The following is a 71,431-nucleotide window of genomic DNA, read 5'->3' as shown; positions in this document are numbered from 1 at the left end:
ACTGTGGGGGGCCTGGACTCTATCCCTGGTCAAGGAATACGATCCAACAAGCCACACAGCACAGCCAAAGCCAAAAAAAAAAAAAAAACAGGCCAAAATGGAGGACCATGGTAGCAAATGCGCCAACGATGAGACATTGATGTTAGAAAAATCTAGTTGACTCACATGAAATGCGTCAATGCATTTGCATCTGTAATATATTGGGCACACTTTACTAACACCATTGTAGCTCTCAGGATATAATAACCTTGGCAATATCAGTCACCAGTGGAAAACATAGTTTCTCACAATTAAAATTAGTAGAAAACTACTTAGCATCTTTCACTACTTTTTCAGTTAACACCCACAGTGTCACAAGGAACACTGTCAAATCTAGTGACCAAGACACTGGAACGAGGAGGGCTGACATTATCACAGAAAGTGTTATTATTATTATCAGGCATAAATCTGCTTGCTAACGGTCGGTGCCTCCCAGCGACTGCCGGCATGTCGTCCAAAGGCCTTACACAGGCTGTGACGCCTGTCACCACCTGGCTGCCCGCATTTCCAGCCTTGTCGCTTAGCAGTTTCTTTTACACTCAATACCACCACCAAACTGATCTTCGTTTCCCAGACCCTGGGCCATCCTTCCCTGTATGTAGGCACCCGGATATCTTCTTTGTCTCCTATTTTTCCACCAGGACTAAAGTGAGCTGTCCCTTCCTCCAGGAAGCCTTCTTTCTCACCAGTCTCTACCCCTCAAGGTCACTAGGCCAAGAGACTCTCCTACACTTCATCTCAGACCACAGCACTCGTCACACACAGCTGAAGTCTTCTGTAACCTTGTCTGGCCTCCCCACTAGACTGAGACCCCTCCCCAAAGGAGCCAGGACTCACCAATCATTGCATGCTGCTGGAAACCCAGACTCGGGCACCTGCCTGATGCTCAAGAAATGTTTAGACAAACATGCATGCAAATGGCCAGTTACATAAATAAGTACAGTTAAATAAGTACTATCTCACTAACAAATAAAGTAAGTTAAAACCATATTTTTTAAAAATGAAAATTCTCAGTCTTGGCTAGTGTTCTGGACACTCTCTGACAGATGGGCAAATTGTTACAATCTTTGTGAAGAACAATTTGGTGATATGTATCAAAAAGTCCTGGACATGACCATACTTCTTTGACCCAGCAACTCCACTTAGAGGAATTTATCCTGAGGAACTTGCCAAGGATGTGTGCAGAGATTCAGCCCTTAAGACAGGTGACTGCCAAACCATTTTTAAGGGCAGCAGTGAAGACACATCCTTGATACTCAGAGATGATGGACTTTTGTGTCAACTGTGGGACATCCATAAAGTGGAATAAGATTTAACCATTGAAGTGTTCTGTGAAAAGATGCTCACGTCATATTGCTTAGTCGACCAAAGGCAGATAAACACAACAGAATATCAAACACTCTCCATCAAAATGAACACATCGTATGTGTGTGGGTCTGTGTGTGTGCACTGCGTGTTCTTCATTTCCCCACCTAGCAGTATATTACGGCCATCTATGGGTCCACATCTTGGAAAGACAAACACCCAAAGGCTAGTGATGATTTTCTCTGGGTGATGAGCTTCCTCGTGACTTCATAGGCTCCTTTCTTACTCTTCTGTGCTCTCTAATTTTTCTGCAGTAAATGTCATTGTGTTGAGAGAGAAGAGGAGAGAGCTTCCCCCACTCCCCAGGGCATCAGGCCCTCACAGGAGTGATGATAAAAGGGAATAGAGTTAGAATTAGGAGAGTAGGGTTGGGGGGGCAGATGAGCGGAAAACTCTAAGGCCTCCAGTACCATGATAACGGAAACCTTGGGAAGTGAAGGTAGTTCTTTAAAAGAAGTGTTCAGAAGTGAATGGAATGGCCAAAGGCAGCCCAGGCATAATTGAAGTTGCCCATGAACCCAGCAGCTGGAGGAAAAAAAAAAATATTCTCCTGACAGTAGAACTTCTTCTCACAACCCCTAGCTTTCCCTTTCTATTTATGGAGCATCTCTCCTTGCATCTAACAAAGCTCTAATTTATCTTGCAGTTCTGACCTCTTTGTAGTAACGTCTGCTACTTCTAATGTAGGTCAGTGAAGCAGTTTGCAATGAACCTGTTTTCCTGCCCGGAATATATTTTGATATGTGATGAGCAAGGGTTAGACCATCTTCATTTTCCTGGGATCTATTTTAAAACACATTTCAGTAAATGTCACATTAATCTAGTGCACCCAGAGCCTGATCCTCACTGCAGTCACTTTATTTATCTCATTTTGAAATCCAAAAGCCATATGCAGAGGAGATGTTAAGTAAATACCTGTTGTGAAGCAGGAGGGACCGCTGTGAAACAGGGAGCCAGGGAGGGAGCTAGGCAGAGCTCCATCAGTGGCTTGGGAAGACTCTGCTGCTGGAGCAAGGACTCAGGTTCTAGCCCCCTATCCTCCAGGCCTCCTCCTCCATCGTCCACCAGACACCCTGCCAGCTTTCCTGGCTTTTTCATTTATGTGTGCATCCCAGAGGAAGGACTTGCCACATCACTGGTGCATTGTTGGGGACGGGGCGTGAGGATCCTACCAGGACCCCATGAAGGCCTCACGGCACCTCCAGCATCACCCTCCTGGGTGCTGTCTCTCCATCACCCTTCTCACCACCTCCCTCATCTTTATCCCCACCCGGCACACCCAAGGGCACACTGCCAGGATTTCAAGGTGCGTTCAACTAGAGACGCGGCTGAGTCCTTAGAAAGGTGTGTTGACTTTCTCCCCATCGCTCTGTGGACCCCTGAATGGGCACGTGTGGGCCTCACTCCTTTCTTCCCTGTCTTTGAGGACGGAGAGCTCTTCCGTCAGCTTTAGGAGCAGGTGAGAGGGCTGAAAATGGCAAGTCAGCAAAGAGGTGCCACCCTGCCACGCCTTGTTCATTCAGCACGAAATGAGCACCTACTATGTGCTCCCTGCCTTGAAAGACTCTCAACCCCGTTAAAAGCACACAGAATTTCCCTCCACATTTTCTCAAACTGCCAAACTGCTCCCTGGGGGTGGTGACGTGCCCGTGTAGCCTTGCTAAGATTAAGCCTTGTCACTTTTGTCTTTGTTTTTTCAGCCATTTTTCCCGTTTCTGAAGGTCGTAGTCTTTTAAGGGTGCCCTGGTGGCTCAGACGGTAAAGCGTCTGCCTACAGTGCGGGAGACCAGGGTTCAATCCCTGGGTTGGGAAGATCTCCTGGAGAAGAAAATGTCACCCCACTCCAGTACTCTTGCCTGGAAAATCCCATGGACAGAGGAGCCTGGTGGGCTACAATCCATGGGATCACAAAGAGTCAGACACAACTGAGCGACTTCAAAAATATAATAATAATAATTAGCTTCAGCAAAAGTGAAAAACATCTTTATCTTGTTCTTCCCATTGAAGCTGCTGCCTCACAAGTTTAGGTTACCCACCCATGGTCTTTTCTTATGGATTCTCACAGAAAAACTTAACTTGAAGGTAACTTTGACCAAGTCTGTTGTCAACATGCTGAAAGATGTTTTTAAAAGCTAGTTTGTGGTTTGTTTTTCCAGAAGTAACTTACTAAACTTTTGCTCAAATAAAATGTTTCCCTCCTTTTATTTACAGCCACACAATATTAGTAAAGGGTCCCGAACTATGGGTCCCTAAAATATGTTGCGGAGAAGGCAGTGGCACCCCACTCCAGTACTCTTGCCTGGAAAATCCCATGGAGGAGCCTGGAAGGCTGCAGTCCATGGGGTCGCTGAGGGTCAGACACGACTGAGCGACTTCACTTTCACTTTTCACTTTCATGCATTGGAGAAAGAAATGGCAACCCACTCCAGTGTTCTTGCCTGGAGAATCCCAGGGACGGGGGAGCCTGGTGGGCTGCCGTCTATGGGGTGGCACAGAGTCGGACACGACTGAAGTGACTTAGCAGCAGCAGAATATGTTGAGCAATAGACAAATCACTTGCTGCTAATAATTGCACTTAAGAAAGAAATGGGTTTTATTATTTCAAAAAGACACACAGCACCCCAGTGTTCATAGTGACATAGTGACATTATTTACAATCGCCAAGATAGGGAAGCAACCGAAGTGTCCATCAACAGATGAATGAGTAAAGAAGATATATATAATATATAATAAATACATATAATGGAGCACGACTCAGTCATACAAAAGAACAAAATTTTGCAAGTTGCAGCAGCATGGACGGATTTGAAGGCATTATGCTAAGTGAAATAAGTCAGAGAAAGACCAGTACTGTGCAGTATCACTCATACGTGGAATCAAAAAATACAACAAATGAGAGACTATAACAAAAAAGAAGCACTCGCAGATACAGAGAACAAACTAGAGGTTACCAGTCGGGAGAGGAGGCGGGTAACATGAAGGTAGGAGAGTGGGAGGTACAAATTGTTGAGTATAAGATACTCAACAAAGGCTCCTGGTGCAACGTGTTGTACAATGCGGGGAATATAGCCAATATTTTGTAATAGCTGTAAATGAAAAGTAACCCTTAAAAATCAAATAAGAATTTTTAAATTTAATTTAAAAAAAAAAGAAAGAAGTAGGTTTTGAAATCCTTCCTAACAGTTCTTTCTGTCACTTTTTCCCACCCCACCTTGGAACTCCAGAGCCAAGTTTCAAAGGGGTTTAAATAAAGGGTTTATTCCCTGGCTCATTTTTTTCAAATGTCAAGGCCTCAAAGACTGTCAATGAATTAATTTAAGACTCTGCCAAGTTGGAAAGATATTCACCCTGAAATCCATTTAGAGGAACTACCTACTGCAGGATAATTCAATTCACCCTTCAGAGACTGGGAACAAGAAACGGCAACTCATTTGGAAAATTAGCCTTCCTAGGTCTTCTTAGGAGAAGGCAATGGCACCCCACTCCAGTACTCTTGCCTGGAAAATCCCATGGACGGAGGAGCCTGGTGGGCTACAGTCCATGGGGTCGCTAAGAGTCGGACACGACTGAGCGACTTCACTTTCACTTTTCACTTTCGTGCATTGGCGAAGGAAATGGCAACCCACTCCAGTATTCTTGCCTGGAGAATCCCAGGGACGGGGGAGCCTGGTGGGCTGCCATCTATGGGGTCGCACAGAGTCGTACACGACTGAAGCGACTTAGCAGCAGCAGCAGCAGCAGCAGCAGCAGGTCTTCTTAGCAGCAATCAGAGGGCATTGAATAAAGAGGTTTGAGTAAGTCCTGAGTTGGGGGTTGGGGGCTTAGGAAGCTTAGCTGCCTAAGCTAAGCTTAGGGGAGCATGGGAGCTGCAGCTGGCCGAGCCCCGGGCTGGACCTGACTCACTCCTTAAGATCAGCTCTGACATGAGAGACGCTGTTGTCAAGAGGCCTAAAGGGAGCCCTCCTCGGGGTGCCTGGCTTTGATGCCGCTCTCGTAAAACGGCTTTTCAGGGAGAATTAATAAGCATGTTTTGGAGAGACTGGCATTCCTCTCTGATCTGCTAAACAGATAATGAGAATTTCTAGTCATTAGAGCAATGATACCAGATCAAAATTCCCCCATGACACGCACCAGCATGAAACCACTAGGAAAATGCCGGCCCTGTGGGAGGGCATCAAAAGCCCCCTGATCCTTGAAAATAATTTGAGGTTTCCTGCCCACCCACACAATGTGGATTCCCCTTCCAGGTTTTAATTTTCAGCATATTCAACAGAAATTTGCACATGCGGAATTAAGAGTTTCTCAGACTGTTGGAAAAAAAATTTTATTTAGGAAAAAAGTCCTCTAATTTCAGGTGTAAACCATCAGTGATTAAGTGACAAAGGCAGCCTAATTCTATTTCCCTAGCGAGCAGACCTAGGATCACAGGTGTAAAGATCCTCTCATTTTACAGAGGCAAAAGCTACCTGTCCTAAGCCACTTAGGACATGAGGAGCCGATGAACCCAGGTGTTCAGAGGCCCAGTCCTAGGCTTGTTCCTCGCACCACCTAGAAATCTATGATAATGCATCATCCAGGGTCTTGTTAGTGAGTCCCTTTCAAATTCAGGCAGGACCCACAGGTAGTGGGGAAACCCCTGTAGTTTCATTTCAAGTGAGGCCAAAAATGAAGCTTGTGCTGCTGGTCAGGGTAGAGGGGAATCTTGCACTTGAGCCAGACATACCAGCTTTCAACTTCTGACTCTTCGCCTCCTTCTAGGTGGCTAATCTCGGGCAATTTACCAGAGCTCTCTAAACCCCAGTTGCTTTATCTGAAAAAGTAAATATCCCCACCCCACAGAGCTGGCTGGACAAAAAGTTTAAAGACGATAACATTAATGAAGCTGGTAGCCCTGATGCTTAATAAAAGTTCATCCCCCTGCTACTTGCTGCCACCTGAATCCCTTTATCCTAGAACCAAGGGTCTGTTACAGAGCAAAGCATTGCTAAGTGTAATCAGTGACTTAACAACTGAAAATAGAAGATCCAAAAGCTGATTCTGAAGACTTTAGATTCCCAGGACAAAAGGCATCTCTAGTCTGATCAGAGAGTTGAGGGGAAAAGGGAAAGGTGGGAGAAGGGAGACCAGAGCAGTACAGACCAGAGATGTCCAATAGAAATACAATGGCAGCCACATGTGTAATTCCAAATGTTCTCGTAGCCACATTAAAGAGAGTAAAATGAAACAGACGGCATTCATCTTAATAATACATTTACCTGCAGTTCAACCCTTGTCCTAAGAGACTTAGACATGCTCTAACCCCATGGATGGTGTTCCTTCCCGTTGGTCTCGTAAACAGCTATCAGATTACGCATCTGATTTGGAAGTTTGGGAATCTAAACAGCTGTCAGATTACGCACAGTGCTCTAGGGAGCAGCGTAAGGGAAGCAGGAGGTGCCTTGCTCTCTAATCCCTTAAGGCCCATTTTATTCTTGTGGAGCCCAGATGCCAGACCAGCAGGAAACAGAAAGCAGTCCCGGCCCTCCGAGAGCGGGTTACCTGTGTCCTGGGCCAGCAGCAGCAGCGCGAGGGGCCGTCCATGTCGCAGGGCAGCTGCGCTCACCACCGGCTCTCCCCGCTCCGCCCTGGCCTCTTGGCCGTGCCCCTCCCTGGAGCGCCTCTTCATTTCCTCCACCGCCTGGCTGGGCTCAGAGGGAGATACGCCAACGGCTGCTTGCAGAGCTATCTTCATGCTGTGCCGGGGTGGGCCTCAGCAAAACCACAAAGAGATTTGCTTTAGATTCCCTAGCATTCTTTTTTTTTTAAGCTCTCCCTCTCTGTAACTCCATCCTTGCTCCCATCCTGAGGTCCTTTCTCAACTATTCCTGCTGAGAAACTAATTCATACCAAGGAGTTAATGGCTCAGTGAGCCATCTTTCCCAGCTATATTTGCTGAAGGACCACATATTAATAAAAAGAATAGCTGAAATTGATCGAGTGCTTGCTAGCACCAGAGTGCTTAAAAGGATCTCTGGCTGGCTCAGCATCACTAATCATCACGAAAATGCAAATCAAAACCAAGGCCCCACACCTGTCGGAATACTGCATAAATATGAAATCTAGGAAAATGGTACCGTTGAATCTATCTGCGGGGCGGAACAGAGACACAGATGTAGAGAATGGATTTGTGGACACAGCAGGGAAGGAGAGGGTGGAACGGATGGAGAGTGTAGCACTGAAATGCACATACCACCATGTGTAAAACAGGTAGCTGGTGGGAAGCTAGTGTATAACACAAGGAGCTCAGCCTGGTGCTCTGTGAACTCAGAGGGGTGAGATGGTGGCAGGGGTGAGGGGGGCTCCAGAAGGAGGGAATATGTGTTTACTTATGGCTGATCCATGTTGTTGTACAGCAGAAACCAGTACAACATTGTAAAGCAATTATCCTCCAATTAGATAATTTTTTTTAAGTCAACAAATAAAAAGTATTGATGAGGATGTGGAGAAAAAGGAACTCTTGTGCACTGTTGGTGGGAATGTAAGCTGGGGGAGCCACCGTGGGAAACAGATTGGAGCTTCCTCAACAAATAGAACAACCACACAGTGCAGCAATGCCCGTCCTGGACATGTGTCCAGAGAAAGTGAGAACACCGATCAGGAAAGGGATCGGTGCAAAGTGTTCATTGCAGCACTACTGACAATCGGCAAGATACGGAAGCAACCTAAGTGTCCATCATTAGATGAATGGATAAAATAGATGTGGTATATGTACCTACAATGGAACACGTGTGCCTGCGTGCTAAGTCACTTTAGTCGTGTCCGACTCTTTGTGACCCTACAGACAGTAGCCTGCCCAGCTGTTCTGTCCATGGGATTCTCCAGAAAAGAATACTGAAGTGGGTTGCCATGCCCTCCTCCAGGGAATCTTCCTGACCCAGGAATCGAACCCTCATCTCTTATGTCTCCTGCATTGACAGGCGGGTTCTTTACCACTGCCACCGCCTGGGAAGCCCACAGCGGAATATACTCAGCCATAAAAAACAATGAACTCTTGCCACATGCAACAACAGGAGTAGACTTAGTGAAATAAGAAGTCAGACAGAGAAGACAAATACTAACTATATGATTTTACTTATATGTGGAATGTAAAAAACAAATGAACAAACATGAAATAGAAGCAGAGTCATGGATACAGAGGACAAACAGGTGGTTGCTGGAGGAGAACAGACAAACGAGGGACATTGAGGTACAAATTTCCAGTTAAAAGTAAATGAATCCCAGGTATGGAATGCAGTGTGGAGAATACGATTGTATATAGAATCTTCGTATGGTAACAGAGGGTAATTGTATTTATTATGGTGATCATTTTGAAATGTATAGAAATATCAAATCACTATGCTATGTAATGGGCTTCCCTGGAAGCTCAGCTGTAAAAAAATCCGCCTGCAATGCAGGAGACCCCGGTTCTATTCTTGGGCTGAAACGATCCCCAGGAGAAGGGATAGGCTACCCACTCCAGTATTCTTGGGCTTCCCTGGTGGCTCAGCTAGTAAAGAATCTGCCTGCAATGCAGGAGACCTGGGTTTGATCCCTGGGTTGGGATATCCTCCAGAGGAGGGTGGCAACCCCCTCCAGCATTCTTGCCTGGAGGAGCCTGGTGGGCTACAATCCATGGAGTTGCCAAGAGTTGGACAGGACTGAGCCACTAAGTACACAGCATGTGCTATGTGACAGGAACTAACATAGTGCTGTGCGTCAGTTACATTTCAAAAACAAACTCAGAAAGACATCAGATTTGTAATTACAAGAGGCAGTGGGGAGTGGGGTGCGGATTGGATGAGGGCAATCAAAAAATGCAAACTTTCAGTTATAAGAGACATAAATGCTAGGAAAGTAATGTACAAAATGATAAATATAATTAACACTGCTGTATGTTATAACTGGAGAAGGAAATGGCAACCTGCTGCAGGATTCTTGTCTGGAAAATTTCATGGACAGAGGAGCCTGGTGGGCTAAGTCCGTGGGATTGCAAAGAGTTGGGCATGGCTGAACTCATACACACACACATATATGTTATAATACATACGAGGGTTGTTACAAGAGTAAGTAATTCTAAGTTTTCATCACAAGTTTGTTTCTATTTCTTTCATTTTGTATCTATATGAGATGATGGCTATTCACTACACTTACTATTGTAATAATTTCATGGTGTACATGGCAGATCATTATGCTGTACACCTGAAAATTATACAGTGATGCGTGTCACCTCTGTCTTGATAGAACTGGAAGGAGTAAAAAGGATCTCTGGCTGTGGTCAGAGGGAGGCATGACCATAGAAGGATGTCAGAGACACGCACCTTTGCTGGCTTTGAAGAGGACGGAAGGGGCCCTGAGCCCAAGAATGTGGGCAGCCTCTGGAAGCTGGAAAAGCAGGCTAACAGATTCTCCTCTAGAGCCTCTAGAAAGGAACACAGCCCTTCTGACACCTGGCTTTTAACCCAGAGAAACCCAGATCAAACCTCAGGTATACAGAACTATAACAAATTTGGCTTGTTTTAAGCCATTGCATCTGTGGTCATTTGTTACAGCAGCAGTTGAAAACTAATAAAGTAACATAGTCACATGATTCAAAATTCAAAAAATACCAGAAGATGTACAACGACAGGCCTTCTTCTCACCCTGCCCCTACTCATCCAGTTCCCCTTCCCAAAAGCGCCCAGTGCTGCCGGTCTCAGGTGACACTGGCCTGCAGGGCGTGAAGCAGGATTTCCATTTTCCTCCCAGAAGTTGAAGTCGTGATACGGCTCTGAGAGCGCTGGATCCTAACCACTAGAGCACCAGGGACCAGTGGCTATTGACAAGAAATAAGTTTCCACAAAGAGAAGGAAAGTAGTGAAGCGTTTATCAGGAGGAAAAGGGGTGTGTGTGGCTAGAAACACGGGTAGGCGCAGAGAGAGAGTCGCGCCCTTGTGGTAGTTAGAGTCACTCATGCGGAGCATTTCTTCCAGGTTTCCTTTGGCCAATCATCTTGCTTTGCCTGGTTCTGAGTCCATATTTGGTTTATCTCAGGATTCTCTCATGTGTGTGCATGAATCTCTTAGCCAAGATGAATTCTAGCAAAGAGACCTACAGGTAGTTGACATCACTCCCTTTTTGACCTCCAAGGAGCCTTTCTGTGCATGCTAGTCAGGAAGGTCTCCTTGACCTCGAGAATGAGAAATACACGGCCTCTGTCTTTTATCTGTGCAGGGCTCAGCTCCTCTCTCACTCCTGCTGTTTGGGTGGATCCACAGGGGACAAACTCTGGCAGCTCAGCCTGGGGCCCATCCATCTCCTGCGTCACCACCAACTTTCTGGTGTATCCTTCCAGAGGTATTTTATGCGTATATAAACAAATGGGACTATATGTACCTTCCCCCTTTTATTATATACCAATGGTAGTATACTGTCGGAGAAGGCAATGGCACCCCACTCCAGTACTCTTGCCTGGAAAATCCCATGGACGGAGGAGCCTGGTAGGCTGCAGTCCATGGGGTCGCTAAGAGTCGGACATGACTGAGCGACTTCAATTTCACTTTTCACTTTCATGCATTGGAGGAGGAAATGGCAACCCACTCCAGTGTTCTTGCCTGGAGAATCCCAGGGACGGAGGAGCCTGATGGGCTGCCGTCTATGGGGTCGCACAGAGTTGGACACGACTGAAGTGACTTAGCAGCAGTATACTGTGAGTACTGCTAAGGCATTTTTTTTAACCCAAAAATATATACTAGAGATTTTCCTTTGGCGCTTTTTCATTGTTATTCTGGTTCCACAGCATTCCATTGCATAGAAATACCATAATTATTCAGACACTCTCTTTTTGATGCCTGCTCCCAAGCTTTCCGATCACAAACAATGCTCAATGGAAAAAAAACAAACAAAAACCTTGAGCTAGCAGCACTGTGCCCAGAACTAAGTACATCTATGCTACACATTCCAGGTGCCCTCCTAGACGCTCCCTTTCCTCTGTCCCGGTCGAGCTCAGTGTCGCAGCCTACGAGCGCTGTCTCCACTCCTTTCCTAGCGCTCCAGCTCCCTCTGCCCCACGCCACTGTCATCTGGGCCAGCACAGTGGGAGTTAGGCACGCAAGACCCTCCACTCCTCGGCTTGCACCTTGCCCTCTAGGGGAAGAGCTCTCTGAGGGCCCTGATTTCTTGTCTCTGAAAGCAGGTCAGTAGGACTGGGTGTCCTGATTTTTGTGTGGATAAATGAACAGTGTTTGCCAAGACTTTCGTGATGGGGCTCCACTTGGAGGCTCTCAGATAAAAGAAGCTTGTTACACCTGAAAGGAAGATTAGACAAGCATCTTTCTTTATATATAAATTTATTTATTTTGGCTGCATTGGATCTTCGTTGCTGGGTGCAGGCTTTTCTCTAGTGGCAGTGAATGGGGGCTACCCTCTAGTTGCAATGCTTGGGCTTCTCATTGAAGTGGCTTCTGTTTATTTTTATTTTTTCTTAATATATGTATTTTATTGAAGTACAGTTGACTTACAGTGTTTCAGGTGCACAGCAAGGAGATTCAGTTATACGTATAGACATATATTATTTTTGAAATTATTTTCCATTATGGGTTATTACGGGACTTCCCTATAGCTCAGACAGTAAAGAATCTGCCTGCAGTACAGGAGACCCAGGTTCGATCCCTGGGCTGGGAAGATCCCCTGGAGAAGGAAATGGCAATCCGCTTCAGTATTATTGCCTGGAGAATCCCACGGACAGAAGAACCTGGCAGGCTACAGTCTATGGGGTCACAAAGAGTCGGACACAACTAAGTGACTAACACACATAAGTTATTACAAGATATTGACTGTACTTCCCTGTGCTATATGGTAAACCTTGGTTTCTTGTTGCATATCTAGTTTTTTAACTAGATATCTAGAATTCTATTTAAACTAAGTAAAAAAAGTGGAATCAAAATGTCATAAATATTTTAGCTGGCCAAAAACTCTTAAGTTTTCTAAAATATATACATTAAACACACTATTATACAAAAGCTTTTCTGCTGTGCTTGATAAAGACTTGAGAAAGGACATTTTAAAAAGGAAAAGAAATTGGAAAACAAACTACATGAAATGGGGATACTAAATGTGAAATAAAATAAGTGAACCAAACTATATAAAAGTAAAAGATCACCATATAATCCAGTTGTTTTTAGACATGGCTCCTCGTTAGAAACACATTTGGAGATGTGGAGAAAAAAAGCAATACCTGGGTATTTGTATTTTTCAAAAAAGTCCAAGATAATTTTGATATGCATCTGAGTTTTGAAAAGTGATTACAGGTTTTTCTATTAAATGTTAGCTTTAGTGATATAGAATTCTATCATTTTCTGTTGACCAATCACGATACAATAGTATTAACTGAATAAAAGTTACATAATCACAATAGTAAAAGATGTTTATCAGTTGATGGGGGACACGTGTACACCCATGGCTGATTCATGTCAATGTATGGCATAAACCACTACAATATTGTAAAGTAATTAGCCTCCAATTAAAATAAATTAATTTTTAAAAAAGAAAGAAAGATAATTATAATTGTAGGCCATTATGGAAACATGATTAACCTAACAATATACAATAATTACATACAACTTGGGGGGTTAAGTATAGTGGTGTGGTAAGTGGCGGTGCATACACGCACATGTTTTCATCTACCCAGCCACGCTGTGTCTTTTGGTTGGTGCATTTAATCCACTTGCTGCTGCTGTTGCTGCTAAGTCGCTTCAGTCGTGTCCGACTCTGTGCGACCCCATAGACGGCAGCCCATCAGGCTCCCCTGTCCCTGGGATTCTCCAGGTAAGAACACTGGAGTGGGTTGCCATTTCCTTCTCCAATGCATGCAAGTGAAAAGTGAAAGTGAAGTCGCTCAGTCATGTCCGACTCTTAGCGACCCCATGGACTGCAGCCCACCAGGCCTTCTCCGCTAATCCACTTACATTTAGGTAATTATTGATATGTATGGAGAAGGCAATGGCACCCCACTCCAGTACTCTTGCCTGGAAAATCCCATGGACGGAGGAGCCTGGTGGGCTGCAGTCCATGGGGTCACTGGGAGTCGGATACGACTGAGCGACTTCACTTTCAGTTTCACTTTCCACTTTCATGCATTGGAGAAGGAAATGGCAACCCACTCCAGTGTTCTTGCCTGGAGAATCCCAGGGACGGGGGAGCCTGGTGGGCTGCCGTCTGTGGGGTCGCACAGAGTCGGACACAACTGAAGCGACTTAGCAGCATGATCCTATTACCATTTTCTTAATTGTTCTGAGTTTATTTTGTGTAGGTCTTTTCCTTCCCTTGTATTTCCTGTCTAGAGAAGTTCCTTTAGCATTTGTAAAGTTGGCCTGGTGGTGCTGAATCCTCTCAACTTTTGCTTGTCTGGAAAGCTTTTGATTTCTCCATCAAATCTGAAATAGAGTCTTTCTGGGTAGAATATTCTTGGTTGTAGGTTCTTCCCTTTCATCACTTTAAATGTATGATGCCTTTCCTTTCTGGCTTGAAGAGTCTCTGTTGAAAAATCAGCTGATAGCCTGATGGGAGTTCCCTTGTATGTTATTGGTCATTTTACCCTTGTTGCTTTTAATATTTTATCTTCGCCTTTCATTTTCGTCAGTTTGATTACTATATGGCTCAGTGTGCTCCTCCTTGGGTTTATCCTGCCTGGGACTCTCTGGTTCCCAGACTTAGTTGACCATTTCCTTTCCCATGTTTGGGAAGTTTTCAGCTATTATCCCTTCAAATATTTTCTCAGGTCCTTTCTCTCTCTGTCTTCTCCTTCTGAGACCCCTATAATGCAAATGTTGCTGCATTTGATGTTGTCCCAGAGGTCTCTTAGGCTGTCTTCATTTCTTTTCATTCTTTTTTCTATATTCTGTGCTATGGCAGTGATTTCCACCATTCCATCCTTCAGGTCACTTATCCTTTCTTCTACTTCAGTTATTCTGTTATTGATTCCTTCTAGTGTATTATTCATCTCTGGCTGTTGGTCCTTTAGTTCTTGCAATTCTAATTGTAATTCTTTAGTTCTTGTAATTCTTGTAAAATGTTCTTGGCAAGCATTTCTTGCATCTTCTCCATTGTTTTCCCAAGATCCTGGATCATTTTACTATAAATACTCTGAATTCTTTTTCTAGAAGATTGCCTGTTTCCACTTCATTTAGTTTTTTCTGGGGGTTCATCTTGTCCCTGCATCTGGGACATGACTCTCTGCTTTTTCATCCTCATTGAATTTCTGTAACGTGGTTTCTGGCCTAGCCACTGTGGGATTGTGGTTCGTCTTGCTTCTTCTGTCTGTCCTCTGCTGGATGAAGCTAAGAGGCTTGTGTAAGCTTCCTAATGAGAGGGACTGGTTGGGGAAAACTGCGTCTTGCTCCAGTGGGCAGGACCTTGCTCAGTAGAGCTTTAATCTAACCATCTGCTGATGGGTGGGGTTGGGCTCCCTCCCTGTTAGTTGTTTGGCCTGAGGTGACCCAGCCCTGGGGTCTTTAGGGCACTATAGTAGGGTTAATGGAAACGTCTGAAAGGACTTAGGCCAAGAGGCGCCTTCCGGACTGGTGTTGCCAGTGCCTCTGTCGCTGTGGTGAGCCCCTGCCAACCCTCACCTCCACAGGAAACCCTCTAACACTAGCAGGTAGGTCTGACTCAGTGTCCTGCGGGGTCACTGTTTCTTTTCCCTGCATCTTGGTATGTGCAAGGTTTTACTTGTGCCCTCCAAGACTGGAGTCTCTGTTTCCCCCAGCCCTGTGGAAGTCCTGAAATCAAATCCCACTGGCCTTCAAGGTCAGATCCCCAGGCTTGGAGGCATGTTGTGAAGCTCAGAACCTTCACAACAATGGGAGAACTTCTTCAGTAATTTGTTCTCCAGCTTCTGGATTGCCCACCCAGAGGGTATGGGATTTGATTTTATTATGATTGCAACCCTTCTACCATCTCATTGTAACTTCTACTCTGTCTTTGGACAAGAAACTGAAAGTAAAAATTGCTCAGTTGTGTCCAACTCTTTGTGACCCCAGGGACTATACAGTCTGTGGAATTCTCCAGGCCAGAATACTGGAGTGGGAAGCCTTTCCCTTCTCCAGGGGATCTTTCCAACCCAGGGATTGAACCCAGGTCTCCTTCAGTGAAGGTGGACTTTTTACCAGCTGAGCCACAAGGGAAGTTTAACAGTACTGGAGTGGGTAGCCTATCCCTTCTCCAGCAAATCTTCCTGATCCAGGAATAAAACAGGGGTCTCCTGCATTGCAGGTGGATTCTTTACCAACTAAACTATCAGGGAACCCCATAAAGTGAAAGTGAAAGTCAGTCGTGTTCAACTCTTTGTGATCCCATGGACTGTAGTCCATGGAATTCTCTAGGCCAGAATACTAGAGTGGGAAGCCCTTCTCTTCTCCAGGGGATCTTCCCAACCCAGGGATTGAACCCAGGCCTCCTGCACTGAAGGTGGACTCTTTACCAGCTGAGCCGCGATCATGTATGTCTTTGGACATGGGATATCCCTTTTTGGTGGACTCCAGTGTCCTCCTGTCAATGGTTGTTCAATAGCTAGTTTAGATTTTGGTGCTCTTGCAGGAGGAGAACATGCATGTTCTTCTACTCCGTCTTCTTGAACCAGAAGCCAAATTTTGCCTTTATTCTATTTAGCTACAGCCTAAGCCCTAGGCGGTTGAGAAAGGATAGTTGAGAAAATTCCAGGATGGGAACTGGTTCACAGGCTCTAGCAGTCCTGATAGAAAAAATGAAAGCATTCAAGTAAGGAGTAGTAGAGGTGAGGCCCCTGTCACTAGGAAGATGAACATGAAGACCCAGGAAGATAACAAAGGAGGGCACAGATTGTTTACTGTGTGTTTTCACATTTTCACAAATGCTTTCATTTAATCTTCCTAACAACCCCATTTTCCCATTTTACAGATAAGGAAACTAAGGATCAGGGAGCATTTTCATTTTCTAAACTTTAAATGGGCTTCCCAGTTGGCATTAGAGGTAAAGACCTACCTGCCAGCGCAGGAGACATGAGAGACACATTTTCGATCCTTGCATCAGGAAGATGCCTTGGAGGAGGAAACGGCAAGCCACTCCAGTACTCTTGCTTGGAGAATCCCATGAACAGAGGAGCCTGGAGGTCTACAGTCCATCGGCTCACAAAGAGCTGGACACAACTGAAGCAACTTAGCAGAGCACAGACTGTAAATGGTTGATCCCCTGAGCACACAGTAAAAACTAAGAACACAGAAACCCTGATAACATCCTTGAACAATTAAAATTGTCTGTTATCCCCACAGTGAATTTTAGTCTATTAATATGTGTAGCATTATGGTACATATATGCTCCAGACAGCAGCCTAGTGTTGCGGAAGATCACAGGCTCTCTAGTGAGACTTCCCAGGTTCAAGCCTGGTTCCATCATTATCAGCTGTTTGGCCTTGGACAAATGCCTTTACTTCTTTGAGACTGGGGTTTCCCTGGTGGCTTAGAGGGTAAAGCATCTGCCTGCAATGCAGGAGACCCGGGTTTGATCCAAGGCCCAGGTTGGGAAGATCCCCTGGAGAAGGAAGTAGCAACCCACTCCAGTATTCTTGCCTGAAAAATCCCATGGACCGAGGAGCCTGGCAAGCTACAGTCCATGGGGTCGAAAAGAGTTGGACACAACTGAGCGACTTCACTTTTCACTTTCACTTTTTTTGAGACTATTTACCTCATGGGGCTGTTGAAGGATTACATTAGTAAAGTCATTGAGAGAATAGCATTGAAACATGTATATTACCACATGTGAAGTGGATCGCCAATCCAGGTTCAATGCATGAGACAGGGTGCTCAGGGCTGGTGCACTGGGATGACCCTGAGGGATAGGATGGGGAGGGAGGTGGGAGGAGGGATTCAGGATGGGGAACACATGTACACCCATGGCTGAGTCATGTCAATGCATGGCAAAAACCGCTGCAATATTGTACAGTAATTAGCCTCCAATTAAAACAAAAAAAATTTTTTTTCAATAAATAAAAAAATGAAGCACTTAGAGCAGTATGTGGCATTAAATGGGCACTCAGTCAGTGCTGGGTACCTGTCCTGATTCATGTGGTTTAGCCAGAGTATCAGTACTGAGTGCTTACTCAGGTCAAGCACTGGACTGAACGACACATAGACAGTCCTCATCCTGAGGATGGTCTCTTGGAATCCTCATACCATCCAAGGAATTCTTCCCTTTCTGTTTCAGAGGAATCTGAAACTCTAAAACAACTCCACTGTCGCGCAGTGTCACACAAATGGCAGGGCTGGAATCCAAACACTGTTTTATCTGCTTTAGAAATCTGGGCTCGGTGACAAGCACAGAAGCTGGTGGTGTTGACGTGTGTCCTGTTCTCTGGAAAATCTGAGACATGATCTGCTCTTCCTGCTTCAGGCACAGGGACCTGTGCACGCGCATCGGCACCCGCCTGCACACGCAGTATTCCAGGGAGAAGCTTCCCCAGCGCCTGTGCCCTTGGCTGACTCTTCACCCAACAATTTCTGGTCAGAAAGGCATTTTCCCAGAATAGAGTTGATAGTGATTTTTGAAATGACTTCAACTAATTGAATTCTTGACATGGTGAGATGTTAGTGACTTTGAATCCTTATTTCCAGTTGCGCAAAAGCAGGAGGATTGCCAAATCAAAGCAGATCAAGCCATGGGGGAGAGTACCCATTCAGTGCCAGATGTTCTTCATAGCAGTAAACCAGTGGTCGGGATGCCTTAAAATTTTGGTTTTCATAATTCTGTGTCTGGATTGGGGCAGGGGGCAGGTAAAAAGCAGAGGAGTGCATGGGGGGATTTTTTGCACCTGTCAGAAATACAATAATGATTCTTCCTGAGAGGCCCCTTGAAGCAAAACAGAAAATATTTGCAAAAAGTAAACAGTGACAAGATTTCTCATCATACAGCTCCTTACCACCATACTCCACCCTGCACACACCCTTCACTCTTCTTACAATTAGAAGGACTCAAAATTTCCACCATGTAGGAAATTAGTCTCTCTCCCTCTCTCTTTATCTCTTCCTCCTTCCCATCCTCTCTCTGTTTTTCTCTTCCAGGAAGAAATTCTTGAATGCAAAACCCTAGGGATTATCTAATTCAGACTGTCAACTTTAAAATCAGGAAAATCTGGATTTGAAACCTGGGTTTAAATGGCACATTATGCAAGTGACTTAAACCCTCTCTGCCTCAGTGATCTCATCTGTAAAATGGGCTTTAAAATACTACCTGATAGGCCTGGTGTGAGTATTGAATGAGCTAATGCTTGTAAAGTCCTTAGGGCAAAGCCTGACACATAACCTAAATGTACACACCAAAATGTTCCTTGTTATTATCACCCAATCCATCAGCTTCATTTTATAAACAAGGAAACTGGATTTAGAGGAAAGTGATCTATCCAAAGTCATGTGTAGAGAGAGTGGCAGAGCCCAGTCTTGATCCAGGCACCCCATCCAGGCCCTCTTCCTGCTGTACCACAACAGTGCAGTAGGTTCACCTTCAGTCATCAACTTCAGGAGCATGAGGTAGGGATGTTTTCCAGTTGGTCATGTCCGTGCTGAGCTGATGAACTAGGGCCAAGAGCATCCTGGGTTGCTCCTCGCGTGGTGGTCAGGAGCCAACTGAGCGGGAAGAGAAGGGCAGCTTATATCTTACAATGGCACACAGTCTCTGGGGTTATCAAGCCCCGGTAAAGCCAATTTCCACAGAGCCCTGAGCAACTGTCCTCCTATTATTAATTTACCTTCTGGAAGCTGAAGCTCCAGAAAGAAGTTGATTGGATAGTGTCACCACCACTCTCAGCTTTCAAATGTTTTATTAACAGACAAAACCCCTGCCTCCAATCCCCATCCCCGAGGCCCGAGGGTTTTGCTCTCTCCCCTCTCCCAGTGCTGAGACCGCTGAGGTTGAATCACTGCCTATACTACAGCCTGGTTTTGCCCACATGGTACCACTTCACCCCAGTGCTCTGCCCTCTCCCTTTTTGTAAAGAGCACACACACACACATACATACACGCACACACGCACATCACCCACAAGCCCAAGGGCTTTTGTTCCCTAGGGAAAGTGTTCAGATCTTCCACAACAGTATTTGGTTCCAGCCTAGGAGGATCGGAAACCTGCAGCAGGGGCAGGAGTGTTTCCAGAGATAACAGAATCCCAGGTTCTGACACAGTCCCACGCTCCTACCTCTAATCTCTGCCACACCTTCCAAATCCACCAGAGCCTGGAGCTCCTCGCACACCACCCGGGATGAGTTTGATCTGGTCAGTGGCCAGATGGTCCATGGCTGCACAGACCAACAAATTTCTTCTCACATCTGAGCCTACCAAACCTGCCACTCGCAACAAACAGAGTTAAGGGGATGTGGAAACTAATTGGCCTGGAAGATGGGAGGGGAGGGAGGGATCACAGTGATCATGATGACAATTCTGCAGCAGAAAGATCAGGCTTGACTTCTAATCCTGGCCACCGAGTGAAGTGCATGCCCTTGGGTCAGTCACTTGACCTCTCTGTGCCTTGGTGTTCTCACCTAATACAGAAGTGGGCTTGCCTGGGGCGTCTGGAGGGAGTGTCTCAGGGCTAGGTTTCTATAATGACTGTCTTTAGTCCTGATGGCACGTATGGGTGATTAGGGGCAAACCACAGCAGATTCAGTGCTAAAACAAATTTTCCACATCCAGCCACTTCTAGCTCATGCTTTTCCCCTAATGTCAAAGGGAAGGACTCCTGGGAAGTTGGTAAAGGCCAAAGAGGCTTTGGTTCCTTGAGGACAGGGGTCAAGGGTCCAGGCTGGTCCCCAAATTCCTTTCGTGTCCTTTTTTAACATTTTTGGAGCCCAAGGCAGGGCCCAACTTGTCTCCAGGCTCCAAGTCCATCCACCTCTTGGGCTTCAGAGATGGAAAGCAGAGCTCATAGCAGCACTGAAGAGACTTTCTAGATTTCTGGCTGGTCAGGGCAGAGCTGACCTCGTCCCAGGCCCCCTGCTCCTACTCCAGAGCTAACATGTGAGCCAGTGGTGGCTGCTGTGACAGACGGTGTGCCTTGAGCTGCGGGCCCCCTCATTGCTGACTTAGAGGCAGTGAGAGAACCGGGTAGGTTCCTGTTCTCCTTCAACCTGGAGGGCTGAACTCTCCCTTCCTTTCCCACTTGACCTCTGTCTTCCCTTGCTGGCTGCCCAAACTGTAGACCTGAGGCTGTAGCACCAGGGCAGAAGCAACATCCCAGAGTCCTCTGTTAGTCAACACCTACAGCTGCAGAGAGTCAAAAGTCTGGAATGTAATCCTTCCTGCATACAGCTCCTAATGACTCTGTTCCCTTATAAAACCTTGACTGATACAGATAATGAAGGTATGACAAAAATATGTCAAAATTTGTGCATGCACCTAATGTAGTCCTTCAAGAAACAACTATAGCCTGAAATGTGTATATTAGAAAAGCTGAAAATCAATGATCTCAGCATCTATTTCAAGCAACAAATAGTTAAGAAAACAAGAGAACAGATAAAGAAGAGCAAATCAAACCCAAAGAAAGTAGAAGGAAGAAAATAATAATAGGAAGAGTGGAGCACTCATAAAATAGAAAAGTCACACAATAGAGAAAAATCAGCAAAGCCAAGAATGAACTCTTTACAAAGATTAATCAAACTGGTAGTCAAAGTCAAAGTATCAGTTGCTCTGTCATATCCAACTCTTTGTGACCCCATAGACTGTAGCCCACCAAGCTCTTCTGTCCATGGGATTTCCCAGGCAAGAATACTGGAGTGGGTTGCCATTTCCTTCTACAGGGGATCTTCCCAACCCAGGGGTCAGCAAAACTGTTCAAGAAAGAAAAAAGAAAAGAAAACACACTACACAATATTAGACATAAAAAGTAATACATTACTAAAGACCCTACAAACATTAAAATGATAATAAGAGGATATCAAGAATAATTTTATTTCTGCAAATTTGACAATTTTAAAAATTGGCAAATGCCTTGAAAAATAGAGCCTATCAAAATTGACACAAGAAAAAAATTAGAAAATATGAATACTGCAATAGCCATTTAAACATTGAATGAATACTGCAATATCTACCTAAATGTTGAGTCTACTATTTAAAATATTTCCACGAAGAAAACTTCAGGTCCAGGTAGCCTCACTGGTAAATTCCTTCAAACATTTAAGGAAGAAATAGCACCAGTCTTACACAGACTCTTCCAGACAATTGATAAATAAGGGACATTTCAAAGCTCATTTTATGAGGCCAGCAAAGGACATCATAAGAAATGACAATTACAGATCAGTCTCTTTCTCACAAATATAGATGAAAAGTTTTAAACAAAATATTAGCAAACAGAAACTGTATTTGTTTGTCAAAAATCGCTGAACTGTACACTTAAAAGGGTGAATTTTAATGTGTATGCATATTTCAATAAATCTGACTTCTAAGAAAGGAAAAAATGAATCAATTCACCTGTTATCAAACTTCCAATAGATTGTAGATATATATAAATGAGAAAGTAAAACAATAAAGGTTTCAGAAAAAAACAGGACAATGTTTTGATGACCCTAAAGTAGGCAAAAATTTCTGTAACAAGTTTTAAAAACTACTAATTATTAATATAAGGGTAAAAATTGATAAATTTGACTACATAGAAATTCATATATTCTGTTCATCAAAATAAAAAAAACCACCATTAAGAGAGTGAAAACACCAGCCACAGTCTGGGAGAAGATGTTTATAATCCATATATCCAACAAAGCACTTGATTCAGAATAAAGACCTCCTACTAATCAATACGATTCTTGGAGATAACCCACTTCACAAGAGAGAATATCCAAATGTCTAATTTATTAGTCATCTGGAAACACAAACTACAACCTCAGTGCCTCCCACTGCATTTCACTAAAAGACTGAAGGGGGAAAGACAGGAAATATCCAGTATTGGTGAGGCTATGGATCAACTGAACCTTTCAAAACATTGCATATTGGAAACATCAAGTGATACAATCACTATGGAAAACTCTGTCACATTCACTCAAACGAAACACTTGCAAACCCTGTCATCTAGCAGTTTTACTTCTAGCCATATATCTAACAGTAATATGTACACAGGCATGCGTGCTCAGCTGCTCAGTCATGTCCCACTCTTTGCAACTCTGTAGCCTGCCAGACTCCTCTGTCCATGGGATTTTCCCAGCAAGAATACTGGAGTGGGTTGTCATTTCCTCCTCTAGGGGAATCTTCCAGACCCAGGGATCAAACTGGCATCTTCTGCACTGGCAGGCAGATTCTTTACCACTAGGTCACCTGGGAAGCATGTTCACCAAAAGACAAGCAGCTCTGTTAGCACTAGTCAAGTACAGGAAACACCTCCAAGATCCATTGATGGTAGAATGGATAAATAATGACAATACGTTCATACCAGGGAATACTAAAGACAATGAAAATTCAACAGCATGCAATAACACCATGTTGAGTAACAAAAGCTAGATACAAAAGAATTCATACCATATGATTCCGTTCATATGAAATTCAAAAATAGGCAAAGACAAGTATAAGCTGTTAGAAGCCAGGGGGTTGATGGCTTCTAACAGCCAGTAATAACTGGTTGCTCTTAAGGAAAATCACAATTGAAGGGATGTGTGATGGGCCTTCTGGGGAGGGAGTTGTAATGTCTTATTACTCAATTTAGGAGCTTGATTATGTGTGTGTATAGTTTATGAAAGTGTATATTTGTGATTTCTGTATTATACGTCAATAAAAAATGTTTACATAGAAAAGTGAATGGAAACACGGAGAAAACATTTAATCAAGCAAAGTTGAGTAGGGGAAGAATTCGCTTTAGCCACAGAGGGAGACTGCACTATTTACAAGAGATCCCCTGTATGATTCTCCTTCAGGCTTCACCATTACATAGGACTGGCTGCGGTCGGCCAGCAGTTTGAGAGAGTGTCATAGAGTAACCATGAATGCAGAGTCTGATGGGATTCGGGGCCTGGGATACCCCTGCTTGGCCGCAGAAGGGGAGACCCTGGTGTTCAACATGACAGCTGAGGAGCTGGTGAATCTATCCGTGTTTACTGTGTGTGTGAACAGGGAAGGCCTGTGAGGCTCACCAGATTAAGGTTACAACCACAGGGAAACAGCATGTCTAGACTTCAGCAGTCACAGTCCCTGGGTTAGAGCTCTGGCTTGGGCTAGTACCAGCTGTGTGATTTGGGGTGAAACATAGTCTCTCTGAGTATTGAGAAAATGGGGTTTGCCTCATAAAGTTGTTGAGGAAAAGACTTTGTAACCAGTACCACACTAGACTAATTGAAGAAATCCCTGGGATTAGACATTTATTTATGTAGTGAATAAATATTTATCAAGCCCCAGTTGTGTGCTGACCATGTTGCTAGTCACTGGGAACACAATGAAACAAGGAAGACAGTCCCTGACCTCAAAAAGCTTAATTCCAATGGGAGAAGGTGGGGAAAAAATTCAAAAGCTAGCTGACAATAAAATAATGCACATTAATGGATGGAATAACAAGTAATATACATACAATAGAATATTGGGCTTCCCTAGTGGCTCAGTGGTAAGGAATCTTCCTGCAATGCAGGAGACAAGGGAGTCGAGGGTTTGATTCCTGGGTCAGGAAGATTCCCTGGGAAGGGAAATGGCAACCCACTCCAGTATTCTTGCCTGGAGAATCCCATGGCCAGGGGAGCCTGGTGGGCTACAGTCCATGGGGTTGCAAAGAGTCAAACGTGACTAAAGCAACTTAGCACACACAATAGAATATTATTCAACCTGAAAGAGGAAGAAAATTCTAATAGTATGAAACAAACTTGTCACCAAAAAAACAAAAAAACAAGGACTGTACCGTTTCACTTATCACACCCCAAGTAGTGAAAGTAGAAATAGAAAGTAGAATGGTGGCCCCCAGAGACCAGGGAAGGGACAAGTGGGAAGTTATTGAATGGGTGTAGAGTTTCAGTTTTACAGGATGAAAAGCTTCTGGGGATTGGTTGCACAACCATGTGGTATGCTTAACACTGTTGAACTATACTCTTAAAAATGGCTTGATTTTATATGTGCTTTGCCAATTTATACAATTTTTATTTTTTTATACAATTTTTAAATTGCATGTTGTAGCTGGAAAAGGTCATGAGACTCACCTGTCTCTGGGCACTCTTACCTGGGGTCCCAGGAAGGTCAGGGAGAGATTTCTTACCTCTGACTGCTTCCCAGGGAGACTTGTCCTGAGCTTATCCTATTTCAACTGAAACCCAGTTCCCCCCTCACCTCTCCCATTTGGAGAGCCTTAAAACTCCTTACTCATTCCAATAATCACTGGAAGGACTGATGCTGAAGCTGAAATTCCAATACTTTGGCCACCTGATGCGAAGAGATGACACACTGGAAAAGACCCTGATGCTGGGAAAGATTGAAGGCGGGAGGAGAAGGGGATGACAGAGGATGAGATGGTTGGATGGCATCACCAGCTCAATGGACATGAGTTTGAGTAAACTCTGGGAGTTGGTGATGGACAGGGAGGCCTGGCCTGCTGCAGTCCATGGGGTTGCAAAGAGTTGGACACGACTTGGTGACTGAACTGAACTGAATTGAAAACTCCTTAAAACAGCTTCCTCTCCAGCCTGGCTGCAGTAGGGACCATGCCTGAGCAGAACTGGGAGTAAGAGGGCAGGTTGTCTGGACACCTCCACTTTCTCCTTTCAGAGCTTCCTGCTCCCTTTCAGCCTGGAATGAAGTAAACTGTGATGGAAAATAGAAGACTTTGCAATGAGATTGACCTGGACTCAAAGCCCCCAGCTTACATTACTTCATCTCCCTGAGCCTCATTTTCCTCAAATGGACACTAGGTTGACATGAGAATTAATAAGATCAGGCAGGGAACATTCCTAGCATGGCGCCTTGCATAAAGGCCATTAACAAACGTCAGTTCGTCCACTCTCGCACCTCTAAAACCACTTTCCTTAGTTTTCCACAAATGCCCATTTCCCCTGCCCCTTTACTGCTCTGCATATAGGGCCCCAAGTTTCGTATTTCACTGATCCTTTTCCTCCTGAAAACAAATCAGTTTTAGGTCCTATTCCCCAGGATCCTGCTAGGTGGTGGAACACATTCTAAAAAATAAACACGATATTAATAAATATTCAAGCTCCAGTGAGTCATGTTGATTTCAAATAGCATTTTTGCCTAACACAAAGGAGTGGATAATGTGGAAATCCCAGGCACCACTACAAGAGTGGGGAAGATATTTGGAGCAAAGGGATATTGGGGGCATGCCACATGTCACATGGTGAATGTACATCCCAGGATGGTGCTGGCCTTGGTCCTATATGAGTTTGGCATGACCAGACCTGTGGTTTCCATTTCTCACCTCCCTACCCATCTATCAGAGAAGCAGGAGGATATTCACGAATCACTGAGCAGAGCTGTTTCTTTTTCTTTCTTTTTTTCCCGTCAAAGGTTCAGGCTAATCAGCTTACAGCTGTCGCTTGTAACTTGTCAACCTACAGCTGTCAGAAGCCCTCATCTCAGAGAGTAGGCTGACATTTCTGCCTGTCTCGGTACTTGCTGTGAGTGACCAAACCAAGAAGCAGAGTCCTGGCTGAGGCTCAGCTCTCAGGTTTTCCAGCGGCCCTTCCTTGACAATCTGCCCTTCTTTCCATGTGGTGACATGGAGGTGGTGCAGGGAGTGAGCTGATTTTCAGAGGCTATGACCATTCCTGTCTCCCTGGGGACCTAAGTTGGGTTCTAGTCACCAAGCAAGGGCTTCCTAGGTGGTTCAGTGGTAAAGAATCCACTTGCCAACGCAGGAGACTCGGGTTCGATCCCTGGGTCGGGAAGATACCCTGGAGAAGGAAATGGCAACCCACTCAAGTATTCTTGCCTGGGAAATCCCATGGACAGAGTTGCCTGGTGGGCTATAGCACATGGGGTTGCAAAGAGTCAGACACGACTTAGCGACTAAACGACAACACGAGCAAGCAAGGCTCCTGGCAGATTGCAGTGGACACATAAGGATCCTCCACAGAGTGGTTACCAAGAGGGGAGAACACAGAGCAGGCAGAACTCAAATCTGATGAACGGAGTTGACTTGAATGAAACTACTGGTCACTGGGGAAGATTCCAGAAGCTGGTTGTGTGAGGCTAGAGGTAAGATGTGAGCAGAGGTGCAGGGCAGGACAGCAGGCACACGGCACCAACTCTCAGCTCCTTTCCTACACGTGTGGTGCATCTTCCATTCAACAGACAGTAAATACTAACACTCAGCCAACTACTCATTCAACACAAATGAACATGTAAGACAGGGGCTAAGTGACATGGGGGTGCAGAAATAAGCTGGACTCGGATTTTGCCTTCGTAAAGCACTGCAGAAGAGGAAACATATGGACAAACTACTACTGTGTAGAGTGGGAGGTGGTCAGTGCTCCATAAGATGGGCCACCAAAGCGACCCAAAGGAAAGGGCGAGTCTACTTCTCTCCGAAGAACTCCTCAAGGGCTTCATGGAGGGGGCGGCATTGACTGAACCTTCACACACACACGCACTCAGAGGCATGGAACAATCGAGAGAAGTGGAGATAGATTCCTGCCACACACCTGGCACTGTTCCAGACAATGCAGGAATTCAAAGAAACATAATTTAAGGTTCAATTCAGCTGGGGGTAAATTCCTGCAAGAGAACAGGCATGTGCTTGGCACAGAGACACAAAAACCAAAAAGGCTCCAATGTTTACTGTCTACTGAGGGCTTTTCAAACCGAAAGGATTTATCCATCGTGGGTCATGACACCATTTTACGGGGTCATGACCACCCTTATGGCAGAAAGTGAAGAGGAACTAAAAAGCCTCTCGATGAAAGCGAAAGTGGAGAGTGAAAAAATTGGCTTAAAGCTCAATATGCAGAAAACGAAGATCATGGCATCCGGTCCCACCACTTCATGGGAAATAGATGGGGAAACAGTGGAAACAGTGTCAGACTTTATTTTTCTGGGCTCCAAAATCACTACAGATGGTGACTGCAGCCATGAAATTAAAAGCCGCTTACCCCTTGGAAGGAAAGTTATGACCAACCTAGATAGCATATTCAAAAGCAGAGACATTACTTTGCCAACAAAGGTTCGTCTAGTCAAGGCTATGGTTTTTCCTGTGGTCATGTATGGATGTGAGAGTTGGACTGTGAAGAAGGCTGAGCGCCGAAGAATTGATGCTTTTGAACTGTGGTGTTAGAGAAGACTCTTGAGAGTCCCTTGGACTGCAAGGAGATCCAACCAGTCCATTCTGAAGGAGCTCAGCCCTGGGATTTCTTTGGAAGGAATGATGCTAAAGCTGAAACTCCAGTACTTTGGCCACCTCATGTGAAGAGTTGACTCATTGGAAAAGACTCTGATGCTGGGAGGGATTGGGGGCAGGAGGAGAAGGGGACGACAGAGGATGAGATGACTGGATGGCATCGCTGACTCGACGGACGTGAGTCTCAGTGAACTCCAAGAGTTGGTGATGGACAGGGAGGCCTGGCGTGCTGCGATTCATGGGGTCGCAAAGAGTTGGACACGACTGAGCGACTGATCTCTGATCTCTCTGACCTACATTTTTTAATGAAATGGGTACCTTCATTGAAGTGAAGATATCAGAGTGAACCTCACATACTAAGCATGTTTCATGAAATTTTTGATGTGTGTGCATGTGTGTGTGTGTGTGTACTGGGTTGAGAAGTAAATGTATTTCCAGAATGCCATAGATCTTACCCCCCACAAAAAAAAGAAAAATTCAGACCCCTCATGTAGTGAGAGAGACCAAAATGGAGATTATTCCTGTGCTTCAGTGCATTAGAGAACCGGCAGCGAGTGAGAGCTGCTGGGGGCCAGGGAAGCTTAGGAGGAGACAAGAGAAGGGAGGGGAGGGAGTGGCTGATGATGCTTCCTTTACCTTCAGAATCCAGGTGGAAGGTACCAAGATGTTTGGCTCCGTGGGCCACCAGGTCACTGTGGACCCAAGGGACGTCTATCATCACAGGTCCCTTGGACAGCAGCAAGCAGCTGCACAGGCCACTGGGGCAGTGCCCAGCATGGAGAAGCGAGTGCTCGCCTGGGGCGGGGGAGGGGCTGGCAGTAGGCGAGTCAGAATGGAGACGCACCTGAGCGGGTCCTCAGTGCTGTGTTGTCGTAACACTGTAGAGTACCTCAACATCCGTGCCTTGCCAGAAGTCACCTTTACCATCCCCGGAGTCCCCTACACCCTCCAACCAACTGTCTACACCCTGCTGGTGAGAACGGCTTCCTTTTCTTCAAGTCACAGGCCGTCCTCACCCGCCTGCCACTTCCCCTTTTCAAACAGTTGCCTGCACTCAGGATGCCCCCTCCCGTCAGACCCAGTTTCAGGCATTCCCTCTGCCAGGGGCCCAGCTGCCTGGGGTGGGAAGGCCGTGGGGCTGCCTCTAATTTGCTGTTCTGCTGTGAAGTGGCAGCCAACCTTGTGCAAGACATTTAATGAGGTTTCCTGACATTGTTGGTGGTGGGGGGGGGGGGGAGGACTTTTCAACTGACAAAGTTTAATCCCTCAACCACCAAGACAGACCAGGATCCTTTCATCCCATTTTATAGATAAGGGAACAGAGATTCAGAGAGTTAAGTGATTCAAGATATGAGCTGCTGGGGTTGGGGTGGGGATACAGAATAAGGTTATATCTCTTCTAACATTCAAGCTAACATTCTCTTCAAACAAGAAAATGCTTGTTCCAGGGGACTGGTAGATTTGGAGAGTGAGGTAGAAAGGGAACTGCCAGGCGTTTTGGAAATCTGTGATCCCGAGTTTTCAACACAGCATTTCTTTGGCGACACACTCTAGTACACTGGCTTTGCCCAAGAGTTCCACGTGGCATCGGGGTCGCTGCCCCAGGTTGGAAGCAGTAAGGCATAAATGGAGGGCTTGGCCTACCCCTACGCCTTGACCTCCGTTAACCTCTTCTCAAAGCCACCAAGTAAAAATAGGCAAAGCAAATGAAAATGAACGTTTTGCTTTAAAACACAGCTCCGTGTCAAGCCCGCTAAACTCCTCCAACACAGGAATTCTGGAGCTGTCACTGTGAACACCATGCTGAGGGCAAATTAGACATTCCAACCGCGCTCAGCTCATCGGCCGACCCTTCCCCCTCCAGTGCCGCACACTCTCTCGTGGCCGCTCCGTATGAGTCCCCGCTCACCCACACACCGCCCCTGGACCCTGATGGTGCCGCTGTCCTTTTATGCCAGCAGTTTCCAATCACAGCCGCCTCAACCCATCAAGGATGCTGTCATAAATCTGCATCTTTATCTCCTTCCTCTCAGGAAGACTCTGGAAGCCCTCAGTGAATTTTCCCAAACCCTCCTTGGCAACCTCAAATTTCAAATGGTTGTTGAAACGACAACTCCTACTTGTTAGACCTCAAGTTTCCACCAAATCGAAAAAGCAGGTTCGGGGAGGTCACAGTCTTCTCATGGAAAAATGGATGCCTACTTGCCTTAAAGCCAGAAGAAGCCACTCAAATGATTCTTCTCAGAAAATCATCAAGAGAATAGCAGTGGTGAGTCACTTACAGAGCAATGTCTCTACTTTAACAAATTAAGTTGAGCTGTGCTAGAAACTAAAGAAACCAGAAATTAAGCCAAGATCTTCCAACGCAAACCTTTTGCTGTGCCAGCCATGCAACAAGGTTTGTTTTCCCAGTTGTAAAATGTGGGTGTATAACAGATGAACGATTATCAAAAATGTGGAATGTAGAACTTAGAAGCCGAGACCTACATATACGAAACTGTGCAAACACTTCATTGAGTGAACATGGATACGTATATGAAGAGGGGAGAAAAACTGATCTCGGGTTGCCCCAGCCTGCAGCAGAGGAAGCGGGGTTTCAGTTCCCAGCCGGAGACCGTAATCAGGCCAAGGCTGTGAGAGCACTGAGTCCTGGCCACTAGACCACCAGGGACCAGTCGCCAGTGGCACGGCCCTGGTCCATCAGCTGTGTAGGAGTGAATTTCCACATAGAGATGGGAAGTAGTGAAGCGAGTACAATGTTTATTAGGAGGAAAAAAAGTATGTGCAGATAGACACATGCACGGGCTCAGAGAGAGTCAAACTCTCATGGCAGTCAGAATCACTTTTATGGGACATTTCTTCTGGGTTTCCTTTGGCCAATCATCTTGCTCTGCCTGGTTCTGAGTCCGTATTCGGTGTATTTTAGGGTCCTCCCACATGTGCACACGTATCTCTTGGCCAAGATGGAGTCTAGTAAAGAGCCCCATGGGTAGCTGATATCACTTACTGTGGGGTGGCGCCTCCTCCCTTTCTGACCTCCAGAGAGCTTTTCTGCCTGTATGTAGTCTGGGAGGTCTCTTTAACTTCAAGAATCAGGAATCTGGAGTCTTTTATCTCTTGTCTGGGCAGGGCCCAGCCTGTTTCTCCCTCTAGTTTGCAGTATCTGAGCACTGGGCAGAACCTGCTCAGCTTGGGGCTTATCCATCTCCCGCCTCAGAGCCCACCAGCCACAGCTGTGAAGCAGCTTTCCAGCACCATTCAGCACAGCTGCCACCACCACACAGCAGAGCCTCTCGTCAGCCCTACTTCCTCCTTTCCCTGGATTTGCATTCTTCCTTCCAACTCCAGAAATTCACGGCTGGAATGAAGTTTTGAGCCAGTGGCTTTCGAGCTTCTGCCATCCAGCCTCCAGAGGGGTCCTTCTGGACACGAGGCAATACCTTCATTAGCTGCTTTTCCTCTGTCTTTGGCCAAGGGAACACCCGTGTGGGGCTGGCCCCAGCAGCCCCCTAAGCAGGGCCCGTGTGTCTGTGCCTATCCCCTTGGAAATTCAGTTGAGTATTCTCCACAGCTGTCAAAAAGTTGTTCTCGATAGAATGCAGTTGTTCAGAGCTGCAACCAAATTAGAGTGAAACAGCATGAGAGCGTACACACAAACACACACTCACACACACTTCGCACACACCCACATGCACACCAACTCCACCTCCATGATGGAAGAACTAACTGTATGTCCATACTTTTTATTACTTTTTGCTAATGGTGGACGTCTGGCCTGGGAAGACTTCTTACCGGAGCTGCTGGATAGTAGAATAACTTTGAGGTCCTAGGGGATGTGGGAACCACAACCACAATCCTAAGGAATATGGGAAACTTTTATTGCTTTACTGATTTCTGTCTTACAATGGAAATCTCCAAACATGTGCCCAAGCAGAGATCACAATGCAGTAAATCCCTGTGCACCCCAGCTCAATTTTTACAACACAGCCATACACGGCCAGGCCTGTTTTATCTTGCACCACCAGCCACTCCTCTCCCCAGCCCCTCATACCTGGATTATTTTGAAGCAAATTCTTAGCATTATATTATAAATCATCACATTGAAAATTTATCCATAAACCTCTCTAATACAGGTATCCCCTGCTTTTCAAAAGTTCACTTTATACCACTTAGATTTTATGAAAGACATACATTGGTATCTGGGCTACCCAGGTGGTGCTAATGGTAAAGAACCTGCCTGCCAATGCAAGAGATGTAAGAGACGAGGGTTCAGTCCTTGGGTCAGGTAGATCCCCTGGAGGAGGGCATGGCAACCCACTCCAGTACTCTTGCCTGGAGAATCCCATCAACAGAGGAGCCTGGCAGACTACACTCCATACAGTTGCAGAGTCCGACATGACCGAAGTAACTTAGCATGCAGGTACACACACACCAAAAAAGTTCATGACTATACATATATGCACACACTTTTTTTTGGTTTTGTTCTTAGTCTTTTTTGTCTTTATATATATATGTATAGTCTTTTTGCCTATATATATATTTAACGAAATTATTGCTTTCAGAGTGAATTGAGAATAATCTGATCCAAATAAACCAAGAGCAGCATAAGAAATTTCTTGCCTGGGAAATCCCATGGACGGAGGAACCTGGCGGGCTACAGTCCACAGGGTCACAAAGAGTCGGACACGACTGAGCAACTTCACTATAGGCTTCCCTGATAGCTCAGTTGGTAAAGAAACTATCTGCAATGTAAGAGACCCCAGTTCGTTTCCTGGGTCGGGAAGATCTGCTGGATAAGGGATAGGCTACCCACTCCAGTATTCTTGAACTTCCCTTGTGGCTCAGCGGGTAAAGAATCCGCCTTCAATGTGGGAGATCTGGGTTCAATCCCTGGGTTGGGAAGATCCCCTGGAGAAGTGAAAGGTTACCCACTCCAGTATTCTGGCCTAGAGAATTCCATCGACTGTACAGTCCATGCGGTCACAAAGAGTTGGACACGACTGAGCGCCTTTCACTTCACTTCACTTAGCATAATAGAGGGGTTAACAACACAAGCTCTGTGGAGGCGGGGCCGACGTTTAGAGAACACCCTCACAGTCTTTCTCCTCGAGGATGATTTCTACGTGGGCCGCTATGCTGGTGCAGCCGCCTGGTACCTGTGGTTCCAGGAGCCTGAGTGGTGCAGCTGAGTGTGAAGGTGATGCTTCAGTCACGTCTCAGGAAGTGAAAGCGCGCTCTGTCTCCAGGCTGCCCTCACCTGGTTCTGTTCTGAACACTCTGGCCCCTCAAAGCAGAAGTGACGCTTTCTGTCAGTATGGACTCGACTCCTGCTGCCTGTGTAAACCTGCTTAGCCCAAATAGCTGCTTTGGGTTTTCCACAACTGACTTTGGCTCCTTGTGACCTTCACCTCTGAAATCCAGGACCCTGTTCCATGCCTGACACTAGGTCACCACCTCTCAGGGACGGGCCGAGAGCTCTGGCCAAGCTTCACCGTGCCCTGGGAAGGATGCTGCACTCATTTCCTAGGGCTGCCACAGCCAGGCACCACAGAGTGAGTGGCCTAAGTCACAGTTATCTATTGCCTCACAGTTCTGGAGGCTAGAAACCAAGACGGATGGTGTCAGCAAGGCCACACTCCTCCTTGGAATCACGGGGAAGAATCCTTGCTCACCTGAGCCAGCCTCTGGTGGCGGCTGGAGTCCTCGCCGTCCTGGGCTTGCAGCTGTGCCGCTCTGAGCTCTGCCTCCCTCATCCCCTGATGCCGTCCCCGTGTGTGTCTGTGTCTCTTCCTTCTTATAAGGACACCGGCCATATCAGATGGAGGGCCCACTCCACTCTAGAATGACCTCATCACAATTTTAATTGCACTTTTAATGACCCTATTTCCAAATAGGGTCATTCCGAGGCATAGGGCTTCAGACTCCAACCTATCTTTCAGGAGAACAAAATTCAAGCCAAAGCAAATGCTCTGATAACTAACTGCTCTTAGAAGGACCCCTAAAGTCCTTTCAGGGGTTTTTGGTGTTTTGTTCTTCTTTTCTTTTTCTTCTTTCCCTCACAAAAAAATCTATAAATCAGGCAGAGGAGGTTTTCTTACCTTGCTTTGTTAATGGGGAAATTGGAGTATAAAACAATGACACAATTTGTCAAAAATAGAGATAAAAATAGGATGCATGTCTCGCAGCTCCTCACCCACAGCTTCTGATTCATATTCCTCCCCCGCTCGGGTAACTGGCAGTTCAGGGCATGTCAAAGGTAAAGATGAAAGGTTGATTCCAGCCAGTCTCCCTAACAATGTTTTCTTGTTAAAATAAAAATGTATAAGCTGCTGAAAGATTAGTGGTTGCTGACTCCCCCAAAGAATCCAAACACCTTCCTCCTGCCTGCTCCTACATGGAGATAAGATCCTGCCAAGAGGATTCCAGGGAACCTGCTATTGTTTGTAGGGGTACAGGAGGCATCACTTCCTTGAGGCATCGTCCTCCTGTTCTAAGTCCTATAGCCTCTCCTGGGGGGCCTGGGGTTCCCATCATCACCACCGACATGACAGGAAGAATACAGGCCTCAAGTCACCCCTGTCTGAGGCTCTCGCCTGGGAATGGGAATCTTGAGTGGACCCCACAGGGTGGAGGGGCGCCTGGCGCTGAGTCGTGCATGGCAGGCACACAGAGGCAGCTCCTGAGGCCTCAGTGATGAGGTCGTCAGGGCTTCTCTGCTTCTGTCCTTCCTGCTGTGTCTACTGTTCTCAGCTAAAGAGCTCTGGCATGTGCATATCACCATGGAAGGGACGCTGGGATAACTGCCCCATGTGGATGTCAGTGGCCTCAGGAGCACAGCTCAGTGACTTTGGCTAGGGAGCTCTTAAAAGAACTTGTGCTTGAGAGGAGGTATGCAAGAACTCACCCAACATCCACACAAACCTGGGGTGTGTGGACGACATCAGGGTTTAGAGCCACAAGGCCAGGCCTCAGGGCCATAGTGTGTTCCACTCCTCAGCTTCAGCATCTGCCCTCGTCTTTTCCACACTTGCTAGGTTATGACATAACACTAGCTTCTTTAACAGAGAACCCCACCTCCCGGCCAAATCGAGTGGCTTAACACAATCGAAGTGTATTCTTCATTCATGGAGAGGCCAGTTAAAAAGACAATGCTTCCAAACCCTGGACTCCATGTGCCTGTGGTTCCCGCACCCCCTTGGACCTCAGAGTCATTCTACTGTCCTGTGGACAGGGAGAGTGCAGCAGCTCTGCTAGGAAGTCTTCCCAGACCAGATCTAAAAGCGGCCCAGGTACCAGCGGGACACTTCTCTGGATTTCTTTGACTTGAGGTCTACAGGAGCAGGCACTCTGTCTTGTTCATCATTCTGTCCATCGGCTAAAATGTGGTCCACGGCCACACCTGTCTACAGGGGCTGGGAACGGGTGGCGAGCTGTGGCCTGGCGGTGTACGGGGGCTTGAATGAACACTGGTTGTCTCTGCTTCACCAGGCCTCTTGCAAGGGTCCCTTCTTTTCTCCTGCTTCTTAAATGTGAGTGTGTCTCGCGTCTGCCTCAGCCTCTTCTCTCTGTCCCCTTCCCACCACTCTGGGATGGGGTGTCTCTGCTGGGTATGGCCTATGGAGACAGTTCCCGAGTTGACAGACAATCTCTAAACCTGTCACTTTTTCAAATTAGCTCCTGTATCTTTGTTTCTCAATCCTGCAGTAGTCTGGTCATACAATTCTTTCATTTGCCCAGCAAATATTTATGGAGCCCTACCTTAGTCCTGTTTCCCTAAGGGGAAATTTTTTTGAAATGCCTAAGTCAGAAGCTTATATTTAACTTTTTATTGGGAAGTTCAATTCCAAGGAAACAAGAAAGCGGAAAAGGGAAGTGAGAAAGACAGAGAAGGGGAATAGATACAAGGAGGTGATCTCAGAATGGACCATTGGCAGGATGATGTGAGAGCCATGAGTGAGTTAGGACTCCTATCTGCCAGCATCTTTCTTCTCCTGGATCTGTTGCTCAGAGCCTTTCTTGGGGGATTTGGTCCCTGCACGTCCAACTTGTAATTGCGTCCTCTCCAGGAAACTCCTGGGAGCCAGGGTTCCTGCCATCCCCCCAGCCTGGGAGGAGGCCCAGAACCCTGTGCTTGGTCAGCACCCTGCCCGCAGGCTCCTTGACCCTGGTGGTTGTGTTCGCAGGTCTGAGACCAGGGAACGGCAGGAGCCCTCCCCAGTATTGCTCTGGCCAGAAACAAGATGTGGAGCGGGGAAGAGGCAGGCTTAGCCCAGAGCAAGTGCCAGGCACAGAAGCCTAGGCACAGAAGCGTGCACCAGACAGGTAGAGTCTGCCCTCACGGAGCCTAACTGGGGTCAAGAAGACATCCCGCTGACAGGAGCCCCGTACCACCTGCCAATCGCGTTGTCTCCCCCCAGGGTGAGCGGCATCACACCCTGACCCCCCCGGCCGCAGCCTCCTCTACAGAGCTGGCAGCTCCCCTGGCCCTCACATGCCCTCCATCCCCCGAGCAGTCCTCAGGTTCAGTCAGCGACCATAAGCACCCTCCAAGTGCCTGAAGTGAGGGCAGGCAGCGTCTTGCTGCCCACCGAGTACGGGGCTTGCAGCCACACCTGGCCCAGTAGGGCCGCCAGGACGTCTGCCGGGCGGTGATGGCGCCAGGCCGCGGCTTAACTCCACGGCGGGTGATGGCGCCAGGCCGCGGCTTAACTCCACGGCGGCCCTGGCAGGTCTGCCACAAGATCGCTTCCGCCACTTGCTCCTTTATGCCCCAGTCACTGCCTTTCACCAGGACTATTTCCGGAGCATCCCAACCATCTGACCGGGTCTCTCCTCCTCCCAGACACATTTCGGAAGCCCGGCTCTAACCACATTTGCCCCTGCTCCAGCTTCCCAGCAGCTCCTCACGGCTCACCTCAAAGCCAGGCTCCGGGCTCCCGGGCTCTGGAGGGTCTGGCCTCCGTCTCACCTCCTCCCTCCACTCCCGTGTCTTCTACCCTGGACCGAACAGAGCCACCTCCATTTCTTCAGCTTCATAGTTTACTTCCAAGATTCTTTCTTTGCTGTTCACCAAAGGTGCACAGTCCCCAGAAGGACTCCTTTTCAACAGATGTTGACATTGTAGCCACGAGATATTAGACCCAGTGCCACAAAAATCCAGGTTGGCGTCTCAGCGCTGTGGGGTGCGCCTGTGAAACGCTCAGCCCTGACAGGTGCCTTTTGTGTGCCATCTCTCTTCTGCCAAGCAGATCGGCCCCTCCTCTTGAAACCAAGGGGGGCCCTGTGGGGCTCCCAGCACAGAGGCCCTTTCCCCCTCATTTCTTGTAGGCAAGACTCCAGCCTCCGTGACCTTTCCTGAGGTCCAAAGGGCAGATGTGAACAGTTGCTAATCAGGAGAGGAGCCACCAGGAACCACCTGAGGCAAGGATTAAAGGGCCCAGAGGTTTAGGAGACTCTGCACACACCCTCTTCTCGTCAGCAAGCCTACTCTTGGGAAGTATTGTTACAAAGCTTCTCATCAAGTCCTCCCGGGGAGGACGCTTAGTTTTCAAGGTGGGCGTCTGCTGTGTCACCCTTTGCCTGGCAAAGGAATAAAGCTGTCCTTTGCTACTTCACCCGAAACTCTGACTCTGAGACTCCATTCAGCACCAGTGTGCAGAGAAGCTGAGCCTGCATCACTCTCCCTGCCACCCAGGGCCCACGCCGTCCCCCACCAAGACCACTTCTCATAGTGAACCTCACTCCCTGGCCACATACCACGCATCTGCACATGTTCCCAAGGCCTGCATCTTCCCATGAAAATCCTTCCTCTCCACAAAGCTTTCCTGTTTGAGATCCTTTAAATCACAACCCTTTAGCTGTGTTTCTTATACCATTATTTGCACCATGTCTTATTCCCACTGATAAAATACCAAGTATCCATTTTGTGTCCCCACGAAGGGTCTGACGCGTGAAAGAGAAAGAAAAGAAGGAAATTCAATGAACACATAGTCAGGGCCTCCCCCACAGAGCAGAGGCCAGATGCCATTTTCCAGTGGAGCCTGCGTCAGAGGGAGAGAGGGGAAGCTGCTGACTTTTGATCCATGTGGACAGAGGAAGCAGAGACTAGAGCCCAAAGGTGCTTGGTGACTTGGCTTCCCAAGGCGTTAAGGGCAGTTCTGCAATCATCTCCTGAAAATTTAAGTTTCGGTCTCACGTTCAAAATCAGCTGAGGACAGCCCACTTCCCCTGCTCACAAGCACCCACAGCAGCCAGGGGCCCATGATCACTTCTACATGCTCCCTAAAGAGGCTCAAATGTACTTCTATAGCTTTACAGATACCTGTCTGTCCCCTCCCCCAGCACACACGTGTCATTTAAAACCGGGTCTCAGAAAAGAAGAATGGGGGCCGGGGGATTCCAAAGGGCACCCATTTAAAAGCAAATCGGCTGTCAGAAACCAGTGGTTGTCCTGAGGGTGAACTGATACACCCTTTCAGTTTAAGTAACCACGAGGAATTTGCCCTGGAATTTTTCCAACTTTAATGTATGCTGTCCAATTATTACACTTCATGAAAATCACTGCACCCTCCCTCCAGGCATGTTTGCCAGTGAAACAAAGAAACAAGTTTCAACTAGAGGTTTTGTTCCATCAAACACTCCTTTCCAGGCCCTGTATCTGTCACTACATGTGGCTAGGTGTGGGTTCGAGGATATTAAGTCCACCCTTAAGAAATGTGTAGTCTAGTTGACCAAACAGACCTAGACAGTAAGCAGCGATGAAGCAGTACTGGAGACTCAGACTGGATAAAGGAAGAACTTTCTAACAATGAGGACTATTAAACAAAGGATGGACCTCATGAGGAGCGAAAAATCTCACCTCAGGAGGAATGTGCGGATGAGGGGCAGGCACATCCCCAGTGTATAAACTTATTATAAGCCTTAGAGGGGTTCCTTGGGATCTGGACTCACCTCATTTGCAAGTGGATCACAATAAACTGGAAAATTCCAAAAGAGATGGGAATACCAGACCACCTGACCTGCCTCTTGAGAAATCTGTATGCAGGTCAGGAAGCAACAGTTAGAACTGGACATGAAAAAACAGACTGGTTCCAAATAGGAAAAGGAGTACATCAAGGCTGTATATTGTCATCCTGCTTATTTAACTTATATGCAGAGTACATCATGAGAAATGCTGGGCTGGAAGAAGCACAAGCTGGAATCAAAATTGCCGGGAGAAATATCAATAACCTCAGATATGCAGATGACACCACCCTTATGGCAGAAAGTGAAGAGGAACTAAAAAGCCTCTTGATGAAGGTGAAAGAGGAGAGTGAAAAAGTTGGCTTAAAACTGAACATTCAGAAAAAGAAGATCGTGGCATCTGGTCCCATCACTTCATGGCAAATAGATGGGGAAACAGTGGAAACAGTGTCAGACTTTATTTTTGGGGCTCCAAAATCACTGCAGATGGTGACTGCAGCCATGAAATTAAAAGACGCTTACTCCTTGGAAGGAAAGTTATGACCAACCTAGATAGCATATTCAAAAGCAGAGACATTACTTTGCCAACAAAGTCCGTCTAGTCAAGGCTATGGTTTTTCCTGTGGTCATGTATGGATGTGAGAGTTGGACTGTGAAGAAAGCTGAGTGCGGAAGAATTGATGCCTTTGAACTGTGGTGTTGGAGAAGACTCTTGAGAGTCCCTTGGACTGCAAGGAGATTCAACCAGTCCTTTCTGAAGGAGCTCAGCCCTGGGATTTCTTTGGAAGAAATGATGCTAAAGCTGAAACTCCAGTACTCTGGCCACCTCATGCGAAGAGTTGACTCATTGGAAAAGACTCTGATGCTGGGAGGGTTGGGGGCAGGAGGAGAAGGGGACGACAGAGGATGAGATGGCTGGATGGCATCACTGACTCAATGGACGTGAGTCTGGGTGAACTCCGGGAGTTGGTGAGGGACAGGGAGGCCTGGCGTGCTGCGATTCATGGGGTCGCAAACAGTCGGACATGACTGAGCGACTGAACTGAACTGAAGTGAAACTCACTTTATTCCCCTTTAATCTGCCAACCATAGTCCCCCAAGGCATAGTTACAGGCAGCTCAAATGAACCTCACGCTAATGGTACTGAGCAGGACCCTGTGGGACTCTAGGGTGATAGGGAGTAACCAGACAAAGTAGGTGACTGAATAGTTAATCCCACTAGGGAGCTGCCAAAAAAAAATATGGGAGACCCCTATACGTTAATGATTACTCAAGAAAGTAGGTTTGCTTAACCACAAAACCAAGCAGGCTTGCTTAGCAACAAAACCACACAACAGAAGCACGCGACACCCCCCAAACAATGAAACAATGATGGCAAGAGAGCATGCACTGCCCAGTGAGCTCAGTGTGTTAATGATCCCTAGGACACGCTCTCTGCACACATGGAAAAACAGTAACTGTGGACCTCGCCTGACCCCGGAGGGATGAGAAAACTCCCCTGCTCACGCTGGAGGAGGAGCTGCTGATGGAAACATGATGTCTACTCAGGAAAGACAAAGCAGTTCTTCTCCCGCTCCTACTTTTCCTTTGATTATAAAACTGTAGCCCACCAGGTTCTCGGGTGCGGCATTTCTCAGCTGCCACCTGTAAGCCTCAGCAGCAGCCTATTCTGACAAACCACTTCTCTGCTGCCACTGAACTCTTCTCTGCACTGGGACATAAGGACTATGGCACAGGCTCTTCGGAGGCTCTGGAAATGACACCTAACAGCTTCAAAGGCACAGAATCTTTCTGTGTCCTTCATTTCTTTGATTATAGGAAAAAGCCTTCATTCAGCCTCTGTGACCTACCCTGAGCGCCAATGGGCAGTTTCAAGGAGTTGTTAGTTAGGGAAGGGAGGGGATGCAGGACAAGGGAGAAGCAATGCAGACCAGCCTTGGGGCAAAGTCCTGTTTTTCCATCAACAGATACACACAACACTATCTTTAAGCTATTTGCAGGTACTGAAACCCCCTCCAGGTGAGAGAAGTTAAGGATTATCAATGGTATGCCGCCCACAGGCATACAGACCCCAGACCAGTTGGACCTGAAGGATGAGGGTACTGACTTCTACTTACCTCATCCAAGAATGTCCATGAGCTGATCACACCTTCTTTGAACAATTACTATAAAACCTCTCACCATCTTCTTAGGTTGGGACACACAATTTTGAGGTCATTAGCCTGCTGTGTCCCCCCCTTTACCTGGCAAAGTAATAAAACTATCCTTTTCTGCTTCACCCCAAAGTCTGTCTCTGGGATTTGATTTGGTACTGGTGTACAGAGAAGTTGAGCTTTAGGGAACACTAACATTTTAACTCACTGTAGGTTCCTAAGAACTTCGGGTTGGGTCACACGCTCTTACCTGAGAAGCCTGGGGAGATGTCAGGACTTGCCTCCCATCTCACGAGTCTGGTTATGTGTGTGTGTGTCGGGGGTGGGGGGTTGGTGGGGAGGGAGGTATTGATATGGTGTGCGTGTGCAGCGTAAGAGTGAGGGCAAGGTGTGAGGACCAGAACCTCTCCCTAGCAGGCTGACGGCAGGACACACGTGAGTCTGATAATTCAACCAGCAGAAGGGCAGCTTTACTGGCTGGCTTCCAGCAGCATTTGCAGAAGTTCCTAAAAACAGCCAGAGGCTTTTTATGGTAACAGACCCTCTGAGCCACAGACTCAGATCCTCAGGCCTCTCCTGCCTCATCCCTGCCATCCGCCCCGCCTGTCCTGCCCTGCCTCAGGGCCCAGAGTCTCTGTAAACTCAGTTCTCAGCGGGCCCTAGATCCAGTCTGCTAGGAAGCCCAGCTTTCCATCCTCCCCACCCACTCCACCCACACAGCTGAGGTCACACCGGCCCAGCCTCTTTTGCAACTTTCCCAAGTTTGTGCATAAAGAGAGAGGAGGAAAACAGAAGGAAGTGACTTGGCCTCAACAAGTTTGCTCCCAAAGCCTTTTTCCTTTGATCTAGCTGAGACTGCTGTTCTAAGAGGAGCCCTCCAGACTCAGAGAGAACCCCCCACCTGCCATCGGAGGCTGAAAAGACTCTGGAAGCTTTTCCTGGTTTTTGTCTGTTTCAGCAACCCCAGAGGTACTTGGGTTTGTGGGTGTGGGGAGGACTGGAGGAAAGGGAGGCTTCGAATCTGGCAGCTGTGGAGCGTAGATCCAGCCCAGAGACCCCTCCACGCCTGAGCAGCTCCCAGGGGTGGCAACAAGCCAAGGCAGAAAGGACTGCTTGCCCAGCCCAGGGAGCCTGCCCGGTCGGGGCTCTGCCTGGCCTCAGGCAGGGGGCAGGACGGTGCAGCTGGCCACACAGTCAGAGGAGGGCAGAGATGGAGCCAGCAGGGCTGGGTCCTTCAGCACCCCATCACACTAACAGGGCACCTTCCAGGAGGGAACCGGGTCGACCCAAGGGTCTCGAGGGGAAACAGGAAACTCCTGGAGTAGGAAAGCGTCCCTCTTGTTCTAAATCGTAAATATTCCTCGCGTAGCTCTGCAGGGCTCGGGGAGTCAATGAACAGAGTTGAATAGACTCAGAGCTTAGTCTCGGCTCACCTCAAGCTAGTTGTTCCCGACTCTGGAGCCCGCTGGGCTGTGATGGCGTTTTGTTAACTGCAAAGTGTTGTATAATTGCTAGGCATCATTGTATATTAACAAAAATAATTGCTTTGGAGTGGCTAATCCATTCCCCATCACACAAGTGCCGCGGAGATAGTGACTGATCTATATCTTCGACCTCCATAGTACTGATGTGTGGTAGGCACGCAGTACATATCCTGATGGATGGATGGATAGATGACTATTTATTGAAGACTCAATATTCCTGGCATGGGTCAGCCTCTTTAGAGGGATTGAAAGGTGTGAGGCATTGTCCTGCCCTCTAGGCACTGACAGTCTACTTGGGGAGATAAGACTAATACGCCCAAAGAACTTAAAGAACGGGAGTGCTGAGCCTCCTGAAACCAAGACTTCGGTACACTTCCCTGAGGGAGCAGGTCTAAACCTGCTAGGTTTGGGGTGGGTGAGGTGGACTGGCAAGCCTTCCTGAGAGGCAATAAAGACTTGTGCTGTCTTGATAGCCTCTTTTCAAAGACAAACTTGCTCCCAAGATTGTAAACCCCATTTATGTGTTTGGGTGGATACCTCTGTGATTTGCCAAGGCGTGGGAGCAGAGACAGGAGGCACTGCCATGGGGTGGGAGGAGGGGGCAGGCTTTGCCGGCTGCCGAATGCTCATCTGCCCCTGCTCACTGCCTCTCATCCCTCCTCCCTGTCCGCAGCAGTGACCCCTCACCCAACACCAAGGAGGCAGAAGCTTGTGTCTGGGTCCTGGTTGGGGCCAGAAGGGCAGAGAGAGAAGGAAAGTGGGCAGGTGAAAGCAGAGCAGGTCCAAGAGTCCTTAGGAGACTGGCTTGAAAATACTTGCGTGGAGGGGTGAGGTGCGTGGGGAGATACCAGCGCCGTCTTTCTTTTTTACTCTCCGGGCAATCAGTTACGCTGCAGCTTGAGCAGATGGGCAAGGCCAAGTCCTGCCAGGCAGGAGAATAGTTCCCGGCAGACTCTGTTCTGTGTGGGCCTGGGCTGGCTGAACAGGGGCTCTGCTTTCCAAATCTGCTTTTCTCTGTTATTTAACAGTGGAGGGTGATGACTCAGTCTGGCCTCCAGGAGGATGCACTGGTTTAAAGCATCTGAGTCAGCTGGGTTGGGAGGGAGGAAGCTTAAAAGGACAGCCACTGCCAAAGCCCAGCCAAGGCTAGAACCCTTCAGCACACGCTTCCCTGGTGAGCCCAGCCAGTGTCTACCCACAAGCCACCTTCTGTCACCACGGATGCAGTCTGGTCACACTCCTACTGCTAGTTATCCTGGGGCCAAGGACCAGGCTGTTTTATTTTTCAAATATAAGGACTCACACATTTACTACTGAACCACGCTACCAATGCATAAACACAGAAACAAAGAGAAAAAACATTTTTTCCCCAGTAGAATGTGCCCAGCTGTCTGGATTAGCAGTGATTTATCCTATGTATACAACAAATAGCAGTGACCTTTATACCGGATCAACATGGGACCCTCTCACGTGGGATTCCTTACAGACCCAGCTGGGTTCTTCTCCAAGGTCTCTTCTTGGAGTTGTACCTGATCTTATTACCAGCTGGCATGTGAATCCATTGGGAGAATGGGATATTTCTTCTGCTTTTGTTTCTTGGCCAAGAATTGCTTGATCCTGAAACTCTTGTGAGAAGGCATGGTGAGGAACAGAGTCAACCACATACAGCGAGGGGTGGAGCAGGGGAGGGTGCCAGGGTCCAGCCCCGGCTGATCCAGGGTATTCGAAGGAGAGACGGCCTCGGCGACCTATTTATTTAAATAGTCACCAAAGATATAAAGAGTAATAGAATGAGGATAGCTCAGTGAGGAAATTCAGTGGAGAAAAGAGGCTGAATAATTCAGCCAGAAGGTGAGAGAAAGAACGACATGGGGAGACCAAGTTTCGGTGAACAAGGCCCACACTTTATTTTCCAAAGTAGTTTTTATACCTTAAGTTATGCATAGAGGGTAATGGGGGAAGGGGTAGAGTCATGCAGTAAGCCAGGCTTTCTTCCTGCAAACTTATCATATGCAAAAGTTTAGGTGATTTGCATCATCTTCTGGCCCAGAGGCCTGTTAACATTTTAAGACCCTTTCTTCAGAAAACTTATTTTTCTCTAAAGGTGATTAGGCAGGCGCCACCCTCCAAAAGCATTGAAGTTGCATTCCTATAGGGCAAAGGTGTGGTGGGCTACAACAAAAAAGAATTAACTCAAGGGTCCAGGGTTACAAACATTAAAGCTACTACTTACACCAATTATATTAATCAACACACTGCCAGGGACACAGCAGGTAAGGGATATGGAGACTTAGCAGCAAACATTGGCCCAACAAGTGAAAATCCCTTCACCAATACAATTTCTAATCAATCTTTTAACTGCTCAAAGGAATCTGTGTTTAGACAGTTTAGAACATCTCCTGCCTCTCACAGTTGGGAGGCTCTGAACAATCACATGTGGCCAGAAAAACCTATTCAGGCAGGCTAGAGAACTTCCAAAGGAGTTTGTAGGTTGAAACACTGTCACACCCAGGAATTATTAACTGGAGCTGTAAGCTAACTCTTTTTTCAGAGAGAGATAGTGGGGGACAGCCCCCCGTAAAGTCAGAGGTGTAGGTGAAAGCACAAAGCAGAAAGTAGGCAGACTCTGGTTTTGGGGGTAGATGCTCGAGAATTTCCAGGGGGACTCCTGAGGCTCGATCCCGCCTTTGCGCATGCTGAGCCTCCTTCCTCATGACCTTTGCCACGGGTGGAGTTCCTCACGCTGGCTCCTGGCAGTGATAGACTTCCAGTTGAGCTATTCCAGACCCTGAAAGATCATGCTGTGAAGGTGCTGCACTCAATATGCAATATGTGCTCAATATGCAATATGCCGGGAGACGGCTCCCGGCAGGAGGGGGCGACCTGCTGTTGTAAACAGCCCCCGCAGCAAATCCCTGCCGTCAGGGGGTAGGGGGAGAGCTGCCTGGCAGCACACTTGGAGGGCACGTTAGGGGAAGAACTAGGTAGTGGTAGGCAAGGGAGCTCAGTAGAAGCTGAGGTGAGCTAGAATCTGGAGAAGAAAAGACTCAAGTAAAACTGCCACCCTATGAATCTCAGGAGGGCTGGCGTGGAGCAGAGGAGCTGGGCCTTCTTTCTGCGGCTTCTGGGGGAAATCCTCCCCTCATGGAGGGAAGCTCTTTGGGGGCACATCTGTCCATGTCTCCATGAATATGGGGAGGTATGGGAGGTGGCACCAGGTGGGCTTCAGGGTCCGTCTCTAGCATACTGGAGCAGGATCCACACCGGTCACTTGAAATCAGCCATGGTGGGAGTCTGCACCGCAGAAAGCAGCGGGCACTGTGGATCCGGCCTGTGTCCCCCGCCACGGTTAGCCATTTAACTGGGTCCTTTCAGTTTGCTGTAAGAACGTGACCCATGGGCTACCCTGCAGAATCAGCCTCAGCCATGAGGGGTGTCCATTTTACCCACAAGGGAACAGACTCATCAAGATTAGGAAACTCTCCCGAGGCCACAAGCATACAGAGGTGGGATGAAAATCCTGACTCTGAAACTCATGATTATGCCATGATCCCCAGAGGCCTCTCTCCTGCCCCAGACACAAACGTGACTATCCTGTCAGATGACTTTGGGCTATCCATCCATCCACCTGCTCTTTTTAAAGGAATATTATCTTTATCAGATGTTTTAAATTACAATAACTTAGACTAGTATAACAAATTTTAGCAGGATGTATATAAAATAAAACAATAGCTCCTAGCCTTTAATCTACCTTTCCCAACCTCCTGTTAATCATTCAGTATGTATCTATTCATAGCTTTCTGTGTATCGCAAAGAATGAAAGAGAGTGAAATAGCTCAGTTGTGTCCAACGCTTTGCATCCCCATGGACTGTAGCCTACCAGGCTTCTCTATCCATGGAATTTTCCTGGCAAGAATACTGGAGGGGGTTGCCATTTCCTTCTTCAAGGGGTCTTCCCGACCCAGGGATCGAACCTGGGTCTCCCACACTGTGGGCAGATGCTTTACCATCTGAGCCACCAGGGAAGCCCAAAACTGGACCTGAGGGAAGTCCCCTCAAATGTCTTAAGAGCATGGTTCAGGGTGACACTGGAGCCATGATAATTCAGCATTTCTATGGAGAATTTCTCGAGACAAGAATACTGGAATGGGTTGCCATTTTCTTCTCCAGGAGATCTTCCCAAAACAGGGATTGAACCTAGGTCTCCTGCATTGCACGCAGATTCTTTACCGACTGAGCTATGAGGGAAGCCTCTGTGTATTACAGGACAAGGCAGTTTTTTTTTCTTAAAGGAGTGAATTAATAAAATGTCTGTGTATTGTGCGACAAGCATAAATATAATATTAAACATATGATCACATATGTAGGGCTGTTGTTCGTTTTTATACAATTGGGATCATACTGTACAAAATGTTCAGTGATTTTATTTTACTTAAGTCATCATCCTTTTCCACTTCATTAATTGACTCCTTTGAAAACTGCCTAGTATTCCAGAGTATGAATGATCATAATTTAATGCCACAGTCTCTTACTGATGGACATTTAGGTTACAGTGTTCTTCAGCAATTACCTTTACAAAAAATGTGTATTTAAGCATATGTGTATTTCTGTTGGATACACTTCTAAAATTAGAATCTAGGGTATGTTCCTATTAAATGTTGTTACTTGTCAAATTGCCCTTCAAAAAGATGGTGCCAATTCATAGTCTATCAGCAATAAACAAGTTTTTCCCCACCCATTTGTCAACACTAATTTTTTTTTACAGTTAGTTTTTTTAATTTGTTTATTTTTTAATTGAAGGATAATTGCTTTACAGAATTTTGTTTTCTGTCAAACCTCAACATGAATCAGATATAGGTATACATATATCCCCTCCCTTTAAATCTCCCTCCCCACCGCACCCCTCTAGGTTGGTTCAGAGCCTCTTTTTGAGTTTCCCGAGCCATACATAGAATTCCCATTGGCTATCTATTTTACTTATGGTAATTGAGTTTCCATGTTACTCTTCCCATACATCTTACCTTCTCCTCCCCTCTCCCCATGTTATTATCAATCTTTTTTATTATTTACTTACTTAGCTATTTGGCTGTGCCAGGAGTTAGCTGTGGCACGCAGGATCTTCGCTGCAGCATTCGGACTCTCCAGTTTTGGCTTGCAGGTTCAGTAGTTGTGGTATACAGGCTCAGCGGTTCCATGGTGTGTGAGATCTTAGTTCCCTGACCAGGAGTTGAACCCACATCCCTTGCATTGCAAGGCAGATTCTTAACCACTGGACCACCAGGGAAGTCCCTATCATCAATCTTTTTAATTTCTGCTGTTCTGGTGGGTGGAAAAAGTAGTATTTTTTAACGTTGCATATCCCTAAAAAGTGAGTACCGCTCAAAACTTACTACTTATCATTTGTAAGATCTCTGCTGCTTACTTATTCTTGGCTCACTTTTATGTTCTGTGTTGTCTTTGATTGTCATCTGTAGAGTTCTTTACACAGAGTGGACATTGATCTTCTGTTATTCACATACGCTTTCTACCTCCCCTGCCCTCAACCCCGGCTCGGCCGCACCATGTCAATCCCAAGCCATCCAGCCTCCAAGACTCTGACAGGGGCACCAAAAGGGTGTGTGATCCTCACTGCAGATTCGCAGAAGGCAATAGGCAGGACTTAGCAGTTAAGAGTGTGTTCTCTGGAGCTAGGCCTGGAGTCAAATCCCAGCAACTATTAACGTAGGCTCTGCCACTCACAGACGGCTTCTAGAGGTGAACTACATACCTGGCTTCTCTAAACACCTGCTTCTTCAGTGGTAAAACAGAGATAATAGTAGCATCAATCCCCCAGGCTATTTTTGGGTATAAATAATAGCCATCAGATAGCTCACATTTCTTGAGCCCTTAATTTGTGCCACAAATGCATTATAATAATGTACTATGTGTTATTAACCTCATGATGATATGCATATTATTTCCATATTCACATAGTGCTCTGCACAACACCAGGCAAGTAAACCTTAGCCTAGAGTGAGTGCTGATGGCTGTGTGGTGACATGTCTCACTCCTCTGCTTCAGGATGCTCACGGACCCCTGTGGTCAGTCTGCACACCAGAGCTCCTGTCCAGCAGCCCATTCCCTCAGCTTCTGCTGTGCCTCTTACCATTTTGGCTGCCTTTCTCTCGGTCCCCTACAGCTCTACCAGGATTTGGTTGGGGTTTACCAGACCTGAGTCGAATACCCTAGATCCAGCGCACACGGATTCCACAGATTCGAGCTCAGGAGGTCAGGGGGCAACATGCACAGAGCAGCCTCTCTGGCCTCCGGGTCACACATGAGCTCATCCATACGCTGCGTGTGTGGCCTGAGATGAGTTATGAGTGACTTGGCTTCTCTGAGCCCCGTTGTACTCATTTTGAAGCTCAGGATTCTCCAGGTCCTACAGAGCAGCCCCTGTGGATGCTCAGCCAGTGCTGGCTCCCTTCCCACTCCCCTGCCCCACTGTTTTCTGACTCCCCAGGGCTCTGTACTGGCTTCTGAGGCGAAGTTAGCAGGTTACACCAAAGCCTTTAGGTAGGAGCCCACCCTCGCTCCCTTTCCTGAGTGGTGACTGATGCTTAGAGACACGTGCCCTTAGGAGCTTCTGAGTCACTTATCCTGCAGCTGGCTTCTGGTGGGCAGTGACCCCATTACAACATACCAGCCCTGCTTAGTAGCCTGACTTTTCTTCCTCTGCCTGTCTGAAGTGTGGGAAACGTATGACAAATGAGTAAGCATTTGACAAGATTCTTGGCCTGATAGTCATGACCCTTAACCTTGCTTCCTTCCTAGGCTTTTCTCTCCCCGCACTCTCACCTCACCCTTCCTGAGGCAAACCATCCACGTCCTCCACTCACCTATCCCCCAAGCTTGATTATTTCATTCTCTCCTCTGAAGTATTCCCCCAACCTCATGTGTCATTTCTGCAGGGCCCAGGTGGATTGCCGGCTACCACAGACACACACACACACACACACACACACACCCTCACAGCACTTTCTCCAGGCTTTGGTCAGGACAGTTTCCACTTTCTCTCTGCTGTTATCGCTTATTTGCTTTGTCTTTTGCTCCTCCCAGTGTCCAGGGCAAGTCTCTCATGGCCCAGCGACTTACAACTCCAATAGATAAAGCATTTTTCAACTAGAAGGGGCCTTGGGTCACTGGGTCCCAGATGGCTCATTCTGTAGTCAGAAAGCCAAGACTCAAAGACAGGAAGTAACAGGCCCCAGCAGCAAAGTGAGAACTGGAACCAAACCCTCAGGACGTCCAAGGGAGAGCTTTTCCCAGTACCGGGGAAACTCAAGTTGATAACCTTAACCAGTAAAGTCGGATCAAGGTTAACTCACATACATCTAGTGCATCTGAGATTAGAAGACCCGGGAGTTGGGAATAGTACATATGTGTGTGTACATAGGGGTGGAATGAAAGAGCTAAGTAAGCACAATTCCCTGAAACAGTTTTGCTTTATCTTCTTAAAAATAATAATTATATATGCATAAATATATAATTTGTATGTATATATGTTTAACTTTTCATTTTCATGGCAACCGACTCCAGTGTTCTTGCCTGGAGAATCCCAGGGACGGGGGAGCCTGGTTGGCTGCCGTCTATGGGGTCTCACAGAGTCGGACATGACTGAAGCGACTTAGCAGCAGCAGCAGCATGTATAATCACGAGGCTTCCCAGGTGGCACTAGTGGTCAAGAACCCATCTGTCAATGCAGGACATGTAAGAGATGCAGGTTTAATCCCTGGATCTGAAAGATCCCCTCGAGGAGAATATGACAACCCACTCTAGTTTTCTTGCCTGGAGAAGCCCACAGACAGAAGAGGCTGGCGGGCTACAGTCCATAGAGGCACAAAGAGTTGGACCCAAATGAAGTGGTTTAGCATGCACTCATATATATATAAACATACATATAAGCATTTTCCTCTTACAGGAACAATACATGTTTGACATGTTTGCTGTAAAAAAAAAACAAACAAAATGAAACGCACTAAAAAGTATGCTATGCTATGCTATGCTAAGTCACTTCAGTCATGTCCGATTCTGTGAGACCCCATAGATGGCAGCCACCAGGCTCCCCCGTCCCTGGGATTCTCCAGGCAAGAACACTGGAGTGGGTTGCCATTTCCTTCTCCAATGCATGAGAGTGAAAAGTGAAAGCAAAGTCGCTCAGTCATGTCCGACTCTTAGCGACCCCATGGACTGCAGCCTGCCAGGCTCCTCCATCCATGGGATTTTCCAGGCAAAAGTACTGGAGTGGGGTGCCGTTGCCTTCTCCGAAAAAGTATAGAGAACAAAATTAAAATCATGTAGTTTTCTACCACCCAGAATTAATCACTTACATTTTTTATATATTTCCTTCTAGAACTTTTTCCATGCAGGTAGTAATTCATTTCAAGCTTCCCTGGTAGCTCAGCTGGTAAAGAATCTGCCTGCAATGCAGGAGACCCGGTTCGATTCCTGGGTTGGGAAGATCCCTTGGAGAAGGGATAAGCTACCCACTCTAGTATTCCTGGGCTTTCCTGATGGCTCAGATTGTAAAGAATCCGCCTGCAATGCGGGTGACCTGGGTTCGATCCCAGGGTTAGGAAGAGCCCCTGGAGGATAGCATGGCAACCCACTCCAATATTCTTGCCTGAAGAATCCCATAGACAGAGGAGCCTGGGGGGCTACAGTCCATGGGGTTCCAAAGAATCAGACATGACTGAGTGACTAAGCATACCACAGGAACTCATTTCAGTACTGGGGATGGGGATGGGGATGGGGGTATGGTTTCTACAGTTCAGTGTCTTTTGTTTTTCATTTAGATCCCATGGCATAAGCACTTTCCCGCATTATTATAACACGCTCACAAACTCCATTGTAATGACTGCTTAAGAGTTCACTCTGTGCCATAATTTTTTTTAACCATTTCTTAATTGTTGGATGTTTATAAATGACACTGGGGAAGCACATTCTTGAACAAGATCCTTTGCCCGCATTTCAGATAACTTTTTTAGAACAAATTCCTAGAAGTGGAGGGCGGGGACATTTTTAAGGCTGTCCTTACTTGCTGCCAAGCAGCTTTCCAGAAACATGTACCAGTTACACCCCCACCAGCTGCATGAGAGAAGAGCCTTTTGATTCTGCCAAGGCAGCAGCACCTCGGGCTGGGGGAGGGCACCGCTTCACCAGAGGCGTCTCTGCATCGGAACAATGGGCCCCTTGTCCCACCCCCATCTCCTCTTCCCGCACGGCCCTCCTTCCCGGCTCGCGGCTTGTCTGTCTGCAAGGCCTCTGTTCAGTCCAGTGCAGTCTTGGTGCTCCAGGCTGCTGCCTCCAACAGCAGGGAGGGTGGAGCTAAAGGTGAGAGGAGAGCCTGTCCCGTGGGGGCACCATCCTTCCAGCCCCAGGGAGACCCCCAGGAGAAGTGAGGGCAGGGAGTGTGTCAGGGTTGCTCAGTCATCTGCCTTCTTCACAGAACAAGCCCACCCCAGCCCCTGGTACTAATCTGCATGTGGCAGGGGAGAGGAGAGGCCAGCCCCAGTGACAAAGGCCACAGGGGCCTCTGGCCAGCTTGAGGACAACTTCTGTTTCCCTGCAGATTCTGAAGCCCCTCCATGAATCCTCGGAAGAAGGTGGACCTCAAGCTCATCATCATTGGAGCCCTGGGGTAAGCCAAGTTCAGCCCGGGGCCTGGGGTCTGGGAAGCAGCCCCTTCCAAGGACAGTGAGACATCCAGGATGTGCTGCCCGCTTCCACGGGTCCCTTTCTGATTCAGAGTGGCACCAGGGAGGGCGTTCCACCCCAAGGAAGGGAGCTGAGGTGGGAGAAACAGGCCGGGAGTCAGACCACCTGGTTTCTGACCCCAGCTGTGCGGCAACGCCACAGTAACCGGGTACGTGAACTGGGCAAACCATTTAGCATGTCTGCCTTCCTCCGTCTCGCCACACACAGGAAATGCCTGACCATTTTGCTGGGAGGCACTCAGCTCTCTACAAACTTCTCTGCTCACTTTGGTCCCTATTTCCAGAGTCCATTCCCTAGTCCCTTGCTCCTCAAACTGCAAATGTTAGAAATTCAAAGTCTCAGAGAGAAACGGTGGTGAGACGGACAAGATGCTGAGAATGGTGTGGGGGGTGTGTTCACGTGTCCTGGTTTTTCCTCTCAGTGTTGGAAAGACCTCCCTCCTCCACCGATATGTGCATAAGACGTTTTACGAAGACTATCAGACCACGCTGGGGGCCAGCATCCTCTCCAAGATTATCATACTGGAGGACACAACCTTGAAGCTGCAGGTGAGCAGCCCTCCCATCCCCTCCTCAACATACGTGCCTGGAAATCAGCCCACAGTTCCCGGACAGGCTCTCACGCAGCAATGTGCACCCAGAAATAGAGTCATCCAGAGCATAGGTCAGCAAACTTCAACTCATGGGCCAAATCTGGTCCTCCATCTGCTTTTGAAAATGAAGTTTTAATGGAGTACAGTCCTGCCCATTTGTGACCTCGTGACCTTATGGTTGCTGTCACACTACATCAGCAGGATTGAGCAGCAGCAACAGAGAGTGTCTGCAAAGCCTGTTATTCAGGAGTACTTTCACACCTGACCTGGGAGAAAATGAGGGCTCAGATGTGACAGTACTCTTAAAAGTGTTAGTTGCTCAGTCGTGTTTGACTCTTTGCAACCCCATGGACTGTAACCCGCCAGGCGCCTCTGTCCATTGGATTCTCCAGGCCGGAATACTAGAGTGGGTAGCCATTCCCTTCTCCAGGGGATCTTCCAGACCCAGGGATCGAACCTGGGTCTCCTGCATTACAGGTAGATTATTTACTGTCTGAACTATCAGGGAATCTAAATATTAGTGCAGAGATTCTGTAGTGTACATGAATGACAGAGAGTCATGTCCGTGCATGAAAGGACTGCATGCGCCTTTACCCAGAAAGGAAGCTTTGACATGAGGTGGCCTGGTTGAACGTCCCTTCAGCCACTCATCACAGCCCCATGGGGCCACTGCTCTTTCCCTTCCAGATCTGGGACACAGGCGGCCAGGAGCGATTCCGCTCCATGGTGTCTACATTCTACAAAGGCTCTGATGGTTGTGTCCTGGCTTTCGATGTAACTGATCTGGAGTCCTTCGAAGCCCTGGAAACCTGGCGGGGTGATGTTCTGGCCAAAACCATTCCAATGGAGCAGCCCTACCCCATGGTGGTGCTGGGGAACAAGATCGATCTGGAAGACCGGCAGGTACCGTCGGCTCATTCATCCATTCACCAAACATGTGAGGACCAGTTACATGCCAGGCGCTGAGCTAAGTCCCACACATACAGAGCTGAAGCAGGCATAGTCCTTCCCTTAAGAGTTTCACAGTCTAGTAATGGAGCATTTTAAAGGTAATTATGATGCAATATGGTAAATCATGAGCAATCATAGAGAACACCTTGGGAACCACAGGGAAAGGGCAACCATCTACTCAAATCCAGGGTATACAAAGGGCTTCCTAGAGGAAGCGGGTTCCAGGCTGAAGAAACAACATGAGCAAACGTAAGAAATAGCATCAGCAAAGGTAAGAAATAGCATCATGATATGAGCTGAGAACCGAAGGCAATTCTGTCTAGAGACCGGGAATGGAAGAATGAAGGCCTAAGAAGTAGGCAGGTGGGATTTGAATTAACCTGTAGAGTAGTATTTCTTTTTTTGGTAGAATATTTGTTCTACCCAAGGTCAGATATGGAGTCTGTAGTTATGCCTCCTTGAATCTTCAAATATTCTCAGAAAGTAGTAATCTGTATTTTTATTAGCTTAAGCATATTCTACATCATCTGGCTAACCGCTTAACAAATGATCTGCTTGCTCCATGACGGCAGTGACCACATCTATGTGGGTATTTACTTATTGCAGGCATTGAGTCAAGCTCTGTTCATCATTGCCTACTAATAAGAAAAGAGTAAAAGTAAGTTAATTTATAAAAGATGTTCTTGTGCCAAACAAAACCCAAAAGACACCACAAAGAGTGTTTGAACAAGCTGCCTTAGTGTTTCAAATAGAGACAATAAATGGGGAGCTAAGTCATCATATTTGAACCACATTTTCAAAAGGGTTCAAGTAAACAGTGATAGGAGAACCGAGGCATCATTTGGAAGGATGAAGGGTGGGTGGTGAATAAGGGTACTTCCAGCTAAGCCACCCCCTCCATAAGGAAGAGCCTCCTGTTCAGAGAGAAAGACGAGTTTGGGTTTGACACGCTGAGTTTGAGGAGCTTGTAGAACAACTGATTGGGGATGACCAGTAGGCTTTAGAACACATAAGAATGAAACTTCAAAGGAGAAGTCTGTGCTGGAAATAGAAATACAGAAGTCATCAATTCTCTGGTTACTACAGGTTGCAAATTTAGTGTCAATTCTCTAAGTACAAATCCTCAATCTCAAATAAGAGTCTAAGTCCTAAATTCATTCACCAGCCAAGCAGTCTCGAATTTCCGCACTGGGGCCAGCAGCAGGTGAGAACACAGTGGCCTAGGAGGCAGGTCCCATTGTCAGCTTTACGCATCCACACGTGCTCCCCTTCTCAGGATGATTCTGGTTTCAGGCTCTGTTAGGAGTGAAGCAGAAAGAGGAGAAGTGGTCAGAAGGTCAGGGAAATCCTTATTTGACTGGTGCTGTCTCGTGCGCTCCAGCAGATATGTCACGCTGTCTCTTGGTGGGTGACTCCTTTGGGTCCTAAGAAGCCTCCAGTGGAACATTTAAATGTACCTCCCATGGCAAAGGTCTTGCATATTCTTCCTCTCTCTCCTCAGCTTCTAATTTAGGAGTTTAAGAGCCATCCTCCATCCTACAGTTCAGCTTCTCCGGCAGATGCTCTTCCGACGGGCTTTGTAACAGCCGCAGGCTGGCGAGCTCCCCTTCCCAGGGCGCACCGGTGCGTGCTGGCCGCACTGATAGCCCGGGGTAGTTCATTCTCAGGGCACTGTCCTCTCCCTGCCCTGATGCCTTTCACCTTAAGCCCCACGGGTGCAGTTAGACACCAGTTCACTGTAGCCACCAACTGTCACGTGGCCTCCCCGAAGCCCTCTTTTGGTCAGAGTTGAAGCTTTATATGGTCTTCCTCTTGTGTCAGTGTTCCCCCAACACAGTTCTCTGCAAAAAATATCCTTTCTAAACCCTCCTTTTCCATCTTTTTCTATCCATGCCGGAGGGCTTGGAGTCATTCAGCAGATTCTTGCTCATCAACCTTTGGAAATGTGCACGGTCCCATGGGTGGGCTCTCTTCCAACCAACTTGATATCCGGCATCTATCAGATGGTAGTGTCTCTGCCACAACTTCCATTTTAGCATCTTGCTTCTGTAGGTCATGGGGTGGGAGGTCAGGGGTGTTCGAGACTGAGAGTCTAACTTTCCCTCAGTGAGATAAGAGGCAGCATCTTCTGTTGAGAGGGAGGAGGAAGGGAGGCAAGAAGGAGTCTTGAGAATCATGGTGAGGCTGCTCCAGGCACTCTGTAAACAGGTGAAGGAGCTGGCCAAGGACGAAGCGCGGGACTGACGGTGCAGCAAGGGCTCCGCTAAGGGAAGAGACCAGGAGACCAGCTGAGTGGAGTCCGGGTTGTGGTTTTCTTCAACAGCAGTGCATGGGGTGAAGGCCAGGGACCTGAGGGAGGGTTTTTCCAGACAAGAGTAGCTGAAGAACAGAGCCGTGAGGGCACCGAGACCCATAGAAGGAAGAAGAGAGACCAGGAGAGGCTGAAGAACCAGGGGGCTGTCAGAGGTTGAAGAGCAGGCAAAAGGAGGAAGGGAAAAAGAGACCACGTGTAAAGGTTCATGGAGGCCCTGGGCTGGGCCTGGAGGGGCAGGCGGAATGGGGAGGAGGTGGAGATGGAGGGAGGGGAAGGAAGTGTGAGGCTCGGGGCTGCGTGGAAAGGAAGCTTCACCAGATCACAAGCATCCAAGGAATGAGGGTACCGGATGGGAGGTGTAAGTGATGACTCAGAGGGGTAGAGGCATCCAATCCCAGCCACGGGGGCATGAGCTTTGTTCTGCAGAGAGAGGAAGAATAAAGGTTTGAAAGAAACAGTGAAGCCCAAGGCAAGCCCAACTCCGTCTCTGGGATCTGTGCTGAACAGGGTGTGGAAAGAGCTCCCCCACTGGAGAAGGTGACAGGATTTGGAGGGGGGCAAACCGGAGGAAGAGAGGTGAGGAAGTGCTCACAGGCATGAAACAAGCACAGGGAAATGCAGAGGAGGAGCTGGGAGTGGGGCTCGCAGAGGGACTTAGATCCAGAGACCCGGGATGGGGAGCCAGAGGTGAGGCTGGGACACCGCTGCCCTCCAAGGGCACAGACCAGGCAGAGGATGCTGCCAAGCCTGAGAGGCGAAGCTGGGGCTTGGAGAGCAGGCTGCAGATAGTCCTCACTTGCACAGGGCTGAGTGGATAAGGACCCTGAAGGACCACCTTCTCTGAGCTCAAATTCATGTGTGTCTTTGGCCAGTTCCAGCTTCTTTATGAAATGGACACCAGACTCAGATTTCATGAGGTTATTTGAGGCTCATAGGCAATGATGCCTATAAAGCACATGGCAATCTTAATACATGAAAGAGATTGTTACCCACCTTCTTAATTTAATATCTCCAGTGTGGGGGCTGGAAATATAGGGAAGTTCTTCCTACTTAACAAAAAGAAAATGAGTATTTAAAACGCACATACTAGATATGGCACGATGAAGTGTTAGTCACTCAGTCGTGTCCAACTCTTCGTGACCCCGTGGACTGTATCCTGCCGATCCTCTGTCCATGGGATTCTCCAGGCAAGAATACTGGAGTGAGTTGAAATTCCTTTCTCCAGGGGATCTTCCCCACCCAGGGATTGAACCTGGGTCTTCTGAACTGCAGGCAGATTCTTTATTGACTGAGCTGGGGAAATGAGCATTGATGGTTGTACAAAGACGTGAATGTACTGATGCCACTGAACTGGATGCCTCACTATAGTCCAAATGATACATTTTACATTTATGTATAAATATACCTTTTATATTTATATAAACATATGAATATATAATATATAAAATTACATTAAATATATAATTATATAAAATATATTATACTTATATAAAATTTATGTTTTATATTTATATATTATATATATATATTTATATTTTATATTTTTGTATATTTTACCACAATCAATCAATCAGTATCTCACCAGGATAATTGTAAAGAAATTGCTGACTTAGGTTTTTCTTAAAGTCTCTACCTGTTTTACAGAGGTAAAAGGGAAAAAAAATTGTTTAAAAAAAAACCAGCTCTGCTAGCGTCTATGCTATGAGGAATTTATTCACTAGGATGTAAATTCTTTGCTCTCAAGTAGGCAGTTTCTGATTCACTGCTGATCCATAACATTGGGATTATGTTTTCTGAAGATATTCTTTGTTATTTTTTATTGGTTTCAGATGTATCTGACCTATCTCAAGACACACAATTGATCATTTTAATGCATATGAGATGGAAAAGCATCATAGATAAACGTCTGCAAAATGGACTAATTTTGTCAAACATTTGACCGCTGATGAAAAATAAAATGTTAATAGTATGTGCGCATGCTAAGTCACCTCAGTTATGTTCTACTCTTTGTGACCCTATGGACTGTAGCCCACCAGGCTCCTCTGTTGATGGGATTCTCCAGGCAAGAATACTAGAGTGGGTTACCATGCCCTCCTCAGGATCTTCCGGACCCAGGGATCAAACCCACATCTCTCATGTTTCCTGTTTTGGCAGTTGGGTTCTCTACCAGTACACCACCTGGGAAGCTCGTATATTGCCAAGGCCAGAGGAGCCTGGTGGGCTACAGCCCATAGGGCAGCAGGTCAGACATGACTGAAGCAACTTAGCACACACACACATCAGCCAAAGCAAAAACCAACAGAGTAACACTTGCAAAGTTTTTACCCTGCCCATGTCTCCATGGGCCACAGCCTGAGTTTATGTCTACAGTCAGAGCCTAAGTGATATATAACTGTTATTTTAGAAATAAAAGACAACAAGATTTTAAAAATCCTGAAGTTGGTGCTAGAATTGGAAAGGAAAAGTGAAAAGTGCCGTGTGGGTCGTTTTTTGCCCCGTGGCGACTTTCTGAGGTTGACTGGAAGACGTGAGGGGATTATAAAGAACGTTAATTCACAATACAATCCCAACTGATATTCTGGAGTATGTATTTAACCACTCTGTAAAAACTGGACAGAGAAGGAGCGGGAAGAAATGAGATAAACGTCTGTCACGCCAGGCAGCAGGCAGGGTCGGTCATTGTCCGCGGCCTGAAGGGACTGTGCCTGTGTATCACTGTACGTGTGGGCTTATCTTCCTAGCTCTGTCTCTGGGTGAACTTGGGCACCAGTCTGGGCTTCTGCTTCTCACGCCATGAGATACAAAGAAGCTCCCTGCCTCCTGGAAAAGCAGAGGCACTTGAGCTCATTTCAGTTCGCTTCCGTGTTTACTGCAACCCCTTAGGACCAACAGTGTGCCCAGAAAGATGCTCGTCACCTGGTGGGGGGCGGGGGCGGGGGTAGGATATAAAGAAGGAGAGAACAACAAGAAGAGGAAGTCCAGTCCTTGACCTAAAGTCTTTTTAAGGACTATAAAAGATACAAAGCCCCTTGCACTCCTAAGATGCCATCAACATATCACAACATATTAATTTCTAAGGGTCGATTATGTGTCTATTACTGGTGAGGACAACGATAATCAGCAACCTGGCCGTCCTTGATGCTTCATCCACATAGCTCAGGATTTTGCCCAAGCTGTGAGGCGTCTTGGTTGTTCGCCGGGTCAAGGGCGCTTATGGTCCAGAGGAGGGGGCCGTCCTGGCCGGCTGGGGAGCCCCTCGCACCACGAGGCAGGAGGACCTTAGGACCAGAGGCCAAGACCAGCGCTGGGGCCGCTCCCTGCTCTGCTCCAGCGCAGCAGCTCCCGGGAGGCTGGGGAAGGAAGAGGATGTGGGGATGCCATCCGGACGCCCCAGATGGCAGGCTGCTCAGCTAACCACAATGCCTAGACCTGCGGCCAGAACAACAAGGACCAAAGAGACAGGCAACAGTGGAGCTCCTTTAACCCCAGGAAGACAGACTTTCCAGAACCTGCAGGAGACAAAGGATAGTCTCAGATCTCCCCCTGGCTGCCCTGTGTTCAGGAAAAGGAGCTGAGTCATTCTTTGTTATGAGAAAAACCTTGGCTCCCTTAAACAAAGTGAAACAATGGTTATAAAGCACCAGGCACAGCAAATAGCAACATATGGTCATTCCCTATCCCCCAGATAACTGATCAGACTAAACTCAGCGGAGCCAATGGTCTTTGGAAGTAACCTGCAGAGCTGCCAGAGCCTTCTCCAAGCCAACGTCCTCAAACTGTGATTGGCATTTGCATTTGCTGCTGCTGCTGCTAAGTCGCTTCAGTCATGTCCAACTCTGAGCGACCCCAGAGACAGCAGCCCACCAGGCTTCCCCGTCCCTGGGATTCTCCAGGCAAGAACACTGGAGTGGGTTGCCATTTCCTTCTCCACGCATGAAAGTGAAAAGTGAAAGTGAAGTGGCTCAGTCGTGTCCAACTCTTAGCGACCCCATGGACTGAAGCCTACCAGGCTCCTCCTTCCATGGGATTTTCCAGGCAAGAGTACTGGAGTGGGGTGCCATTGCCTTCTCCGGGCATTTGCATTTGGGTAGAGGTATATTCATTCAGCCTGTGGAGAGTGGCTTGTGGGGCCAGGCCAAGAGCTAAAAAGTCCTGACTCTGAGCTCACGGCTCAGACAGTAAAGAGTCTGCCTGCAGTGCAGGAGATCCGGGTTTGATCCCTGGGTCGGGAAGATCCCCTGGAGGAGGAAATGGCAACCCGCTCCAGTATTCTTGCCTGGAGAATGCCATGGACAGAGGAGCCCGGCAGGCTTCAGTCCATGGGGTCGCAAACACGACTGAGCGACTTCACTTTCACTTTCTTTGTTTCTTTCTGAGCTCAAGAAAGCTAGAGTCCAGCGGGAGACAAGTTCCTGCCCAGAAGCACAGCTCCTGCCCAGGACCCGGCAGAGGGCAGCGCAGGTGGCGTGAGAGCGCGGGGCTGGGGCCGCCTCCGAGCTCTGCCTTTCTCAGCTGTGTGATCTGAGGCAAGCTGCTGAAACTCTGAGCCTCAGGGGCCTTACCTATAAGTGAGTGAAAGTCGCTCAGGCGTGTCCGACTCTGCAACCCCATGGACTATGCAGTCCGTGGAATTCTCCAGGCAAGGATCTTGGAGGATAAGGCCTTTCCCTTCTCCAGGGGATCTTCCCAACCCAGGGATCGAACCCAGGTCTCCTGCATTGTAGGCAGATTCTTTACCAGCTGAGCCACAAGGGAAGCCCAAGAATCTTTCCGACCCAGGGATCGAACTGGGTTCTCCTGCATTGCAGGTGGATTCTTTACCAACTGAGCTATCAGGGAAGCCCTCTTACCTATAAAGTGCAGCTAAAAAGACCCACAATGTTGTTAGCGGATTAAATGAGTTAGTATGATCAGACGTCTAATCCAGCATGTGGCCCAGAGTAGAAGCTTATCAGCTGCTCCCAGGACTTTCCCCTGGGAAAGAAAGGTTAGCAGGGACCCAGGTCTCTGCCCAGCAGCACGGGCCTAATAAGCCAGCTCAGGAGAATGGGGTCCTCCCTCCAGGCCCTGGCTGGTGTCTGTTGCATCCACCTGCCTTTGCAGGCGCTGAGAAAGGAGCTGGTGGCAAGAAGCCGCTCCCAGTCCAGGCTGGGAAGATGCTGTAGCGAGGAGGGCTTTAGTTCTTCCAAGCCTGTGTTCAAATCCTGCTCGGTCCTACACATGCCAGTCTTCGGTCTCCTCGTGTGTGAAATGGAGCTAACAATAGCCACCTCATTGGCTTGTGTTTAAAAAAAAAAAAAAATAGCACAGGTAAGCTTACAGCCACATGGAAGGTTCTCAGTATATGGGAGTGGTGGTGGGGATGGTGGGCTTGGATGGTGGTGATGATCGTGGTGCAGACGTGATGACTGCAGGGATAATGGCGACGATGATACAGGAATGGTGGTCATTTCTTACCCTCATGCAGGTTCCGCAAGAGGTAGCCCAAGGCTGGTGTAAAGAGAAGGATATTCCCTATTTTGAAGTCAGTGCCAAGAATGACATCAACGTGGTACAAGCCTTTGAGATGCTGGCCAGTCGGGCTCTGTCAAGGGTGAGTGGCACATGCCAGGGCTGCCCCCTAGGATGGGCGGGCTCAGAAGCATCTAGAAAAGTACATGCTGGGCACAGGGAGGGGTGCGGCTGGGACAGGAGTGCTCATTGTCTTGGTTAATTAGTTACTGAATGAGCTCGACAGTACTCTAATTCTGGAACCACAGAATTCCAGAGGCATTAAGCTTCCTTAGCTTTATGGGGGGTTCATCATTGGTGGTTCCTCAATCTGACTGATTATCATTTGTGGAGTTCCCATAAAATTCAGTCCTGTATCTCATCCCCACAGATTCGAATTCAGTAAGAGTCTGAGAAGCAATGAGCTAGTTCAGTCCTCACTGATGGGAGAGTAGCCCCGAGGTGTTAAGTATTGGTCCAGGAGGAATAATCAAGCCTGGGGAATTTGCTGACATCCTCCAATCAAGACAATGGATAGATGTAGACCCCGTGGTGTGGTCTTGCAACAAGCAGGTCTTGAGTGCGCCGTTTGCGCCCGGCCCCTCGCGGTGCCCCAGGGCCCCTCGCTCTCGTAAGAAGACAGGCCCACAGGGGAGCAGCTGCAGCGCAGGCTTTGATGGGTGAGGGGGACCCAGAGGAGGGGCACACAGCCTGCACTGCAGAAGGGAGGCAGGAGAGAGGAGAGGAAGCTCAGGGCAGACTGCCCGGCAGCATTGGAGGGTTTCATTGCCATTCTGTGTGGAGTCTGGAAACTGTGAAGAGGGTCCATGAGAGACTGGCACTGGGAGGGGCGCAGCCCGTTTCACTGTTCTGCCACATCCAGCCAAGGTGGGCTTCTTAGAAGCAGGGAGAAGGCCATCACGGCAGTGATTTTTAATTTTTAATCTTTAAGGAAAAGCACACATGAGGACAGGCGATTGGAGGGTTGCCCTCTGCGGAGAAGTCCGCTGCGTGGCACTGCCCACCATGGGGAGGGACAGCAGCCACCCCCAGAAGCTGCCCAGGGAAAGGGTTCAAGCTCGCCACCTTCATACCCCATTGCCTTAACCTTAGGGTTTGTCCTCGTGGGCTATTCTTAATACATCCCCTCCAGGCCACCCGCACTCGCCGTCTCCTTTATGGGAAGCAGGGGTTATCTCCAGCACTTGGTCAAGTGCAGCTCCATCACCCAGTCGGTAATACAGACGTGCCTGCTCAGGCCACTCCCTGGAAGGCTCGGGAAGCTGTTTGACCTTGTAGGGTGACGTGTGATCAACGATCCACCACAAACACAGTGCTGTGATCACCGAATGCTTACTCTCGGGGAAGCTCCATCAGCTCCACCAGCCCGTGTCTGTGTGTGGTTAGCGTCTGTCCTTTCTGGAGAAGGCGTGTCCTTCATTCCTGAAGCCATGCCCTTCCTGCTGTGTCACTGTCATGATGCAGCGGTGTTAGCATACGGTAGCTTGTCTTGTTCTTGTTTTTGCTTTCTTCCCAATGGCCTTACTTGTCAAAAGAACGGATTGGCAACCCCGTGTCAGTCCCTCATGATGATAGAGGAAATTTACGACCAGAAGTCTAGAGGTCACAGGTGTGATGTCCACGGTCAGACTGAGCTTGGTTGGATCCTGGCCTTATGCTTTCAGGTGGACTCCTGGGCAAGATGTATGACTTCTCTGAGCCTCAGTTTCCTCATCTGTAAAGTGGGAATAATTGCATCCCATAAATATTATTGAGATGTCAGGCTAGGGCTAGAGATGTAGACCTCATGGCCCATGGTCAGGTAGAGGATTAAGGTGTCCACAAGAGTCAGGGGGTGAGGAAAGTGCTATGGGGTGGGGGGTGGGGCAGGCATGGCCAAGGCATCAAGGTGACTGAGAGGTGCTGGTGGCAAGGCCAGTGAGGATGCCTACCCAGAGAAGGGGCCTGTCGGCTGGATGTTGAGGTGACAGTTTGCAGGTGGACGGCTAAGCCAGGGAGGGTGTGAGCAGCAGCTGCAGAGGGCAGAGAGAAGGGCGTGACAGAGGCCCAGGTGTGAGTCCACGGGGCTCATGTGAGGGGCCACCACGGGCTCCATCTGTACGAGGGGAAATGGGGCCTGGAGGGAGCCAGGGGCGCTGGGCCAAGGTGAGCAGCGAGGCTCTCAAGGTCAACAGCAGCAGACCATGGAGGCCTGCTGAGCCCTGACCAGACCTCAGGCTGCATACGATAGGCCCATCGTCTCTAGACCCGCTGCCAGACCCCTGGGCCACACAGGAGCCCACCTGGGGCCTGGAAGCCAGCAGGGTGTGTCCCTCTGCAATGTCTCTATTATGGAGAGATTTGGAGGAGAAACATTTTGCACTAAAGCAAACATGCGTACTAGGACACAGAATGTAAAAACACATGTGGGCTTTTAAGGTGAAGCTGGAGTTTGCAAAACTATATTTTAAGGTCAAAGAAGAGTTTTCAAGGACATTTCCCCCAAGGACCTGTCTCTCCTTCTTATGTGCTCATTCACAGCAGCCCAGAATCCTTGGAGAGGAGGATGAAGGAGGGAGCCCAGCCTGGGGTGGGAAGAGCTGGGCTCTGAAGTCAGCGGATCTGGCTTTAAATCCTGCCTCTACCTCTTACTGTGTCCTTGACAAGTCACGTGCCTCCTTAAGCCATTGCTTCCCTCCCTTTACAGTATAAGTAATGGTGTCTTCCTCATGGGGCTGTTGCCAGGGCTAGATAAAATAATATGGTGGTACAGAGAAGGCTATAAATAAAAGGTAGCTGTTTCTATTCATTTATTTTGGCTGCACTGGGTCTTCGTTGTGGCACCTGGACTCAGTAGTTATAGCATGTGGGTTTCGCTGCCCCGAGGCATGTGACTCTTAGGTCAAACCTGCATTCTTAATCACTAGACCGCCAGAGAAGTCCCTAAAAGGTAGCTATTTTTAAATGAAAGCGCAGGGAAGTTTCATGCTGCAGGGAAGATGAGCTTGATGGGTGGTTCTGAAGGTACAGGCATGAGAGGATGGGGATGGCAAGGATGCGGCGGATTAAAGAGACTTTGGAGGGAGCACTGTTGACGGTTGATGATGATCAAACAGAGGAGAGAAGGAATCAGGAGCTGCTGAGGTTGATGACGAGGTTTCTAGCTTGCCAAACGGAGGAATGATTGATTAGTGTTGCTGTCGACCAAGATAGAAAAGAGAGGAGGGAAAGCAGAAGCCTCACAAGAGGAGGAACAATGTGGTCCACTGGGACACACGGCATCTGAGCTTTCGGGCATTTGAGAATGTCTGAGTTCTGCAGTGAGCTCTGGATGGAAGGAGCGATTTACAGGTAGAATACCAGAAGAGGTGCTCAGTTTGCATTCTGAAAGGAGAGAAGGTAGGTAGTTACATTAGTGTCCCGATCTGGCCATTTTGAAGGATCAGGTGTTTAGCTATTCATGGTTAAGAATGCCCTCATAGAATAGCACTGAAACATGAATATTACCATATGTGAAACAGATCGCCAGTCCAGGTTCAATGCATGAGACAGGGTGCTCAGGGCTGGTGCACTGGGATGACGCTGAGGGATGGGATGAGGAGGGAAGTGGGAGAGGGGTTACGGATGGGGGACACATGTACACCCATGGCTGATTCGTGTCAATGTACGGCAAAAACCACTACAATATTGTAAAGTAATTAGCCTCCAATTAAAATTAATTCTTTAATTTAAAAAAAAGAATGCCCTCATAATCAAAGAAGGGAAACCCACCTGCTTTGGGGGATTTGGGCTGATAGGATTTTGCTCTTACTGAGTTGGCAATACCACCCCTGATGGGCTGGTCAGGCCTGGCATGGGCCGCAGTGCGGAGGCCCAGTTCCTTTTGGGTTAATTAGAGAAAGACATAATTACGGTGTCTGGGAGAAGGCAGGCTGACTAACAGCTAAGCCTAGTGAAATTACAGGACTTTTATAAGGTCCTTGGGGTGCAGGATGTAAAGGCAGGGTCATGAGGTGACCAGGCTTGGAGAGACAGACTCACAGCCACGTCCTCACCGAAATGATGTCTTAGGATTCTAGGTGTTATATCACTCGGCATGCACACACTTGCCAAGAGGACTGTGGTCCGAATCTCACCGGGAGCCTAATTATGGCCTGCCGGTGACTTGGAAGCTCTGTAGGAAACCCGAGGATTGAGATGATGCCCTTTTCGAGTGAAATGATGTCATAAATGGAAAGAGCTCAGGGCTGACATGACCCTGGGGAGGATGTGACTATTACTGGGTGAAGAGAGCCGGCCTGAAGACCTCAATCTTTACCTGTGTAACGGATGAGTAGGCTTCTCACATCCTCCCAAGCAGCATTCTGTTTGTTCCCCAAAGTGCAGAGCTGCTCCGGCAGCTCAGACTCTCCTCCTACAGTCCGGCACTGAGGCTGAGGCCCAGGCTCTGCTCATGGTCTCAACCAGCCTGGATGTGAGGCTGGGGCACTCTCAGGGTGGTGAAACAGCAGGCCCAGCCTCCTGGCCCAACAGGTCCAAGAAGAAATGTTCTGACTCCAGCCAAGGTATCTTTGTTGTTCCCGGTGAGAAGGGGACTGACAGAGTACTAAAATAAGAGGCTCCTTTCAAAAGCCTGTCTTTCTGGAAGCAGTGAATCGGTCAGCCTAAACAGTAATGCTCGGTTCCTCCTTGCCCTCCCTGTGAGGCTCAGAAGAGTCAGGCTTTTAACCACAGTCGGCTCAGTGGAGTGCGCATGCCCTGCAGAAGGGGCTGACTGCAGGACTGGGCGGTGTTCCGAGCCGTGCAGACCCAGCCCGCACACCAGGCCTCGACGGTGCTGGGAGAAGGAGCTTCTCTAGCCATTTTCTCTGCTTGGGCACCTCTGGGTAGGAGTCTGCTCTCTCGGGGTGAGGATATCTGGGGTGTGCTGGGCTGGGTCTACAAGCAGTGGGCTAGGATCCTCCCCAGCAGAGGGGGATACGGGACTGGCGTGGAGACATCCCTGGAGGGACAGGCTTTCATTGGGAGATGCAGGCCTCCACTCCCCAAAACTAATACTTGCTATTAATATATATATATGACAAGGCTTCCCAGGTGGCGCTAGTGCTAAAGAACCCACCTGCCAGTGCATGAGATGTAAGAAACATGGGTTCCATCTCTGGGTGGGTAAGGGAGGAGGGCATGGCAACCCACTCCAGTATTCTTGCCCAGAGAATCCCATGGACAGAGGAGCCTAGAGGGCTACAGTCCATAGGGTCGCAAAGAGGTGGACACAGCTGAAGGGACTTAGCATGCACGCATGCATATGTGACAAAGAAAATTCTAATTTCCCCAGAGAATTTGCTGAGGGCTACTCCAGGCCCATCATCCAGGCTGACTAAGGGTAGCTGTGCTCTGCTGGCCGGTAGAGCTGGGAGATGGGGGCTCTGCAAGAAGCAAACACATGAAGAAGGGCTGGGTCCCAGGCCCAGTGCCCTGAGTTCTGGGCTGTCAGGCTGAACTACTGCTCAGCCTGAGGGTGGGGGGCCACCATCATGAGGGCGAAGCAGCCTCCTGGGATCCAGAGTCATGGGTACTAAGGATTTGGTTGACATTTCCCAGCTGGGACCCACAGAGGAAGTAAAGGAACAGACATCATTCTGGAAATTGTCCCCTCGGAGGGGCACTTGAGACAGACAGCCGCATGGAGGGGGCTGGTTCCCAGCTCAGGTCCACACCAGCATATCCACTGGTGTGGGTGGTGAGTGATCCACTCACCATTACACACACTACACCCGCCATGGGAGGAGTGTGAAGGCTGGGAGCTCAGAGATGGGGGAGCATGAGCAGAGAAAGAGACAGGATCCCTCTAAGAAGAGGCCCATCTCCTGTGGGAGGACAGCCTGCCTGCCTCACCCCTGTGCCAAGAAGGGCGGCTCATGGCAAAGGGGTGGCCAGCCAGGTGGGCAGAGGCTTGTTAGGCTGACCGTAGGCTTTCTCTGGACCTTGCTGGGATAGGAGACTTTGGGAGGGTGGGCAGAGAAGCAAAAAGGCCCAGTAGAAACATTGAGTCTGTTTTTGGGAGGGCTCCCTGGACGTGGGAGGGACAGAGGATGAAGGGGAGGTTGGGAGCTGGTGTGTGGGGACGTCCGCAGGGACGTCTTCTGCAGACACGAGCAGCGATCTGTCATCATCTCTGTCACCTGAGGTCAGACGTCCCCCGGGTTGTCCTCTCTGGAGAATGGTGAGTGAGGGGACCCGGCTGGAGGTCAGGAGCTCATGCAGCCGCCGGCCTGCTCTGGGCTCCAGGGAAGTAGCTGGAGAAGGAGGTGAGGCAGGAGCGGGCGGGGAAGACGTCCTCTGGGCCTCCCAGCTGCACAAGGCGAGTGAACAGAAAGCCCGACCACCAGCAGCCATTGAGAAATAGAGGGCAGGGGGAGCTTAGCCCGCTGGGAGGCGAACGCTGACGCCTCTTTTCCTTCCGCAGTATCGAAGCATCTTAGAGAGTTACCTCACAGACTCCATCAAGCTCTCACCGGAAGACCAGCCCAAGAGCAGATGCTGCTGACCCTCCGGACCCCGGCTCTGCGCGCCCAAGGACGGAGCGTGCGCCGAGCTGGCCCGCCGGCCGCCCGCGCTCAGACGGCAGCCAGGCTCCGAGGCCAGCCGCGGCCCTCGCCTCCGTGCGGGCTCCAGACCAGCCCTGCCTCAGTCTGAGTGCAGACAGTCAGGGCGGAACCCGGGACGTCCCAGCCGAGTCCCAGAGGAGTCACGGCCCCCTCGCTGGCCCCGGCTTTCCTGCGCTGCGCCCTCCCTGGACACCTCCTGCTCTGGAAGGCGCATCCCTGCATCCAGGCCGCTGTGTGTGGAGGCGATGGACCGGCCTTCCTCAGCGCGCCCACCGCACCCCACCCCCTTAGAGCCTCCGCACAGCTGTGGACCAGGGTCCCTGCAACCAGGGCTGGGGAGGAGGTCCCCATCAACCCCTGGCAGCAGCTGTTCAGGCCTGGGACAGACTGTCTGTCTGTGCCCCCGGAGCACAGGACAGAGGGAGCACAGGAAGACCCCCCGGGACCGCGAGTGTCTCCTTGGCTCAGGCTGCGGCCTCAGCTGGTTGGTCTGTCACACGAGGGTAGCACGTGCCCTGCCCACATCCTGTGGCTCTTAAGGACCAGAAGGTCGGCTTCAATCCCAGGCACTCCCGTGGAGACACACTGCCATTCCCTCAACAAGTCCTTTTGGGTATCTACTATGTATGATGCCTTGAGGTCCAGGGACGCGTGTAACGAAGACCTTGCTCTCCTGGTCTGACGTTCTGGAGAGGGAGGGAGGCAGTAAACCCAGAATTTGACCAGATGTTTTCAATTAGCAGGTAAGCGCTTGAACCAAGCAAGGTAATGGGAGAGAGAAGGACGGAGGGTGGCGTTAGGTGCTGTTTCAGATGTTTCAGACAAAGTAGCCCAGGAGAGCTTCCCTGGGGAAGCGACATTGGCCCAAAGGCTGGAGAATGAGAAAACGGCTGCCATCTGAACTGGACGAAGAGCGTTCTGAGCACAAGTAGAAGCAAGGGCCAAGGCTCCAGGTCAAGGACAAGCTTGTTTTATTCCAGGGACAGTGAAAAGACACTCATTAACCTGAGAACTCAAAGCTGCTATTCCAGAGACAAGGTGGACACCGCCCCCCGCCCCCCGCCCCTCGCCCCCAGCACCGGAAGGCTCCTTGTCAGCCGGCCACCAGAGGGCAGCAGTGCGCCTCCCAGGAGAGCAGGAAAGGGCGGCTCCATGGACGCTGGGCGGGCCGCAGTTTTCCTCTGCTGAGATGCTCAGAGCTCGTTCTTTGGCTCCGGGCATTTTCAGTTCTTCGAGATTCCGAGGCAGAAACATCCCAATTTCTTAATCCTACTGAGAGATGGGCAAAAACTGCTGCATCAGTGATTCAGGCAAGAAATCAGCATCGGTGATAAATCCTGGAAAGCTGGGTAGTCTGTTCCTGCAGATGCTACAGCCGTAATTTTTTTTCTGCTGGTGACGAGCAGCACTTACAGAGCCCAGCCTGAAGGGAGTCGGCGAGATGACCGACCGCCCCCCAGGGTTTCCGTGGCCACATCCATGCCCACCACAGAAGTCTCCTGTCTACACAGAAGTACCCTTCTCTGAATGTTAGCGCAGGACTTCCAAGCGTCACCTGACACTGCAGATTCGCCCAGAGGTAGAGGAAAGGGGAGGTGAGGGGTCAGTAAGAGTTTGGGGAACCCCTTCTCCCCACAGGAACAGGCGGCCCAGCGCACAGCTCTGTCCCTGCGTCCTTCGCGGGGGCGGCACTCTGCGTGTCATGCGGGCTGTCCTGGGGGGCAGTGGGACTGTGGACTGGCTGCATGGTGCGTGGAATGTGTGCCACAGCTGGTGCACTTCAGTGGGCGTAGGGACCATTCTAAAAGTGCACAACAGATAATAAATGTCTTTCTTAGTTTTAATCCTTTGTGGTATTTGGCTTTTAAAGTCTTTTTTTTTTTTTTTCAATATCTGCATAGTTCAAAATTCAAAAGAAGACAAAGACATCAAAAAGTAAAATGACAGGGCCATAATGGTCAGTGCCCACTGCAAAATGAAAATGCCTTGTCCCTTGTCCAAAAATCATGACAAGTTCCAAGACGGTCACGCTGAGCAAAGTTCCAAGACGGTCACGCTGAGCTATTGAAACAAGCATGGGGTCCTTCTGAGTCCAGGTACCACCTGCCTAGGAAGTCATGACTGAGTAAGCATATTTTCTCAGGGCTCTCCAGAATGACAAACCCTGGCCAGGCCCACCTGAGCTGCTTGGAGATAAAAGGTTCTGTCTTTGCAAAAGTCACGTGGAGATCCAACCCCAGGCCCAAACCACACATTCTGAGTCTTGTTTGGAGTCAGGGGCCAGGACCGAATGTTCACATGCGGGTGGAGAGTGGGGGCCGCGGCCCACAGCCTCGCTCCTGTCACGACTAAGGGACATGCTAGTGACCAGCCTCAAGATGGAACTGAGCTGAAACACTGTGGGCCGCTCCTCACCCCCAGCCCCACGCCTGAGTCAGGCTGGCCCTCAGTTCCCACCCCGCAGGGGCAGGTATTATTGGCAGAGAGAGGCAAGGTGTGGGGGCTCTAACTCCGGGCTCAGGAGAGCCCACTAGAGCCTGCATGAGGGTGGGGCAGCAAGTCATGGGGCCCTGCCCTCAGCATCCCTTCAGAGAGGGGACCCAGCCAGCAAGACTGGGTGACCAGGCCCTTCCTGGACCCACCACAGCCCTGCTTCGAGGGGCAGCTGCAGGCTGCTAGTGAATAATCGAGAGAATCCAGCCCAGGGCTCTGTGTGGCACACACCCATAAACGTGAAAGTGAAAGTCACTCGGTCGTGTCCCACTCTTAGCCACCCCATAGACTATAGAGTCCATGGAATTCTCCAGGCCAGAATACTGGAGTGGGTAGCCTTTGCCTTCTCCAGGGGATCTTCCCAACCCAGGGATCCAACCCAGATCTGCATTGCAGGTGGATTCTTTACCAGCTGAGCCACAAGGGAAATTCAACAATACTGGAGTGGGTAGTCTATCCCTTCTCCAGAGGATCATTCTGACCCAGGAATTGAACCAGGGTCTCCTGCTTTGCAGGCGGAGTCTTTACCAGCTGGGCCACAAGAGAAGCCCATACATGCCCATGGGCCTTGGAAAAAAAAACATCTTATTGCCAAACAAACCTGGCTGGGCCCCACCACCCATGGGAATTGGGGGAAATGCTGTTTCTGTGTTTGCTCCTCCTCAGAGGCTCCCACTGCTCCCTCCACAGCCAGGGGCAGGTCCTGCTCTCAGGCACCAGCAGGCACCCACGATGTGGTCCTGTTCCCAGAAGCTCAGTCCCAGGGGCAGCCACGCTGGCTGCAGCGACACCCAAGACCCACTGCCATGCACAGCAGACCCAGCTGCGACAGTGGACCGGTGTGAGGCCAGACCTGCGGCGTGCACACCTGGAGGCTCCCCCCAAGGTGACAGCTGGAAGCAGGGTC

The 71,431-nt window shown here is 48.4% G+C and overlaps 1 protein-coding gene and 1 pseudogene across 2 annotated transcripts; one reads left to right on the top strand and one right to left on the bottom strand.

Moving 5' to 3' along the window:
- The first annotated feature begins 41,419 nt into the window (after window positions 1–41,419).
- Window positions 41,420–69,875, top strand: RAB7B (RAB7B, member RAS oncogene family). 2 transcript variants are annotated; one of them, XM_061382027.1, is made up of 6 exons: window positions 41,438–41,805; window positions 51,931–51,999; window positions 52,498–52,624; window positions 53,356–53,571; window positions 61,401–61,526; window positions 67,890–69,875. In XM_061382027.1, exons 2-6 carry the CDS (start codon window positions 51,947–51,949, stop codon window positions 67,968–67,970), a joined length of 603 nt encoding a protein of 200 aa, XP_061238011.1. In that variant the 5' UTR covers window positions 41,438–41,805; window positions 51,931–51,946; the 3' UTR covers window positions 67,971–69,875. The 2 variants fall into 2 exon arrangements, with proteins under 2 accessions (XP_061238012.1, XP_061238011.1); XM_061382028.1 differs by lacking the exon at window positions 61,401–61,526 and having other exon boundaries at window positions 41,420–41,805.
- LOC133227503 (large ribosomal subunit protein eL39-like) lies at window positions 43,762–43,960 on the bottom strand (annotated as a pseudogene).
- Window positions 69,876–71,431: the final 1,556 nt, after the last annotated feature.

The sequence above is a fragment of the Bos javanicus genome, chromosome 16 (genome assembly GCF_032452875.1).
Source record: "Bos javanicus breed banteng chromosome 16, ARS-OSU_banteng_1.0, whole genome shotgun sequence".
Classification (NCBI taxonomy): Eukaryota; Metazoa; Chordata; class Mammalia; order Artiodactyla; family Bovidae; genus Bos; species Bos javanicus.
The sequence above is the reverse complement of the archived record's forward strand: the minus strand, read 5'-3'. Positions and strand labels throughout refer to the sequence as shown.

Excerpts from the sequence above, each read along its gene's own strand:
- RAB7B (XM_061382027.1), top strand. The coding sequence starts at position 51,947 with ATGAATCCTCGGAAGAAGGTGGACCTCAAGCTCATCATCATTGGAGCC. Across the intron at positions 52,625-53,355 it reads ACACAACCTTGAAGCTGCAG|ATCTGGGACACAGGCGGCCA; the intron begins GTGAGCAGCCCT and ends TTTCCCTTCCAG. Across the intron at positions 53,572-61,400 it reads TCGATCTGGAAGACCGGCAG|GTTCCGCAAGAGGTAGCCCA; the intron begins GTACCGTCGGCT and ends ACCCTCATGCAG.